Below are 72,089 nucleotides of genomic sequence, written 5' to 3' on the forward strand. Positions count from 1 at the left end.
TCACTTGTTCTTCTTTTGTCTCCCACCTCCGAGGATCTGGCTTTGGGGTAGAGAGAGAGGAGAGAGAGGTGCTGGCTGCGCAGTTGTGGGCCTGCACTTTCGCTGTTTGCTGCCGGGATCGATACACCATATGGACCGCAATGTTTGTGGCCACCCACAATGGACCGCAGTTCGTTTGCGGCCAAGCACCACCCGGGGATGGACCTATGGATCAACGTGGCACCTATGCCATACAGGTGAACCACTAATAGTTAACACCACCAAGTGCACCACAAGAAGAGCAAGAGACACCTGCAGGGTTAGGGGTTGTCGAATTTATTTTTATTCCAATGAACAATGGTGACTGCACCGATTGGTGGTGGGGTGGTGCTGTTGATGCTCGGGAAGGGTGCTCTGCACGTTATTAAAGGCCGTCGGCCACAGAGCACTCGTGGGTTGGTGTATCGATGTTGGCAAGCGCGCTCTCTCTATGCATAACATCTGCATGTGTTCCTCCAAAGACAGGTCCTGGATCGTAGTGTAAATAGCAGCGTAGTCTTGTAAATAATGCTCCCTACCGGCTGTATGTTTAGTTTGAGAATTCTTTCCGGATTCGGTTATCCTGTGGGTGTGTTTCTGTGAGGAGAAGGGTGCAACGTCGCAGGGGGACATATTTACTCATTTGTGAATATCTGTAAAACTGTCGCACTCAGGGTAGAGTTAATAGTAGAGGGAACTACATTGCGTGCCACACTAAAGTAGGTAAAAATTTATCGGGTCGGGACGCCCCGAGGGTAGAGAAGGGTGCAATGTTGCGAATATGGAATTTGGCCTCCATATCCGCTTGTAAATATTCCCCTATTTTCTCCAATACTCCCCAACTTTCCCCAATCCCCCATTCCCTAGTCCCATTGCATGTAAATAACAATCAGTAGAGCCGACCTTCCCCTTATTCCCCCATTAAATGTCGTGCCCAGGTCCACCGCACCACACGTAGACAACTTTCGGACATCTTCCTAGTTATTCTTATTCTATGTCAGTTAAGGCCTCGTCTCCATTAATTATGACTCTTCGTTGCACCAGAATGTGATTATATGGCATCAGTAGTGAGTTTAGGACCTTTCCCATACCTCCTTCCATCTTCTTCCCCAACAATTACAACAACAACAGAGGAGATGGCGGCGGAGCGGGGGAGGATGCGTCCTCACACCGGCTCGATTAGCTCCAGACCATGCGCTCCACGGGGTTACCACGAAGGGGCTCCTTGTCAGCTCCTCGTCAAGGGCGGAGCCTGGTAAACCCCCCGCACGCACCCAATGAGAAGCAACGTGCCGATTCCACGAGGCGGAGCTAACGAGCCGAGGGCGTGTCACTCCCCGCCGGATATACGCGGCCCCGCGCCGGATGTGACGTCAGATGCGCACCCAGCTTGGAGAAGGAAAGCCACCTGCGAGCGCTGAGTCAGATGCGCCCCTAGCTGGAGAAAGAACGTTGCCTACGACCGCTGAGAGGAAGAGAACCCGCCTGTGAAAGAACGTTACCACCTCGAGCGCTGTGCAACCTTCCGCATCTTTGGACCGGACCGTACTGTACCCTGCCCCGAGCCCAGGAGGACCTGGAGCCATCGATCCTGCCTTTCCTAGCCATCAAACCCCCGTGTGAGTCAGCCGTTGTCCCGTGTGTCTGTCGTCTGTCCGGGGTTAATATAAGAGTGTGTCTAAGTGCCTGTCTTCCTGTAATATACCTCTAGCCCCTGTAATCTAACCTTTTCCGTACGAATATACTTGAGAATCGAAACATTGGTGTCGTATTGTGTTATTGTAATCCAGCCGGGTGTCTTCTTTTTCTTATTGAGCCAGCGTGGCGCGGCTTCGTCAACGTCGAGTATAATCGGTAACTTGTGCAGACGTGGTCATACCAAAACCGCTCGGTAAACTAACATCTAAGCCACGTCTGTAACAATATATATATATATATATATATATATATATATATATATATATATATATATATATATATATATATATACATACATACATACAGAAAATACAATAAAAAGTTCGCGGTAGTTTTCAGTGTTTATTGAGCTCATTTTTCATCATCGCCCAGAACCAAATTGTAGCCAGAATGAACAATCGACTAAAAATTTAAAGCAAATATCTACTCTGGTTGAGATGGTTTGGTCATGTGTTAAGGAAGGATGAAAGTGACTGGTTGAGAAGAGTGATGGAAATGAATGTAGAAGGAAGTAGAGGACGGGGAAGACCGAGAAAGACTTGGCTAAAGGTGGTCGAAGAAGAAATGCGGGCAAGGGGGTTAACAAGGGGAGATGCAGAAAATAGGGCAAAATGGAGAAGATTGTCATGGGGACCGCAAGGCTAACCCCCGCTCTAGCAGGGAAAATAGCCTTAAAATGCATGTTGTTGTTGTTGTTGTATCTACTCTGCTAGCAAAGCAGTGTGGATTGTTTTTATTTTGTTTTTATAAAAGTTTGTTTTTTGTACCAAAAAGAAACAAAACTCGAAGAATGACCGAGAAGATGACAGTGGACTGTGGATTGAGGCACATGCACCACCTGGTTACGCAGTTTGTGTTTTGTTTGCAAAGAAAATACAACTACAAGATAATGCAAAACTTTAAAATATATAGACGTGGTGCTTCTGAACTTGAAAGTCCATAGTTATCCAGTTCTGTCAAGTTGTGGCCCAACGTCCACTGACATTCATGATCAGATTTCCCCAAGCATCCCTATCCCAGACTGCTTCCTGATGCTCTGGCAGAGACAGCTTGGTTTCATTCTTTACCCCATACACTCAGCACATTGTAAGGTCTCCCTCTCCCTCTTCTTCCCTCAACCATTCCCAGTGTGATAGTTGACTTCTCCAGACTTCCCTTGTCTGCACGCATGTGTCCAAAGTATGACAGTTTCCATTTAACATCAGCACTTCCAATGTACATGGTCTCATTTCGTCAAGTGCCGATTTGTTTCTTCTTCTTGCAGTCTGTTCCACTCACTCTAATCTTACAACCCAGGAAGATGAAATTTTACATTATTTCCACGTGATCGTTTCCCAATCTGAACACGTCGATCTTCTCTTTTTGACAAGATTTTAGTATTTTTTAGTTTTAAATAAAGACCGGATTTTTCACTTTCCTTCTCCACTACCTGCAGCAGTTTGATGAAGTCCTCTTTACTTTCTGCCAACAGAAGAGAGTGGCATCATCAGCATACCTTAGATTGTTGACACATCTGCCTCCAATCCTGACTTGAGTCTCTATGCCATCCAAGTTTGATTTCCTCATGATGTACTAGAGCTAAATAGTTTGCCTCCTGAGGCAGGTACTGTAATTGGAGGCAAGTACTTGACACTATACAGAGTGAACAAGTATGGGGAGAGAATGCATCCCTAGCTGTCCGATTTGCTAGCTTTTCCATTTGCCAGATCTTTCAAGGCTCTTCCGACCACACATTCTATCACCACTGGTTCTCGCTAATATTCTTTCTCCGAAGCCTGCAATCATATTGCTATCTCATTTGTATTGCGCTTCGGTAAAATCCTTCCATCTTTCTTTCATCTGTGCTTCTTCTGTTAGACCTTTTCCTGTTCTACTCTCATGGACCCCAAACCGAGACCGAAACTTTCCTGTGATCGCTCTGAACTTTAAAAAAAGATTTTTTTTCCCCCTTTCTCAATTTGACGTGTAGTTTTGCCACAAGGAGTTCATGATCTGTCTCACAGTCTGTGCCTGGCAGAGTATTAGCATATTAAATAAATAAATAAATGAACAGGATTATAATTAAATAATTGACATGTGGGGAAATTACGCGCCCAGACCAGGAATCGAACCCAGGTCCACTGGTGAACCGTACCAGTGCTCTGCCATCTGAGCTATCTGGGTGACCCAGAGGAGGTCTGTGGTGTTTGTAATAGCGAACATGGATTTGTCCGCCCCCCCCCCCCCCCCATTGGAGGAAGACCCTCTCATGAGCAGGCTATGCTCCTATGATTGCAAGTGAGTGCCGAGTGCCCCGGAAGCCATGACAGAAAGAGAGTGGCAATTCTATGTGTGGGAAATTGCATGCTTGGTCAGGGTCGCCCAGATAGCTCAGATGGCAGAGCACTGGTACGGTTCGCCAGAGGACCTGGGTTCGATTCCTGGTCTGGGCACATAATTTTCTACATATGCCAATTACCAGCAGATTGCTCAGCACTTCTCCATCTACTGTTGATTAGAATGTAGTCAATCTGATTTCGTTGTTGCCTATCAGGTGACTTTCATGTGTACAGTCTATGTACGGGTTGTTTGAACCATGTGCTTGCAATTACGAGATCAGTCCCCACACAGAACTCCAGCATTCACTCCCCTGGTTCATTTTGGATGCCAAATCCATGCTTTCCTGCAATCCCTGGTGCTCCTGCTTCTCAATTTTTGCATTCAAGTCTCCCATAATAATAAAAAATCTCCTTTTGGCACTTGTTCTCCCAGTTCCTGCAACATTCCATAAAACACCTCCACATTTTCTTCATCTGCAGCAGAAGTTGGATTATATATCAGAATGATGCCTGTGTGCACTGGATGGATGTCATTTCAACCTCACTGTTATTAACCCATTATGGACGAGGTTGTATCCCAGTACTGACTCTGCTGTCTTCTTGCAAATCACTTCAACTCCATGAATTTTACATGTTTCGTGAACAGAACAAAACACTCTGTAATCGTCAGATTGAAACTGCCCCAAACCAGTCCATATAAACTCCATTGTTGTCCTGTCCATCTCTCTTTGTTACATCTACCTTTCCCCGATTCATTGACCTTACATCCCATGTCCAAATTTTGTGACCATTTGAGAAGCCCAGAGTTCGATTTTCAGTTCTGGCAACCTCAGCGACTGAATTTCCTTGTGGGTTTGATCCATTCCCATGAGTACCTGGGCCCAACTCGGCCCAAGGTACACAGTACTTGCCTCCAATTACAGTACCTGCCTCGACAGGCAAACTATTTAGCTCTCGACAAGTCTAGTCTCCTATTCTATTACGGATGATGTCCCTGGTTGTCAGGAATGTGGAGGTGACACAGGCTTGATGGGCCAAGTGGCCTCCATCTTGTGTATCCTAATCTCATCTTTCACCACTTCACACATCGTTGCCAAACTTTAGGCAATAATTTTTGACTTGAACTTTTCCTTATGTATCTAAATTTACTTCCAACTTTGATCTCGTTTGGTCCAGTCAAAAGTAGACTTTTATCAAAGCATTCACCATGCCGGATGACATCATGAAATCCCAGTAGGTTGTTCTTCAATCCCAACCATCATGTGATTGTCGACGTCTCCATTTATTTCGTTCCTCATGGGTTTGGTGTTTTATGGCCTTTACCACCTACCCAATCGCACTGCACATCATCCCCCGTCCTTGATGGATATATCTGCTAGTAGTCAGCATTTACAATTCTACATCCAGATGAGCACAGCATCCCATTTTTGCATCCAAAAACATCCCCAAAACCCCTGAAACTTGCTATCCCATTTTTGATAATTAAATAGATAAATTAGAACAAGGCTGATGGTGCCAATTGACCAATGGAAGGCATAGAATGAAAGCACCTTTTTCATTTACGGTACATTCATTTCAAAATAAAAATGCAAAACAAAGTCGAGAGCCAGAATTAAATATTTACCATAGATATTTCACATCAGCAAAGCAAGTATTTATCGATTTTGAAAATGATTTTTTTTTGACGATTTACAAGTCTTTTGCATGAAAGTTTTACTTTGGAGCAAAATATAGATTCATTTATTTATTTTCGCAACACTTACATACTGGCAAGCTCACAATTCATTATTGTAATTCTCAAGCTTTGAGTATTATGGCAGCAAAATACAACTAGAACTGCCACTTTATAACTGCTGGCAGTGATGACCGGGTACTAAGATGTCCCGCTTTGATCAGACACGTGACCCATGACGTCCCCTTTTATCCTTTTGGCCTGACAAATTCGCTCCGGTTGGAGGGGGAGAGGGCGAAAGTTAGGGTGGGTGGAAGTTGGAGGGCCGGGGGGGGGGGTGAGGGGAGAGTTGGAGGTTGACGGGGTCGAGGGAGAGAGTTATTTGGTCGGTGGTGGGGTGAGATAGTTCTTGGGGTTGTGGTGGGGGAAGGGGTCATTGTTTGGGTTGAGGGGTGAGAGTATTTGGTGTTGAGGGGAGGGTTATAGTTCTTGTGGTTGAGATAGAGGTCTTGGAGCCATGGGGAAGGGGAATATATTGAGGTAGGGGTGTAGGGTTCATTTCTTTAACCTCACTCAACATGTCAACTTTCCTACCCATAACCGTGGTCACATTTTGGACCTTGTCTGCTCTACTGGACTAATTTTGCACCATCTCTCTGGCTCCGACCTCACTCTCTCTGACCACCTAGCCATCACTCTGACCATCAACATCCCCACCCCAGCACCAAGGCATTATCGCACTATCAACTTCCGTAAGCTAAACGCTTTTTCACCTGCCTCATTCTCATCGACCCTCTCTGAAAAAATGTCCACTTCTCCCTTCGTTGACCTCCACACCCCTTCTGACCTCACTGACTACTACAACCACACTCTCTCTTCCTGCCTTGACCAAATTGCGCCTATAAAAACCAAAACAGTTTCTTTCACCCATTCTGCTCCCTGGTTTACCCCTGAGCTCCGCCTAATGAAAACTCGTGCTCGCCAACTTGAAAGACTCCGCAATAAAACAGGTCTCACAGTTCACTCCCAGGCCTACAAGGACCACATACAACACTATAAAGATGCCCTCTCCCGCGCCCGCTCCGCCTACTACTCTCAAATTATCCACTCTGGCTCCGGAAACCCAAAAGCACTCTTCTCTACAATAAACAAACTCCTCAGCCCCCTGAACACCACCACCCAGTCATTCACAATAGACAACTGCATCTCCTTCCTTTCATTCTTCCAACGCAAAATTGAAAACATCTACAACAGCTTGACCACCGCCGCACCCGCTCCCCCTCAAACCACCTGCCCCCCCTTATCCTGCCATCCCCTGTCTCAATTCTCCCCAGTCTCCCCTACTGACCTCTCTGAACTCCTCATCGGAATGAAAACTGCCACCTGCACTCTTGACCCCATCCCCTCCAGCTTTGTCAAGGCCTCCCTTCCTGCTCTTTCTCCACTTATCATTGCAACAATAAACTCCTCCCTGTCTACAGGCATCGTCCCACCATCCCTCAAAATTGCTGCTGTTACCCCCATTCTGAAAAAACCTGGACTAAACCCTGACACCCTAAATAACTTCAGACCCATCTCCAACCTACCCTTTCTGTCAAAGGTTTTGGAACGCGCTGTAGCCACTCAACTCAAGCATCACCTCTCTGCCAATAACCTGTATGAAACATTCCAATCCGGATTCCGGTCCAACCACAGTACTGAAACTGCTCTCCTCAAAATCACCAACGACCTTCTCCTCTCCTCTGATGCTGGCAACCTCAACATTCTCATCCTCCTCGACCTCAGCGCTGCCTTTGACACCATCGATCACACCATCCTCCTCACCCGACTTGAAACCACCTTTAACATTACCGGCACTGCCCTCTCTTGGATTAAATCATACCTCTCTGACAGACGTCAGTTCATCTCCATCAATAACTGCAAATCCCCCACTGCTCCCCTCCCCCAAGGTGTCCCCCAAGGTTCAGTTCTTGGCCCCCTCCTCTTTATCCTTTACCTGTCCCCCCTCGGTCACTTAATCCGCCGTCATGGTCTCCAATTCCACTGCTTCGCCGATGACATCCAGCTTTTCATCTCCACCAAGTCCATCTCCACCGCCACCCACTCTATCCTGACAAACTGCATCACTGAAATAAAATCCTGGCTTCAAATCAACTTCCTCAAACTTAACTGTGATAAATCTGAAATAATCATCATTGGCCCAAAAACGCTCACCAAGTCCACCCATAACTTTGCCCTCAACATCGACGGTTTCCCAGTGTCCACCTCCCCTCACATCCGGAATCTTGGCATCATCTTTGACCAAACCCTCTCCTTCGACAAATACACTAAACAGATCACAAAGACAGCCTTCTTCCACCTGAAAAACATCGCCCGTCTCCGTCCATCCCTCTCCTCTGTGGCTGCAGAAACCCTCATCCACGCCTTCATCACTTCCCGTCTGGACTACTGCAATAGCCTCCTTTATGGTTCACCCTCAACAATCACCAATAAACTCCAATACATTCAGAACTCCGCTGCCCGTCTACTCACCCATTCCCGGACCCGTGACCACATCACCCCCGTCCTTTACAAGCTTCACTGGCTCCCCATCTCCCAGAGAATCCAGTACAAAATCCTCCTCTTGACCTACAAAGCCCTCCATAACCTGGCCCCATCCTACCTGGCTGACCTCCTCTCCAGACACACTCCCACCCGCAACCTCCGCTCTGCTGGTACCAACCTCCTGACCCCCCCCCCCCATCCGGACCAAATTTAGATCCTGGGGGGACAGGGCCTTCTCCATCGCTGCTCCCACCCTCTGGAACTCGCTACCTCACACCATCAGAGACTCCTCCTCACTCACCACATTCAAAACATCACTCAAGACCCACCTGTTCAACACTGCATTCAACATTTAACCCACAGCATCTAACCCCTGACTATCTCCTCTCCTTCTCCCTCCTTTGTGCTTTGAATATTTCCCTATTGATTCTTCTTTTTTTGCAATTGTCTTTATGTTTTGCTATGCGTTATGTTTTGCACTCTGTCAAAGCGTCTTTGGGCTTCCTGAAAAGCGCTATATAAAATAAATGCATTATTATTATTATTATTATAGGGTTGAGGAGTTGAAGAACAAGCTGGGAGTGGAGAAGTGGGGGTCAGGGCATTGTGAGAGGGGGTTGGCCTATACACCGGCCTTTTTCTATCCAAGATGGCTGCCAAACCATGTGAACTATGATGTCATTTCCACAATATTCAGCAATGGTGCGAGGTGATATTTGTAAAATTTCATATCGATAGGTTAAGCAGTTTCAGAGAAATATTTTTTTGAATATTTTCCCTAGATCCAATATGGCTGCCAAACCATGTGACCAATGATGTCTTTTTCACCAACAATATATCCCCATGTGTAGTCAAAACATATGGTTAATATTTTGCATCGACCCATTCAATGCTTTCAGAGAAAGGATTTTTAATTTTTTGCATAAAATCCAATATGGCTGCCAGACCATGTGACCTATCAGAATAGTTTGTAAATATATTCCCTAAGGCTAGTTGATCATGTGTGTGGAGTTTCACATTGATCTAGTATGCCGTTCTGGAGAAGAAGATTTTTTAAGGTTTGCATTATCAATCCAATATGGCGGCTGAACCACGTGACCTATGATGTCATCAATTTATTTTTTTTCTCAGCCAATTTATCCCTAGATCACCGTCAAAATTTTTCATACTGATTGGATTAAGCGTTGTACTTGTTGAATTATGACGTCATAATGAAGGCACCTATGACATCATCATTAACATACGTTATATTCCCCATGGTGCGTTCTTGACAATGTGCCAAGTTTAAATTTTTTCCATGGAGCGGTTTTGGAGATATAGAGGTGCAAAGGTTGTTTTTTTTCCAAGATGGCGCCTGTATGACGTGACCTACTATGTCATAATTATTTTAAAATATATATATATACACGAGTCGGTGCCCCAAAGATGAAAATTTCGTGTCAATCAGACCAATGGTTGCAGAGAAAATTACTTTTAAAGGGAATAAACCCACAAAATCCCGGCAGAATAATAATAATAATCTTAACAAAAATAATAGGGTATGAAAGCCTGAAAGGCATGTGGTACCCTAATAATCATCAGCTTGTTTTCTCAGCTTGTGTATTATGTTTGTCAGCTTCTTATTTAAAGTCAACTTGTTACCTCGGCCACCAAAGGTGGATGGAGGTTATGTTTTCACCCCTGTCTGTCCTGTCTGTGAACAAGATATCTCAAAAAGTTGTGGACGGATTCAAACAAAATTTAGCAGAGAGGTAGCGTATGTGACAAGGAAGAAATGATTCGATTTTGGTGAATATCTGGATCCGGATCCGGCTAGTAGAATTTTTAAAGTGATTCTTCACCATTGGGAGATAGGGCCAAAAACGATACATAGCAGGATATCTCAAAAAGTTGTGGACGGATTTGAACAAAACTTGGTGGACCGGTTGGGTGTCTGACAAGGAAGAATCATTCAATTTTGGTGAAGATCTGGATCTAGTTAGAAGAATTTAAGTGATTCTTCACCATTGAGAGATAGGGCCAAAAACGATATAAAGCAGGATGTCTCAAAAAGTTATGGAAGAGTTCTGACACACTAGGTGCATAAATTGGTTAGGTGACAAGAACAAGCCGATTAGATTGTGGGTGGGGTCTGGATCCAGATACTACTCATCAGTGGGATACAAAACGTAAACTGTTCACCTGACAAAGGTATGCTCTCCACTGTGTACCATTCTAGTTTTTTTTTAATGGCTCATTGCAAGTAGGGGACAGCACAAGTGACCCTCTGCAATGATATCAAGGTAAGGAAGTGAGATTTATAATGAGACAAACGTCTTAAAAGACAAAATTAGAGCACAGGTATTTAAAGCTTGTATGTTACATGTCAGTAACAATTCAAAGTTGCATTGACTGACAGCAATTTGGTGACGATTTCATCTCGATATAATCAGAGGTTACATTTCATTGCAGAGTTCTTTTTGATGTGATGAACGCTTCGCAATACCATTTTCACTCTGCCACTTTATCCTGCACGTCGATGGACACATCCTCTCTTCGTTCAGTCACTTGATCCGTGTTCAACTCTGACAAAAACAGGTGGGAAAAAAAAAATAGAATGGGACATTAATAAGCAATCATAAAAACCACAATATTTTGCAAGCACAACAAGAAAATTGATTACTCTTTAAGTGGTGAAGCCGCTTCAATATTTGGCTATGTCCGTCCGTCAATAATGAAGAAGAACCTTTCTAACCCACCCTGGTAAATTCTAATGGGTAATTCTAATGGGTTCTGAAGGGCAATTCTGATGGGTCCTAAAGGGTAATTGTAATGGGTTTAATTTGTCTCGGCTTTGCCTATTTCATATTTAAAATGCCAAACTGAACCGCTTCCTTCGGACACGGTTGCGGTTTTTTTGACCGCAAAATGTTATATTTGTCCTTATAACTCGTCCAACTTGAAATGATGAAAAGAAAAATGAAGAATTTATTTTTTAAAGATCACCAAAAGCCATTGAGCCACGGCAGAGTAATCAAGTTTGTTTAATATTGCTATTATATCATATCTTTTATATCAGAGCCAGTTTGTTTAATACTACTTTGAGCAAACAGGAATTTTAAGTCGACCCATACAAGGTAGAATAATCTTCAATTTTTTGGCAATGCAGGACAGTATGTTTTACGCACTTGAATTATTTTGGCACTTGGGGGCAGGTGAATGAATGAATGAATGATCGTTTTAAGGCCATTTTCCCCGCTATAGCGGGGGTTAGCCTTGCGGGCCCCATGACAATCATGGCTCCCTGTTTTGAGGCAATGTTTTTATGGCCGGATGCCCTTCCTGACGCCAACCCTTGGTCACGCTCTTACGATGCGCAGGGATACGGTGTACCTATTCTAAATCGGGGTACACACCGTGATCATTCATCCCAGCAAGCTGGTACTCAATTTGCCGACCTCGGAAGGATGACAGGCTGAGTCAACCCCCCTGGCGTTAATTCAGCGATCGACCAGGATTCGAACTCAGGATCCTAGGATCCCAAGCCGGCACCCTAACCGCTAAGCCAACACCAGGCTACTTGGGGGCAGGTGCAATTAATTATATTAATTTTCTGCTACAACGACCAGTTGATGGAACACATCTGTTATTACAAAAATCTACTGCATATATAAGCATATACAGAAGACTCAAAGGACCGAGAGGTACGCACACTCGCTCTTAAGCTGTCTAGCCTGGGTTCGAACCCCGACCCAGCTGTAAACTGTCATCATGGTGTTTCACAGGGTGTGTGATTCCATCAGTGTGTGCCGTCTCTCAGATGGACGTTAAACAGGGAGATATGTCTGTGGGTATTAGTTGGTGGACGTTAAAGATATATCACGGTGAAGGTCCTTTGTGAAGAGTAGATGAGCTATCGGCGGAACAAATTACAAATTCCTGGCCCAACTCTGTGGTCGAATGTCAGGCCTGGCCAGCCAGTTCTTGAAAGACTTTGGCCAAAAACCTCCCCTGGCCAACCTCACAAGAATGTGGGAATAATTGTGGCCATTAAAGAAGAAGACTCACCAAGGTCACCTTCTTGTATAACATTGGTTTTGCTCTCCCCCTCATCAACAGGGGGTATTGAGACCTCCAAACTGGGTGAAGCTTCATTTTTCTATTTTAAAAACAAAAGCTCCATTACAAGTTTGTAAAATACTTGTTTGAATGAGTTAGATATCCATCAAAATAACTGAGCAGTTTCAATGATAGTTTAGAGCATTAAAACAGATTACCTTCAAAGCTGAGTTTTTCTGCACCGTAATATCACCACCAACACCCAATCCTTCTGCCGGTTCAATCACCTCTGCATTCACATTTTCAGCATTTCCTGGAGAAGGAATTTCATTCGAACAACAGACTTCCTCCGAATCAGCAAGACTCGTCCCTGTTGAGCAATCTTCTTCATCTGGTATGTGCTCTGCCTCATTGCCCTCCGTGATACAAGCTTTCTTTTCACATACTATAATGTCTGTTTCCTTGGACACAGTATCATTTTCTCCATCCACATTGGCACAGCGAGCCATTAGTGGTGGTTCAGCATCTTTCGAAGCATCATCACTTGGTGAGACGCCATATTCTTGTTGCGGTAGTAAAGACGACAGGTGGGAGGACACTTCATGTAGACTTGGTGAGTTGTTATGATCCCCCTCTTCATGTAGACCGGGTGAAATGTTTTGATCCCCCTCTTCATGTACATTTTGTGAGATGTTATGATCCCCCTCTTCATGTGGACTTTGTGAGATGTTATGATCCCCCTCTTCATGTACATTTTGTGAGATGTTATGATCCCCCTCTTCATGTGGACTTTGTGAGATGTTATGATCCCCCTCTTCATGTGGACTTTGTGAGATGTTATGATCCCCCTCTTCATGTACATTTTGTGAGATGTTATGATCCCCCTCTTCATGTGGACTTTGTGAGATGTTATGATCCCCCTCTTCATGTAGACATGGTGAGATGTTATGATCCCCCTCTTCATGTAGACTTTGTGAGATGTTATGATCCCCCTCTTCTTGTAGACATGGTGAGATGTTATTATCCACCTCTTCTTGTAGACATGGCGAGTTGTTTTGATCCTCCTCTTCATGTAGACTTTGTGAGATGTTATGATCCCCCTCTTCTTGTGGACATGGTGAGATGTTATTATCCACCTCTTCTTGTGGACATGGTGAGATGTTATGATCCCCCTCTTCATGTAGACATGGTGAGATGTTATGATCCTCCTCTTCATGTAGACCTGGTGAAATGTTTTTATCCCCCTCTTCATGTAGACTTTGTGAGATGTTATGATCCCCTTCTTCTTGTAGACATGGTGAGATGTTATGATCCCCTTCTTCTTGTAGACATGATGAGATGTTATGATCCCCTTCTTCTTGTAGACATGGTGAGATGTTATGATCCCCCTCCATGGTTTCCTCCATGTTAGCATGAGCCAACACCTCAGGCTGTGGAACATCTAAACAAGAACTCTCGACTGGGATGGGAGTGGACATACCATTCGGGGTACATTCACCTTCCAGTACAAAGGTGTTGCGTTCCCCAGGACTACACCCATCAGGTGTTGCCTCGTGGTGTTCTTCTGCCCTCAAGCTTTGCACATTTGTCGGAGTTTCTCCTTCGACAGGGTTGTCACATACTGTTTCTGCAGCGCCTTCTACATCGCGTTCTTCTCCTGGCATGAAGGTTTCCAGTGGCAGAGGGGCAGCAAAATAATCTGCCGAGTGGGACGGCAGAGTGCTGTGAATAAAAGTTGGTCCATCTGATCCTAGAGTTGAAAAGTCATGGTTCTGTGGGGAAGCAGACTCCACCAAATCGGCCCAATCCCCTAAAGACTGATAGCCATTGCCTGGTGAGATGGAAGATGGAGGTGTGGAAGGCTTCACACCTGTATCGAGTTGACTTCGCTCACAACCCTCGATAACAGGATCACGCTCAGGCAGATCCAGGTGTAGCGCTGGTTGACCTCGTAGTGTTCTTTGCTCTTTCGGTCGCATGGCTTTGGTGCTCCGGCCTCGGGGAGGCTTCATGGCCGAGACAGGTACTGAGGTATTTGCTTCATCATTAGAGGCAACTGAAGAAGTAATAGCACCATCATCTGAACCTTCTGGTATGTCGTCCCGGCCTCGACCTCGATTCTGAACCGGCCGATCTGCAGGTACTGGTTGCAGCACATCCTGCTGGATGAATGGGTACACCGTTATTTATCTAAGCAAATATATCGTATCCAAATATTACCTTTCATGAAGTCATGTTTACAATGCAGGATATGAAAGTGGGTGAGGAGGGGGTTATGAGTTTTAAAAAATGAGTTGGACAAAATTGTTGCACATGTAAATGTTATGGGGAAAGCAATGATTGGGAGGGGGGAGCAGGGGAGGAGGGGACAGCTTCATAAATGGGGTTTGAGCAAGTTGCATACATTTTATGTAAATTGGACTGAACATTGCGAGATCCCCTTCAACCTCCCAACCCCTTCAATACTCATGACATTTTTATTTTTAAAATACAACAAGATAACTCATGAAATATATATTTCAGGATATCTCACTTGCTTTCTTGTCTGGGTTCAATCCCCAAAAAGGTCAGATTTTAAAACTACTGCTTTGATGTTATGGCAACAAGGAGAAGATGCATTTATTGAGCATACTGTTGTGGAAAGAAACAAAAAGAACCACCTCTAGAGGCCATTTTTCCCTGCAGAGCAGGGGTTGGCCTTTTTCGGGCACCTTGGTCCCCTTTTTGAAGCAATGTTTTACGGTCGGATGCCCTTCCTGCCGCCAACCCTGTTGGTCGCCTTTTTACAACAAACAGGGAATTACCAGTGAAATGGTACTCAATTTGCCGACTTCGGAAGGATGACAGGCTGAGTCAACCCCCCTGGCGTTAATTCAGCGATAGCCGGGATTCGAACCCAGGATCCTAGGATCCCAAACCGGCACCCGAACCGCTAAGCCAACACCAGGCTGGAAATTGTTGTGGAAGGAAATTAATTGCGTACGTAATTTGTGTAAGTTAAGTGGATTTCCTTGAGCCTCCACCTGTTGTGGCAAACACAAGTTTTAATTGCTTACTTAAGCTTCATAAATACATATATTAATCAGCTTTAATTATGTTCTATAGAACTTACTAAGTGCAACTATTTACTCAGAGCTTTTCATTGACAGGTCATAAATTCGGCTAAAGGCAAATGGTTGCTGGAGCAACCTGCCTGCTCGGAAAAGCTTCCCGCCGTTTGTAACTCTTGAAAATCTTGGAGAAGTGAAGGCCAAATCCATGTTGCATGACGTGCTCCACGCCTGGTGAGCCGATAATTAAAATTACAAAGCATACTTTGTTTTCCAAAAGGTCTGTCTATGAGTTCGTAAAACTTTAACTGTATACCCAAAAGGTTTAAACCATAGAATAAAACACTTTTATTTATTAGTAAGTTTGTATAAATAAATAGTGCAGTTCTGAAGTTACATTAAAAGTGTTAACATTTGTATGAGATTAAGCAGTCGTCCTCCCACTGGAGAAGAGATGGTTGCCTAGCAACTGTGTTGGGGAATCAAATGATTTGCACACTTTCTTTCAAGCCAACACAACTGTGGGTTATGTGAATGTTCTCCCAAGATGAAAGGAATGGACAAAACCAGATTGCCTTTATCACGCTTGAATCACTTGCAACTTTTCTTATCTCGTTCCCCCTTCCTCTCTCTGCTCCCCTCAGCCCAGCCCCATTTTCATTTTCTTCACAAGTATAAGAAAGGCTGTGCTGCACAAATGCTTTAGGATTTTGCTTCGGAATTGTTGTGTTTGTGTGTGTGTGTGTGTGTTCTTTTTGGATTTCGATTCGTGCCAAGTGGTTTTCTGTATTCCTTTGATGTATATCTTCCTTGTAACATAAGCAAAGTCCTCCACGTTTCATTAAAAATCAGTCGATTGTCTTCTGAACAAGTTTGGACATTAATTTTTGAGTCTCTCTATCATTCAAGGCTAAATTACTTAGTTCCACAACAATACAGTCACTAAGGTTGGGAAGCAAAGTCATTTGTTACATCTCGATCTATATTTTTCAGATTGAAGATCCTAAAGTATCTTTATAAAAAACAAGTACAAAAAGTTTTAATTAAAACAAAAGCCGCGTCGATGTTACACAATGCCTAGATGCAGCTGTGCCTATAACGTTGATGTTATAGGCACAGGACATTCCTATTGATTCGATTACTTGATGTTATTTTTGTGCAAAGTGAAAATATATCTCGGCAATTTCCTGTGTGTGGCGACGAATTTTTAATATATCTCGGCATTTTCCCGTCTGTTATTTCAGGCGGTGTATGACTGACCATGCCGCGATTTAAAAAAATATCTATCTCGGCAATTTCCCGTGTGTGGCGACACGTGAACGAAGCTATGCTCCTCTCTCCACATTATTGTGACGACGTATAAATTAAATATTTCATCGTGACGATTGTCATCAAATGGACGAATTTTTAATATATCTCGGCATTTTCCCGTCTGTTATTTCAGGCGGTGTATGACTGACCATGCCGTGATTGTAAAAAAATATATCTCGGCAATTTCTCGTGTGTAGCGACACGTGAACGAAGCTATGCTCCTCTCTCCACATTATTGTGACGACGTATAAATTAAATATTTCATTGTGACGATTGTCATCAAATGGACGAATTTTTAATATATCTCGGCATTTTCCCGTCTGTTATTTCGGGCGGTGTATGACTGAGCATGCCGCGATTTAAAAAATATATATTTCAATGGACTTGAAGTTACAGGCCTTTGAGAATTCATTTCGTTCTATAAAGGGCAACTTTCATTGGATTTTCTTCCCGTTTTTTTTCAACCGAGTCTAAAACTATGTTAGCGACTGTGAAAAATGAAATGATATATCGAATTTGATTTGAAATAAAACTGTGTGAGAGAGGAAGACACCACGGGCCTACAAAACAGGCCTCAAAGCTATGCGAGTTAATAAAATGGTGGATATTTGTTTATATGAAGCCTCTCCCAAAATGGGTGGAGCTATGGTTCCCAGAATGGGTGGAGCTTTGAGGTTTTGTCTTCTCTGCAAGAACAACATGAAGAAGAAGAACAACAAGAAGAAGAAGAAGAACAAGAAGAACAACAACAGCAGAGGGCACTCTATGAGCAGCGTCTGCGACGCGGCTAAAAAAAGTAGGTAATAGCGTGCTGACTTTTCGATTTGCTTTCCATCTCACTGGTTAGATTTCTTACTTTGGGTGAGCTGTGCAAGTTGCACTGCATGCAATTGTTTGAAATAATGGAGGGTGGATATGGCATGTATAATAGGCCAAATGTCCACCAATAGTTTCCATATACAAATAATATTTCTATGACCCTGCTATTCATGTGTGAATGGACATCCTCAGCCACCTTCCAACACTGCACCATCTTGATACCTCCAGCCCTACGTGACAACCTCATAATGTCCCTCCTAATAAAACAAGCATTCTGAGTATTGCGCTGCAATACATGTCGCCTACCAAAGTTCAAAGTGCCATAACTTTGTCAAAAATGATCGAATATGCAAATTTATGCACGGTTGATGCTGGTTTTCAAACTTGATCTGAGGTATGCTGAGACACATGTGTGTCACGCCTCGCCTCATTGATAAGCCCGCAAGGTCGCTCTGTGGAGCAGCCTGCACGTATTGCACTGTGTGAATTATATAAATTATTACCAACTCACGGTCTGAGGTACTAGCGATTCAAGAGATATCCATTTTAAAAAAATATTTTCGTTTAATTAACGATATCTGCCAAACCACGTGCTCTATCGCAAATTCCAAAAGGACATTTTAGTAGACTGACATGCTGAACAGATTTGTGAAGTTTCCCCTCGATTGGATCAAAAATGAAGGAGGAGCTCGGTTTTAAAGGTTCATGCTTAAAAACGTCATAACTGAAACCATCAGTAATGTATTATATTTTCCGGTTCACGATCAATCATCGATGTGTATATATATGTTGCTCGGCTTGGCTCCGCCCCTCCGGAGAGTGCGCGCTGTGTCGCGCTGTTGACGTTCGTGAGACGAGGCTGAGGACGCGCAGTGCGGCTTGAGGAGAACTCGAGAATAAACAAGAGATATCCATTTAAAAAAAATATTTTCGTTTAATTAACGATATCTGCCAAACCACGTGCCCTATCGCAAATTCCAAAAGGACATTCTAGTGCTGAACAGATCTGTGAAGTTTCCCCTTGATTGGATCAAAAATGAGGGAGAAGCTCGGTTTTAAAAGTTCATGCTTAAAAACGTCATAACTCAGAAACCATGTGATGCATGACGTCATGCTGACTGACTTTTTTTATCTCAATCGGTCCTATCTCAATCGGTCCTATTATTGCAGAGAAATTGGTTTTTAAAGGAAATTGAAACTTAAAATGGCACCGAGTTAAGGATCATCAGAATTATCAGAATTACCAAAGTTCAAAGTGCCATAACTTTGTTAAAAATGATCGAAACGTCGTGAAGTTCGAACTTGACCTGTAACTTATCATGAGGAAACCATGTGCAAAGTTTGAAATCATTAGCATTACGCGTTTAGAAAAAGAGTCCGGAGAACTGTTCTTTGCGTGACGGACTGACGGACTGACAGACGGAGGGACGGCGTGCAAACCTATAGTCCCCCCCGGTGTACACTGGTAGGGGACTAACAAGCATTCTGAGTATTGCGCTACAATACATGTCCCCTACCGGCAGTCTGTCATCTGGAAAACTGTTGGGAAAATTACCAAAGTTCAAAGTGCCATAACTTTGTCAAAAATGATCGAAACGTCGTGAAGTTCGAACATGATCTGTAACTTATCATGAGGAAACCATGTACCAAGTTTGAAATCATTAGCTTTAAGAGTTTAGGAAAAAAGTCCGGAAAACTGTTCTTTGCGTGACGGACTGACAGACGGACAGACTGACAGACTGACAGCAAACCTATAGTCCCCTCCGGTGTACACCGGTAGGGGACTAATAAATGAAAGCTGTGACTTTATCTTGGTATCAATCCTCTTCCCCGTACTCAAACCTATAAACGTTTCCATGCTATTTATAGTGCCTTACACACTGCGTGGATGCGACGAACCTTTGAAGATGGTGCTGGTGTGTCATCTCGCCATCTCTCATCGTGCATGCTTCCAAGCAGGAGGTTGAAACAACAGACAGACATTCATATAGTCAGTAAAGATTCTGGGTGTGCATCACAAACCTACTAGTAAAAACCCAAGGTGTATGGGGTAAAGAGAGGGGGGTCGATTTTGGATGCCGATGTACAGCTATCAGGGTAAAATAATGGTGGATGATGAGAGCAGCAAATAAGTTTCAGAAGAGTAAATATATATACCATACATAGTTTGAAATAAGGGATGGTCCTGGAGCCATTGACCACGAATTGGAAGAAAAAGCAAAAAAAAACAAAAAAAAACAAAAAAACATTTAGCTCCAAGAATACAACAACAACAACAACAACAACAACAACAACAACAACAACAACAGGCATTTTAAGGCCATTTTCCCTGCAAGAGCGGGGGTTAGCCTTGCGGTCCCCATGACAATGTTCTCCATTTTGCCCTATTTTCTGCATCTCCCCTTGTTAACCCCCTTGCCCGCATTTCTTCTTCGACCATCTTTAGCCAAGTCTTTCTCGGTCTTCCCCGTCCTCTACTTCCTTCTACATTCATTCCCATCACTCTTTTCAACCAGTCACTTTCACCCTTCCTCAACACATGACCAAACCATCTCAACCTGTTTCTCTTCACAGCATCCATCACAGGCTCTATTCCCATCATCTTTCGCAATTCATCATTTGTCTTCCTCTCTCTCAACGATACTCCACACATCCACCGAACCATTCGCATTTCCACCCTTTCCAGCCTTCGTTGCTGCTCTTCGTTCATTACCCATGTCTCACTCCCATAAATCATAACACTTCTCACACATGCAGCATACACCTTTCCCTTCAGCTTCAATGACACTCCCCTCCTCGTCAGCACGCCACTCAGTTCCCGAAACTTCTTCCGTGCACACCTCACTCGAGCAACCGTTGCCGAGTCTGATCCACCTTCTCCATTCAGCATGTCTCCAAGGTAACAAAATGTTGAAAGAAACATGGTAGACATCCAAGAATGTAGAAAACAAATCGGAGCACGAACTACCAGGCAGGTAGACAGACTAGAACAATGCCCACAATACTCTGTGCACATATGCACGCTTGGCACAAGGTTCTGTACAATTTGCCAAATTAAAGAGCCAAAGTACTACTAAACTGCAGGTTCGTGTTCCGATTTGTATATATATATATGCTTACCTGAAATCAGGAACTGAACATGAAAAGTGCTATTGTTCTGCAATGGTAAAACATATATACATAGAAATACCAAGAAATAAAATCTAACCTTCTGTACTCTTGCCTCATATTCATCTTTTGATCCAAAATCCAGATTTATTGAGTAGAGAGCAATAATAACAACTTCACCATTTCTTCACCAAATGGTGACTTCACCATTTCAATATTTATGGAGGGCACTGGAGATACATCACGATGCCCAGGAAAATAAAAGAAAGCCACCTGTAGTCACGATTACGCCCTGCAGGATTTTGGAACTGTGGGCGAGTCATGAAGGCCGCGAGGTTGTGAGGACGGGGGGAACGAGGATTATCTGTTAGACATGACGACAAGTGGGGTGTAAATCAAGCAACATCAAGAAGAGGCAGTTGTCAAATGTAAAGAAAACCCAAAATGAAGTGAATGAACAACATGCAGATGCTCCAAAAAAATTAATGACAAGGCATCATGCACATGAACAAACAAAAATTCTGACTGAAATGGTTACAATATTTAAACATGCATGGAAGGGAATGGGAACACCTGTTTTGTATTTGTGATTCATGTACATACTGCCATATCTGCATGTCTTTTCTGTAGCAATTGTGGAGAAAATTTTATGTCGTAATGAGTAGATTTAGCCACACATGCCCTGGATCAGGTTTGACTTTCTCTTCAACTCCAGATTGTGCTCGTTATCATTTCATTATGCCCGATGGTTTAAAGTCACTGAGAGCCCGATAGATGGACCGAAACCTCCACGGAAAGACGCTAGGCCAGGTGAGACATGCCTGGCTCAAGCCTTTAAGAGTTGAAGCTTGCGGAGAGTTGAGTGGATGTACCATCGGTTCAGTAGGACTTATTTGCCATATGCTCTGCTCGGCCTCGGTTACGACTCGGCCTCCAGGAGGAAGATTGCCGCAGTGATAACTGCACCTAGAGCCCTGTAGCGGAGTGGACCCCCACAATGGTGCACAGACCAGGGGCTGCATCATTCCACCACCCCCCAATAGTTTTTTCCCCTCTTTTTTCTTCCTTGTGCTGGTACCTTTCCCTGCCGCTCCCCATTACCCTATGGCTGTAAACAGATACAAGTGAAATGGGGAGAGGGAAGGGAGTAATCCTGCGTTTTGTTTTGTATACATAATCGAGACTCGTGGAAGAGCTAGTATTAATACACTGAATGGGATCAGGACACAACAGGACAAAAGTAACAGTTGAAAAGGGGGATGGGGGGAGGACACCAACTGGAGTTGAAGGCAGAGACAAGACAAGACAGAGACAGACTAAGACAAACAATATGTGTGGGGAGGAATGAGGGACAGGAGAGGACACATTGGATGGACAAGATGGATACAAAAGGAAACCCTCACGAGGCGAAACTCTCAATTTTGCAAATTGTTTGTATATGTACTTGAATTCACTGTTTTATCATCAAATAGCTTTCAACTGAGGTGAACATGTCATATTTGTTCTGCAGTCTTAGTAACTGCTGTTAATTTTGGGCTGGAACAAAGCCCCGCCTACCACTCTCAATCGGCATTCGGCTATCTTGGGGGTAGAGCCCCGGTGTGGGCACGACTTTGTAACGGGTCATGCCCGAGTTACAATAAGTTTGAAAACTTGTAAGAATACACAATTATAATTTGGGATGATGGAAGCACTGTAGTTGGAGAGCACGATTGGATCTACTCATGGAGCACACACCGTGAGAAAATAACGTGTTAAAACTGCAAAGTACCATGCTAGCCCAAACCTGCAAGACGAAACCTTACGCCAAAGAGCCGCTTTCGGTTTCCTGAGAAAGCAAAACGGAGATTATTCTTGAAGCAAAGGCCTCACTTGGTCCTTACTCACCTGTGTGATCCCACAAATACCGGTTCTGAAAAAAAGCAAGGAAATAACACAAGGAGGGCTGTCAATTATTGCCAAGTTTACACTTACCTTGGTAAACATTTCCATCTCCATTATCAGTTTCAGCTCCACCTGCATTTTCTTTAAACCTGCCCCTCAGAGAAGGAGATGGAAGGGACACGGGAGAGAAAGCACGATAAATAAATGAAAAAAAGAAGAAGAAAAACAATGATGCATTAATTTTCCCTCAAATCTGCATGCAAGTTCAACAAGGACGTGTCAGCAAACGGGAGAAGACAAAACAATGCTCAAGCTAAGCTTACATGTTCTCCGATTTATTAGCGTCCCACTCACGGCGCCACTCGCCCGCTGCATTGCGATGCCGGCTCAGGCGCTCGCAGTCGATAACTTCGCGCTCATGCTTCCAGCGGGCATATTCAACACGCTCATGTCCCGTCATGGACAACTGCATGTGCATCTCACTGGACATGCCATCACGTGCCCAGCCATCCTAAAAAACAACTGCATGTCACATCATCGCAAGCGTTTTATTCCTCATTTGATCCACCACGCGGTAACCCGGGTTGCCCCGTGATTGTTAATCATTTTACGTAATTAATTAATCTATTTTAGGGGGAGTGTAACCCGGGTTCGCGTGATAGGAAAATCCTTTGTGACAAAAACTCAGCTGGACATAGTCCAGTTGAGTTAAGGTAAGGTGTTGAGGAAACAAATGTACATTTTGATTGCCACTCATGCAGAGGAAACAAGGCAGTGCATGTTTTGTTCTGGGCAATCGTGCCAGCAGTCTAATATACACCGCCCAACGAAGGCACATTCTCATAATGCAGAGGAAAGAAGTGTTGTGAAGTCTTTAAAAATAAGAATTTAAAAAAAAAAAACTTTAGGTTTTTGCCTGACTCTTCAAACTGTATTTCACATGTGCATGGACATGCAATTCACAAATTATGTAAAGTAAAACGAAAAACGGCTTGGAAGTGAAATGCCTGCATACTTAATTAGTAGCGAGGCCAGCAAAATCCCCAAGAGATACTTTTTCTTATTATTTTACAAGTTATTATGCACACGTGCACTGTAAATAAGTTATATCCATGTACACTTTCAAAATGTACACGTACAATTTCATATACTCAACATCACCTACGAGTAACTAAAACCATGTTTGGAAACTGGACAAGGTACGTTTTCATTACAACTAAAATAATCACGATTAATATTTAAGCTTTTAATAAAAAAAACAAAAACGATCCTTTTGTCAATGTTTTGAATGTACTTTATACTGCACGCATAGTAGGGTGGCTTAGCAAAATTACCGTTACACGGTGGACAAAATCACCAAATTTGGCATGAACACTCCTAATGACCTATTAATCAATATTAGCCGAGGAGCCCTCGCGAATTTTTACGCGTATTCGTGTAAAACCAAAAAATCCAAAATGGCCGCCATCCAGTAATTAAAAACACATTTCCCGGGTTATATAAGTCATGGATAGCAAAAATTGGTATCAAAATATAAATTTTTAGGACACTGAATGTGTATTTTGATATTACAATATCACCAGTAAATTTAAAGGGACATTCAGTGATTTCATGTGAAGGGCGCCCTCAATGTTAGGGGGGGGGGGGGGGAAGCTTTTGGCTTGAATACATTGCTTATAACTCCAGGTCATCAATTATTGCGAATGATAAGCTGTAAACATTGTACCCTGGAAATACAACATTATCATTAGGAGTGCAAAATATCGAGCCCAAGAATTGGGCGTGTCGCTTATTGGATGTCACGCCTACCATTACAATCAGTATCCACTATAAACCAATGAGAGGTTTAGATTAAGACTTAATCTAAACCTCTCATTGGTTTATAGTGGATACTGATTGTAATGGTAGGCGTGACATCCAATAAGCGACACGCCCAATTCTTGGGCTCGATATTTTGCACTCCTAATGGTTATCCTTTCTGGTCGGATCCAGCTTGGACTAGACTATTAAGTACATATGTACACCTGATATAGGCTGCACATTAATCAAAACAAAACACTGAAACAAAAAAAAGCCGACTTGGAGGTACATGTAAGCAAAGTATGTCATTTGTTTTTGAAAAAATGAGGATGCCCCCAAAAGTCTCTGGTACTGCATATTGATATAGCTTTATATATTACAATACTCCTGGTCTAAAAAAAACCTCCCAGTCCCACTTGGGATGAGGGGAATTTGTAGCCACACAATCATGAAACTTATAACCACTACATGATATAATTGACCTCAGTCATCAACTTTTAAAGAAAATAATTTAAAAAAATTGAGTGTACAAGTACTTTGGTCATTCAGTAGTGAGCATGGGGGATTTCTGTTGAACAAAAGTATATTATAATGTTCAGTGTGCAATTGCAAATCCTTACTTTCTCAGTAATCTAGACATCTGCAATGTTCTTATTTACTTGTCTATTTAATACATGGGCAAACACAACGTTTTGAGCAGACAAGATTGGCATTGCCACATTTGCATGTGGTACAGTCTCCTTTGCAACCACATTTGATTAGTTCTCTGCATGCTCTGGAAACCTCTGGCATTGATATTGTGGAAATGTAACTCATTGATTGTAACTCAGTATAACTCATTGGTTGGAAGCAGGTACTAGCAGGTGGTTGTAAGAATGTCAGGAATGTATCTCGCTCTGTCGAAGCTGGGAGTCCTTTTGTCCACCTTTATTACGACCCCGGGCTAACACACATTCCCAAGCCCGCACTATTTGTTTTTGGACATCGGGATGCAAAGAGGGTGAAGAACCTCCCCAGCAGGGAGGCGGTTGTGGATGACCAAGGAGCTTCAGCGCACGGAGGATTAACATTCAGCGCACGGAGGATTAACTCCAATTTGCCCATATAACCAAGAGCAAACTTTGAATCAGGAGGACTTGCCACGAGAACATCTGCCCGACGGACGAACGAGTATGCAATGGGAAAGCAGCGCCAGGAGAGCACCGGCCAATGAGGAAGAACCAACGACTTGAATTACTAAATTCGTTATGGTATTGTAGTTCCTTATTATATTGAAACAAGTGAACTAGTAGTTAATAAAGTCTTGATCTTTTGTAAACCTGTTTCCGGTCATTGGAGTCTCGAGTCCCAAACACACTTCCACGACAACTTGGTGGCTACCGTACGTGGATCGAGTGGACATCGCCAAGGTAAGCATGGCTTCTTGGGGATTGTCCATTATGATACGAACCTGTGTTTAGTTTTTGTACATACATGGTGGAGGAGGTGGTGTTGGACTTCCCTACGCACCGATACCACGATATAGGTAACGTAACGATAATCCGAGGAGTGTAACGTATTTTTGCGCTGTGTAAATAGATGCGCCAGTTCGACGCTGGTTATTAGAAGCCTTACCATGAACTAGGAGCAAGATCGTGCCATGAGTGCACCATGGGACGATCTGCTTCCAGGACGTGTAAGGCCGGTACACTCGTTTACACACCCGCACACGGATAAAGTACTACTTTTTTTTTGCACTTGTTCGAAGCACTTGACTTGATCGGCGCTTGGCGAGCGACAGGGAACCGGGAAACGGAATTATATTTATATATATATATATATTTCCAATATGGTACACCGGCCACAACGATTTTTAGCGATTATCCGAGTTTTTTTTTAACGATTTCTGTAAATACGTATTTTTCCTGCGCTGTGTAATTCTTCTGACACGCGCCACGAAGAAACGCACCACTGATGTGCATGAAGCGACTTGTTTGCCGGTTCGGTAAGGTCCGTCCGTACACGTGTACAATCGTGTACACCCGTTTTAAATAAATAATTTTTTTCAGTTTTCCCGCCATGCCTATAAATTCATGACAGACAACCCCCCTCATGCCGGTCCAGAATTATGATGAAAGATGGCGATTGAAAAAAAAAAAAAAAAAAAAAAAAAAATTGCATCAAATTTTGTCCAGGTCCATCAAGAAGCCTTTGAGACATGCTTCACGGTTGAATAAAAAACCACCGTTTAGAGTACTTTTTTTTTGTTCAAAGCACTCGACTTGGAGCCAGCGACTTGCTCGGCGGGGGAATATAATTTTAGATATATATATAGTACGGGCATGCCCTAGTGAGAGATAATTACAGGAAATGGTGTTTGTGAGTAACAACAACCCCCCTCATGCCTCTGGTCGAGGCTCATAGAAGGGGTGATGCTTACTGATTCGGCACGCTCACAAAATATGGGATTTTAAATGGCAGAGATGCCACGAAAGATCAGGAAGGGAAGGAATGGAAAATTTGTCAAGGTTTGAAATTAATCGGACAAGGGGGTCCCAAGGTATGGTCACCGTACTCGCAAGCCGTTCGTTTTGGCTTTGCGAATGGACCGAACCATTGCATGTAAATAGGAGGGTGGTTCTGTGGTCGTTCGTTTTGGCTTTGCGAATGGACCAAACCATTCCATGCAAATAGGAGGGTGGTTCTGTGGTCGTTACTGCCACGTGGTTTCAAACTTGTTGTTGGAACTTGCTGTTGGAACTTGTTGGAACTTGTTGTTGGAACTTGTTGTTGGAACTTGCTGTTGGCACTTGTTGGAACTTGTTGGAACTTGTTGTTGGAACTTGTTGTTGGAACTTGCTGTTGGCACTTGTTGGAACTTGTTGGAACTTGTTGTTGGAACTTGTTGTTGGAACTTGCTGTTGGAACTTGCTGTTGGAACTTGTTGTTGGAACTTGCTGTTGGAACTTGTTGTTGGAACTTGTTGGAACTTGCTGTTGGAACTTGTTGTTGGAACTTGTTGTTGGAACTTGTTGTTGGAACTTGTTGTTGGAACTTGTTGTTGGAACTTGCTGTTGGAACTTGTTGGAACTTGTTGTTGGAACTTGCTGTTGGAACTTGTTGGAACTTGTTGTTGGAACTTGTTGTTGGAACTTGCTGTTGGAACTTGTTGGAACTTGTTGTTGGAACTTGCTGTTGGAACTTGTTGGAACTTGTTGTTGGAACTTGTTGTTGGAACTTGCTGTTGGCACTTGTTGGAACTTGTTGGAACTTGTTGTTGGAACTTGTTGTTGGAACTTGCTGTTGGCACTTGTTGGAACTTGTTGGAACTTGTTGTTGGAACGTGCTGTTGGAACTTGCTGTTGGAACTTGTTGTTGGAACTTGTTGGAACTTGCTGTTGGAACTTGTTGTTGGAACTTGTTGTTGGAACTTGTTGTTGGAACTTGTTGTTGGAACTTGCTGTTGGAACTTGTTGTTGGAACTTGTTGGAACTTGTTGTTGGAACTTGCTGTTGGAACTTGTTGGAACTTGTTGTTGGAACTTGTTGTTGGAACTTGCTGTTGGCACTTGTTGGAACTTGTTGGAACTTGTTGTTGGAACTTGTTGTTGGAACTTGCTGTTGGCACTTGTTGGAACTTGTTGGAACTTGTTGTTGGAACTTGCTGTTGGAACTTGTTGTTGGAACTTGTTGGAACTTGTTGTTGGAACTTGCTGTTGGAACTTGTTGGAACTTGTTGTTGGAACTTGTTGTTGGAACTTGCTGTTGGCACTTGTTGGAACTTGTTGGAACTTGTTGTTGGAACTTGTTGTTGGAACTTGCTGTTGGAACTTGCTGTTGGAACTTGTTGTTGGAACTTGCTGTTGGAACTTGTTGTTGGAACTTGTTGGAACTTGTTGTTGGAACTTGCTGTTGGAACTTGTTGGAACTTGTTGTTGGAACTTGTTGTTGGAACTTGCTGTTGGCACTTGTTGGAACTTGTTGGAACTTGTTGTTGGAACTTGTTGTTGGAACTTGCTGTTGGCACTTGTTGGAACTTGTTGGAACTTGTTGTTGGAACTTGTTGTTGGAACTTGCTGTTGGAACTTGTTGTTGGAACTTGTTGGAACTTGTTGTTGGAACTTGTTGTTGGAACTTGTTGTTGGAACCCGTACTTATTTAATTAATTACATTTCTTATTACATTACAGTAATTACATTACAGTAATTACCTGAGGTAATTACAGTAATTACAGTTCCGGTAATTACAGTAATTACAGTAATCATTACAGTAATTGCAGTAATCTTATTACAGTAATTACATTACATTAACTCAGGCACCTTTTGAGTAAGGAAGCTGATATTTGGACATGACAATGACCAAGTGATGTGGCTGTCAAGGAAAATATTGATTTATTGATTAATCATTTAATAAATTAACTCGTTGATTTATAAATGACTTATTTAATTAAAATTCCTGAGAGATACATCTTCGGATGAAATACTTGCAGATTGGTTATGCTATGAGCCAATTGATTAAGGAAAATATTTTGTGATGGCCATATTGGCAATTTCGTGGCCATATTCGTGGCAACTCAGTTAGTGCCACTGCACCTTTAAAATGCATCCCTGCGTTCATTTTTCGATCGATTGAGTTGAAATTTTGAACAATCGGATCTGGACTGTCGTTGTTAACGACTCTAGCACGCACTCGTCCAATCAGGATGGAGCGGTATGGTCCCCGGATCATCACTGCCCGCAGTTTTAATTAATTTTACTTTTCTCTTGGTCATATAATTTTGAAGACATGCGTGTCATGATAGAGGAAATGTTTGTTCTGTTGAACGGAATAAATGTTGTTTATTTGTGTGGGAGTGTATTTTTGTGTATTTCTTGTGTATTTTGGATATATTTTCATGACTAATTCCAGTTAACATCCTGCAAAATTTGCTCGTTTGCTGGCCGAGTCGAAATTGCGTTGAGTTTCTATGGCATGCACCATTAAAGGCGCTGTGTAATGGTTGAGCTCCTTTTATTTCGGTTTGGTCATGCGGATGAGCAAACAAAGTGACAAATGCTGCGGCTGGAGCAGTAGAAGCGATGTTTTTTTTTAATGGAAACGATGTAATGAGTAATTAAAAGTGGGAGGGGGCAACACCACGCATACCTCTTTTAAGGTGTGTATAAACCCTGGAATATTTCAGCAATCAATACAATGCTGAAACTATGTAAGTTAAATTAATGAGTAATTTACTGAGTAATTTAATGAGTAATTTAATGAGTAATTTAATGAGTAATTTAACGAATAAGTTAATGAGTAATTTAATGAGTAATTTAATGAGTAATTTAATGAGTAATTTAACGAATAAGTTAATGAGTAATTTAATGAGTAATTTAATGAGTAATTTAATGAGTAATTTAACGAGTAAGTTAATGAGTAATTTAATGAGTAATTTAATGAGTAATTTAACGAATAATTTAATGAGTAATTTAATGAGTAATTTAATGAGTAATTTAATAAGTAATTTAATAAGTAATTTAATGAGGAATTAAAAGTGGGAGGGGGCAACACCACGCATACCTCTTTTAAGGTGTGTATAAACCCTGGAATAAACGTGGGAGGGGGCAACACCACGCATACCTCTTTTAAGGTATGTATAAACCCTGGAATATTTCAGCAATCAATACGATGCTGAAATGATGTAATTTACTGTGTAAGAGGGTCGACCTTGGGTTTGTTTGGGTTTGTTGTTTATTTTGTGGATGTGTATTTTTTGTGTATTTTGGATATATTTTCACGACTAATTCCAGTTAACATCCTGCAAAATTTGCTCGTTTTCTGGCTGAGTCGAAATTGCGTTGAGTTTCTATGGCATGCGCCATTAAAAGCGCTGTGTAATGGTTGAGCTCCCTTTATTTCGTTTTGGTCATGCGGATGAGCAAACAAAATGACGAATGCTGCGGCTGGAGCAGTGGAAGCGATTTTTGAATTGTTCAATGATTATTCGATATTGTTATGACTTATTGTCAATAGGTATACTGAGTGGCCATGAGGTAGCCTGTTGCTATGTACAGTTTTATTCTATTGTTGATTATACCACATAATTGTGGTGATAAAGGAAATGTTCGTTTTAAATAGATGATTATGATATGACCATGACTATAAAATCATGATGATTATTATGAATGATATCATAGGGTTCAAATGCAGAATGATTGCATGAACTTGGGAAAGAACTTTCAAGCCCTATGGGATAAATTGGGTGTTACAAGCGATGGAGCTTCAAAATTTAGCATGATTGAAGGAATTTACAGTCTTATTTCAGGAGTTTTACGAAATTTAAATGGCCAAGAGATTTTGGGTACTATTAAAAGGAAAATGATGAGATATTTTTCCCAAAGAACTTTAATATCTGCCATCCATTTTGGCTGTCTCACGAATGAAGGATGAGTTGCCTTTAGTGGTTGCAAAGAAAATTTGTGGAGACCAGGCAAAATGGGAAAATATGTCAGATATGACCCTAGGACAGGACGGTGATTCATCAATTGACATGAGGTACGAATCTGAGGTGACGACCGATGAAATTCGATCTCAGTCAATGGATGGACCTGTCCTGACATCATTGGGGAAAGGGCTTATGCAAGGAGACATCCAAAATGATTAATTTGATTTATTGATGAATATTGATGAATTAATTGAAATTGAATAATTGATTGAATTGTTAATTGATTGAATCTAATTGATTGAATTTAATTGCATAAATTGAACTGAATAAATTGAATTGAATATATTGATTGTTTGATTGATGAAAATGCGGTCTCAAGAAAGAAGCTTTGATATATTTGCGAGATATTATCAATGTGGAGACAACCTGGGAAAATTGAGCAAGGTGGTGAGTTTATATACAGATATATATGTGCGGTTACCATTGTGTGATTTCCCCGTCAAACAGAGCGGACACCTGAGGATTCACCCATTTCATACTGACCCTCCGGCTCATCTGCAAATACTGATCTGTGAGATTGGATTGTGCAAAAGCCACAGCTGAGGGAGATTCTCTGGAAATCACCGTGTGAACAGGTGGAGAGATCCTTCCTGGAGGTACGAGTGAAGCTTTAGAGGAACCTGGAACAAGCTGCAACACATCCAACGCTACTTTGATAAAAGGCAGAATGGGAAATGGAGCCTGCAAGAATACACAAGGACAACCAGAAATTCCACAAAAAGGTACTTGTACACATCATATGTACGACCGTTATGGTGCCGAAGCTATAAGACAGGTCGAGAATTGGTATTTGTGGACAAAGGGACATGATGAGGAGTTTCCAAGAGATGGTACATTCGAGCGAAGTCGATTGGAAAGATTGGAACAAAGATTGAAAGCCAGGAAGAGACAGAATCTAACGGTAGACTGGCTTGCATTCCATCTTTGGGATGGTGAATCCAGACAACGGGAACAGCAAGAACGGATAACGGATCTAGAACTTAAAATAAAAAGGATACAGGATACAGTGGAGGAGACAAATGCACAACTGCCCTCGAAATTAGGAACGAAAGTGACAGTTGTCCCATCAGATTTCCAGTTGTCTCCCCAAAAAGGACGGTACAGAGAATTTTTTCGTGTTTCAGGAGATAACGAGAGATTGCAGTGGCAACTCAGGGATGTAGAGATGCAGCCCAGCAATACAAGTGCACAGGTGCACAGATCAGACAACGACAGAAACCGGTGTTTCAAATGTGGACGGATGGGACATTGGAAAAGAGGATGTCCGTATACCAAAAGGAAGACAAGTTAATAGGGTAAACCAAGATCAAGGGTACCAGTGCTGACCGATACCTCAGACAATGATTAGGCCTTCATTGCTGCAAATCCCAAATGATGATTGGCCTCAACAGATTCGATTACTGGACAAACATGAATAACTGTCGATGATTCTTGTGTCTGAAAAGTTTTCAGAGCAAGAATGATTCATTTTTTCTTTTTGCTTGTTAACAAATTAATAATTAATTGATCAAATGCCAAAATTGGATCTTCTATTTTGGGCACAGCAATTTTAAATTTACAAAGTTTGGAACAATTGCATTGCAATTTTTGGCAAACCAAGTAACAAGAGTCACATGATGATCAGGTGGGAATTTCGGACTATTGTTCCGCACGATTGATAGGTCAATGGTCGACTGACATGCAAATGGGTGTGTAGTCAAAATTTGGATAGATTATTGTGAAGGCAGAAAGGGTAATTTCAATGTGACATCATAAGGGTTTTCTAAGAATGGACTTTTGGTTTATTTGTCTATAAGCATTTTGAATTTGATTGACAAATTTTATGAAATTGAAATAAAATTGACACCCATCTGATCTGTAAATAATGGTTCCAACGCAAACAAATATGCATAATGCATGTGTGTGTGTGTTTTTGTGTATCAATCTTACAAGATTGTTGACACCGACAGTGTGCCTGTCTGGTTTAGTAGTTATATGTGGATGGGATTGGGATATGTGGATGGGATTGAATATCCAGAGAATCCGTAAAATAAAATAGAAATATAATTTGATTATGAACATTATCTCTTTTGTCAAGGGAAATGGAATATAAAAATTTGATGTGCTGGGTTATGAGCAGCCATTAATTAATAGTAAAATTGTGAGTAATTTTGGGATTCCATTTTTGATAGAATGTATATGAGAATAACATCTATTTATGGATATGAGCTTCATAAAAGGAAATGAGGAAGTACAAAATCATCCAAATTTGGGAGAGGTCTTACACTGACTTCCCAGAATACTCTGCTCATGGATTTTATATATATAAACTTGAATTTTATCAGCATATAAATTGTGCTGTATGTATGGATGTGTTTTAGGCATAGATGATATGGGAAAAGAGTAAAGAAAATTTTGCTGGTTTGAACTATTGTGGGTTTTCAGTTCTGGAGTTTAAACAAAGTCACTGGTTAACAGATGAGAAAGGATAGTAAATAAATTATTCTCTGCTGGGCAAATTAAGTACGATATTACTAAGACTTATGAGAGCTATTGTTCCGCCTTACAGCAGTGGAAAATTATTGGAAAAAATTAGATCCAACATAATGAATCTATAAAAGAATGTGATAAGGATAATATCCTCAATTTGTACTAATTATTTGATTGTGGGTAAAGGAATTAAGTCATCGTAGTGGATTGTTAACAGCAGCCTGAAAATGTCCTGAGAGTGTGCATCCATGTAATCAGAAATCCCAGATTTGTTTTTACAAACAACATTTTGGTAGAGGTCTTGTGTGGAACACTTCCTTGGTAGATAAAAAACGGTACTGCATGCTGGCAGCCACTTTTGCGGCCAGTTAGGCCAAACAAATTGAGAGGAAATTGTAGTTAAATACGTAAGTTACACATGGCTATTTGTAAAAAAGGAAATTTGTTGAGATGGGAAACATTTTTCGAAGGTATTAAGGTGTTATAATATGACATGTGGCAAGGCAAACTATTGGATGGGAAAATTAGATCTGGCTATAGAATAAATTTATTGACCCCTTGAAGTTAATCCTTCGAATCATTGTTTCACTGGCATTTTTGTTCAAATTGGAAATAGTTTGGTAGAGCTTTGGTTAAAACCTTTGGTTGCGGTATCTTGGAACGAATTGATAAACCATAGGAGATTGATAAAAATAGAAACAAATATGGACCCAAAATAGAAAGTTGGATTCATGCCTCTCATTGCAAGCAAACACATGGGGCTAAGGTGGACGATCCCACAGAAAATGAGGCTGCACCTAGCAGCCCAGCAGAACATTCAGTGGTAGAAAAATGATAGTCGTGATTTACAGTCATTTGAATTACATTTTAACACCCCTTGCATTGATAAACATTACATTTTCAACATGTGATATTCCTACTTGGAATAGTGACATTTATTTGCCTACATGACATACAATTATCTACTGATATTAATACAGCATGAGTGAAAAAATAAATGTATCACAACTACACTCATGATCAGGGGATTGAGTTCAACCCCGGGAGATAGGGGGATCAGGGTAAGACAAACAATCTGATTATGTTACATATTAAGGGATTTTCTTTATTTACCTTTTAGGAAGCTTGTTAGTTTGGTATATAATGTTAAATGTCATCGACATATAACTATGTCATAGATATGAATATATACAAGGAGTAGCAGACTTGTTTGTTGGTTTAGTAGTTATATTGGCAATTGTTTTAGTGGTGGCTTGCTTGAAAGCCTTAGTGACGGTGTGTTTGAATAAGGTAACCAACAACACGATGATAACACATGAAGTGACAAATGAGGAAAGAAATGTGGAACCAGAAAAGGAAGACTTTTATGGCGACATAAACAGTTGAATTAAGATAATGGCATAACGACAATGTTATGAGTTGTGTCAATTACAATATCAATGAACTCATATCACCACGAGTGACACACTGTTAAAAAAAAAAAAAAAAAAAAAAAAAAAGAGGGAAAAGAAAAAGTGGAGAGGAATTATGGTAATAATACATTATGCTTAATTTGTTGGTTTGGAAAAATTGTTGTTGGGAATTAGGTATTCCCGTTTGTGATTGTAATCATATACAATGCTATTCTTAGTTTAGTAATAAAATACATACCTGATTGAATATTATTTGTGTGACGCATATAAATGAATATAACTTTTTGAGTTAAGGAAAAACAACAAATTGTTGAATGTGAAACTGTCGGAAGATATACATGATTATGCTGATTTCATGGTAAGATGTACCCTATCTGATTCAGTGTGTGCGGAAAGCAGATTCAGATATGACTGAGCATAAAGATAAGACGAGATCACATTTTGGAGGGGTTGCTAACGGAATTGGGAAGAAGTTCGAGAAAGAAAATTTGTGGCTAAAAAATGAAGTTAATCGTGGCATACACCCTCTTTCTCAAAGAATGATGAAGACATTCTCCCGTGTAACTTGGAGATGAATGCTTACCTTCACCAAGGAAATTTATGTGACCATTTGCCTGGATCACACTGCAACATATGAAAGAAAGGCGATCACTTACTCTTGTTCGAAGACTTGGAACATTCACCACATCAGAAGTTGCAGGACAACGACATTTTACCTGCAACCTCTGTGAAATGCGGGAACATATGTTATTACTTCACCAACTTGCGGGGAGCCAGCATGGAGCTGCAAACAAATGGCTGTGCCTTTTCACAACAGCTGTGCACAATTCCGCTGGTTGCTCATGGTATGGACCATGGATGACCTGAACACCATGGTCCCAACATCATTGTGGATGCATCCGGCATCCCTGTTCCACATCTTGCTGGCCAATCAACGTCACACCAATACTTGCTGCCCACTCATAATGAGGGAAGAGGCAAGTCGACTACAACTGGGCGAAGGCCTTGTTCAGGAATTATTATGGTTTACAGCAAAAGTGGCAAGAATGCTACATGGAGAGCAGGGTCAGTCTATGACTCCGCACTGTTACCACAACAGCGAAATCCTACACGAAGTAGTGCAGGTGTTATGAAGACAGAAAATGTTTCATACCTGGATTCAAACACAAGTGATCAGCCCTTCCTTTCAAACAAAGAGTCAACATTTGTGTGGAGGCAAACGTTTTTGCCAGATGTTGCAGATGCTTTACAAAACTTGAAAATGAAGTGAAATTGTTGTATCTTGGTGATGGTGAAGTGTTGTTTTGAAAAGATATTTGTGATGCAAATGCAATAGATTGAACAATATGGAAGGAGTCAATGACCAACGAAATGTTTTGTGATTCTTGCAGGATGACGGTGTATGCCCAAGGGAATGTAATTACCAAAGTTGTGGTTTGAGTACTTGTATTGATATTTACTTATACTTGTATTGATATTTACTTGTAGTGATTGATTATTTACTTATACTTGTATTGATATTTACTTGTAGTGATTGATTATTTACTTATACTTGTATTGATGTTTACTTGTAGTGATTGATTGTTTACTTTTATTGATGTTTAGATTAATGGTTAATATAAACAAAAACAAAAAGATGAGGGAATTGTGGAAATGTAACTCATTGATTGTAACTCAGTATAACTCATTGGTTGGAAGCAGGTACTAGCAGGTGGTTGTAAGAATGTCAGGAATGTATCTCGCTCTGTCGAAGCTGGGAGTCCTTTTGTCCACCTTTATTACGACCCCGGGCTAACACACATTCCCAAGCCCGCACTATTTGTTTTTGGACATCGGGATGCAAAGAGGGTGAAGAACCTCCCCAGCAGGGAGGCGGTTGTGGATGACCAAGGAGCTTCAGCGCACGGAGGATTAACATTCAGCGCACGGAGGATTAACTCCAATTTGCCCATATAACCAAGAGCAAACTTTGAATCAGGAGGACTTGCCACGAGAACATCTGCCCGACGGACGAACGAGTATGCAATGGGAAAGCAGCGCCAGGAGAGCACCGGCCAATGAGGAAGAACCAACGACTTGAATTACTAAATTCGTTATGGTATTGTAGTTCCTTATTATATTGAAACAAGTGAACTAGTAGTTAATAAAGTCTTGATCTTTTGTAAACCTGTTTCCGGTCATTGGAGTCTCGAGTCCCAAACACACTTCCACGACAATATCCAAACTGGTACCCATACATCTGACACCTTGGTCCATGCAAATGTCTGTGGAGAAGGAACCACTTGCTGTGTCTGTGTGCTGGTTGTCCAGATTCCGGCTTGGTACAATGCCCGCCGGGCATGTTGAAGAAGAGCATCCTGTGTGGGTGGTATTCTGTCCATTGATCGATTCTTCTGGCAGAAGAGTTCCTGTCTTGCTTCATTGACGGAGCTCAAGGGACTTGTTCTATCATACAAGATGATGATTAGTCTCTCGATCTTCTGGAAGTGATCAGCGTCTGTATAAAGAAGCTCAAAGGGGTGACGAGCCAGATACACAAATGTTTCTGTGATGTCTTCATAGGCTTGCCAAGCCTGCCAGGCTGACTTCTTGCCCTTACCTTGGAAGGCTGATGTGGTATCACATCCAGAAAGGGCATGAAATACTGGTAGAGCTTGTGATCTTGTTTCCCCAAGTCTGTCACATATGGCATTGATACTGTAAAATCTGTAATTCTTACCCATTCCAAAGGCAACCCAGATGTCTACCAATGGCTGAGTGACCATGAGATCATAAAATGTACCAATAAGTATGACTACAACGTCTGTGTCAACAGTGCGCACTTTAATAGTCTTCATATCTTGCTCTAGTGCATGCACGATGTGCACTATGACCCTCGTATCTGCTTCCTCATGGTTGCAGTTCAGCATGGCGTTGATGGTGCCTGTGGATACTACAGATTCACCTGATGTGATGTACACGGATTTGCCTGATGGAAAGGTAAACTCGGCAACCTTGGACGTCAGAAAGGCAAATAGCTCCTGTTTGTTTTTTGGATCACGGAGGAAGTCCATCCAATTGCCTGGAAGCTTGGTTTGGCCGGACACTTTTCTGCGCACACCCTTTCCTCTCTTTTCCCGGGTTGATTCCTTCAAACTGTCTGGAATGTATGTGTCCCACACAACATCCAACCTTGTGGCATTCTGTAGCTGCTTCACCAGGTAGGGGATGAACACCTTGTCTGCATACTCAATGAACGTGCTGACTGCAGTAGTCGGCAGACAGTGCACAATGACAGCACCATCCAGTACAATGCAGTCATAGGTTGAAGGTGGCTCAGGCTGCTCGGGCTGCTCAATACATTTCAGTAGATCGGACTTTGTGTTTGGTAAATGCAGCTTACCAAAGTCTGAGAGAGAAGGTGGAAAGGGTTGTATCTCATGGGCAAAGAATTCCTTCAGGTCACCCTCGCGACTTTGCATGGCAATGTACAACTGGCCAAAAAGTGCCACATTGTTCTGGAGCACTTTGATCTTCTTCCCCTGCTTTGTCGGGGCCTTGGGTTTAGGTCTCTTGAAGAGAGCCAGTGAGTTCTTCTTGATTGGGTCATGTATAGAGCAGCTGCGATCTTCAAGTACACTCTTGACATACTCCTGATACTGCTTTATGCCTGTGTCTTCCAATGTGCGTAGTGCGGATACTACAGACTCATCCATGCAATTGCGACTGTCGAGTGTCACTAGCTCTTCAAAATCATCAAGGAAGGGGTTTCCCATTCTGTTGAAGGTTTCAGAAAGATTGTTTACTTCCTTCTGAAATGTTTTTTGTGATGCAAGGCCCTGTTCATGGTTCCGAAAATCTGGGTCATCATTGGGAAAGTATTCTTCCTCAAACTGTGTTTGCAATCTGGCCAACTCGGGACCTGTTAACATCCAGCGTCTAAATGCGACAGGGTTTCCTGTGAGTCCAATACAACCACCAGAGCCTTTGACTTTCGCGTTCTCCTGTTCATGAGCTTGGTCAAATGGGATAGTAGAGAATATTTTGCTGGTTTTAGAAAGGACCCAGTGGCATTGTTTCTCAAACTCTTCCTTGATAGGGTCAGGCAGAGACTTCATATCTCTTATGTGAACAGGCATCCATCTTGAATAGTTCACATGGTCCAGGGCAAAAAACAAAGGTGTCAGCTGCTCCAAGACATCTACATACAAAGGAAAGTTCTTTTCTCTGTGAGCCCTGATGAAGATGAGAATAAGGGTTTCGTATCTCAGGATAAGGTCCCAGTACATAAAGGTGGGACTCTTCTTCAGCATGTCATTCCTCCAAGCTTCTGCAGATTGATTGTCTTTAGGTCTCTCGGAGAGCAGGAAAGCCTTTCTTTGAAGGTTATGGAGAGTAAGGAGGGTGATTTGATGGGCATGCCTGGTTCGTGTGAGATGTGACACCTTCAGAAATGAGTCGGCTATGCCAGTGAAAGCCACATCTGCCTCTGTAAGGGCGGTAGTCCAGCCAGAACTTTCCAGAATATCTCCAAGTGTGTTCCACAGTGCCATTTCTGTGTGTAAACCACCTAACATAACAACATGCACTTTTCCCCCATGAGTATCAGGCCATTTCCACTGTACAAACTTTGCCAGGGCAAATAGAGGCTGATCAAAGGTAGTGACTGGAATTTGTCCTGGGTTGAGATACTCAATCGCTTGTCTCTGGACATCCATGCCGTGCTTTATCATTGCGGCGGTGGAAGACTTTTCGTAGAACATAAGCAGTAGTGAACACACAGCTGGAGGGTCTTCTATGGGAGGTTGCTGCGAAGCATGATAGGCAGCCCAGACGATGGCATCTTCATTGGTGACATCCTCCTCTAACAGTGCTAGTGCATGTTCGACCCAACTATTTTCCTGGATAAGTGCCTCATTTAAGCAGGTCTTGGTTGGCTCTGTGTTACTCTCAGGTACTTCAATTGCAGCGGTTGTTAAAGCTACAGCAGGGACAAAAGCATAACGCACTATAAGAACGCACTATCTTGAGAAAAAATAGTTTAGATCACTTTTAAATTCAATTAGTTTGGATGTTGCAGTCAATATTATGTAGTTTGATTTCTTTGATCTTTAGACCTATGGGAAATAAACAACCATGTTGTCCATATGTGGTAGGTTATTTGTGTATCTTTTTTAAAAATAGGGCTTCAATAAAAATATTCTGGTATAATATAATCATACTTTGGTACAATTTAGCCATCGTATGACCGCTAAAAACCAAGGAAATTGCTATTTCAGCATAAATGGCGGCCATTTTGGATTTTTATGTTTTACTTTAATATTTCAGGAGGGTGACCGAACATGTTGAGGACATGGTTCTGATATTTAAGTAATATTTTGATACAATTTGGCTTTCCTCTAACAACTACAACCCAAGAAAATTGGTATTTTATCATGAACGGCAGCCATCTTGGATTTGTTTGTGTTACCATGGTTACGTACATATTTCGAGAGGGCTCCTCGGCTAAAATCAACTGATATACCCTAAGGAAGCCTCACACCAAAAATGGCGCTTTTGTCCGCCCGGTAACGGTAATCTTGAAAATTGACCCCAAGCCACCCCGCTAGCAGTCAAGATGTCCAGGGGTGTGTTCATTTACCAAGCAGCTTGCTAGAGCTTGCCAAGCCAGCCGTTCCTTATCAACGGTTTTGAATTGAGTGCTTGCTTGAGTGCTTTAGCCATTTGGCGAGCGCTCTACAAGAAACTTGGTAACTGAACACACCCCAGATTCATTACATGGCGATGATAAACATCTAGACCGTGGGTTGTTTCAGCCATATCGATGAATTTGTCCCGAGGGTGGCAGATAGCTATTTCCACAATAAATGGTCATTTTGACGGACCCTACTTTGAAGTGTATTCTTGACTGGATATGTTGGTCGAAGAATGTGAGCTAAATTATGTTTGAGAGCACATGTAATAAAGTTATAATGGAAATAAAATCATCGCCGAGTAGTGCCTCGTTTCATTTGTGTGGGAGTGCATTGTATGAAAGAGTGTGAAACAGAAAGCACTTTTTGTGCACTGTTGTATTGTACATCATGTTCATGTCTCTCAGGTTGGCCCTGTTTGAAATCTGGGTGATAATTATTTTACTTATTGTTGAACACTACGGTCAGTTCTTTCAATTCAGTTAGAGTTCAATCTATTTCTGTTTCATAGTTTTTTTTGGAGAGACCGCAAAACTTCATTACCCATGTAACACATTGGACAGATCGTAGTGCCGAGATTCCCATGGAACTAGCGATTGTTTTGTGATGCTGGTAGTGGGTAAGCGAGGTCTGCTAAGAAACCGTGTTTCAATGGATTGTGCAGCGGTGCTCACCATGCTTACCGATTTGGGAATGACATGATATTACCCACGTAACAATTTGACGGACAACACACTTACGAATTAGTAACATTTTATTCATTAGTATTTACAAAGTAGGCCTTATTTGACATTTGTGAACCAAAGGTATAAGTACCCCTGCATATTTTGTTGCAAGCATAAAAGGTGTACATCTTCCGACTATTTTACAACTCTGCTGTCTTACTCACGCAATATTTTGACAGACATGCGTTACGTGGGTAATGAAGTTTTGCGGTCTCTCCAAAAAAAACTATGAAACAGAAATAGATTGAACTCTAACTGAATTGAAAGAACTGACTGTAGTGTTCAACAATAACTAAAATAATTATCACCCAGATTTCAAACAGGGCCAACCTGAGAGACGTGAACATGATGTACAATACAACAGTGCACAAAAAGTGCTTTCTGTTTCACACTCTTTCATACAATGCACTCCCACACAAATGAAACGAGGCACTACTCGGCGATGATTTTATTTCCATTATAACTTTATTACATGTGCTCTCAAACATAATTTAGCTCACATTCTTCGACCAACATATCCAGTCAAGAATACACTTCAAAGTAGGGTCCGTCAAAATGACCATTTATTGTGGAAATAGCCAGATATCAACATGACACATGGCAAATTAGAGGGGACGGCTAATATTCTTTTAACCAAACGTGGCTGAAGCACTTTCTTTTTCTGACAGTGGCACAAAATACAACAGAATACTGAGACTGTCATTTACTAACGAGTTATGATCAGGAGGTTACAAGTAATACAACCTCAAACTCTGTGATTGTGGTGACACTATTATCCTCCGCCCTCTCCTCGCTCCCACCCTCTCCCTCTCCTCACTCCCGCCCTCTCCACGCTCCCGCCATCTCCATGCTCCTGCCTTCTCCACGCTCCCGCCCTCTCCACTCTCTCTCCACGCTCCCGCCCTCTCTCTCTCCACGCTCCCGCCCTCTCTCTCTCCACGCTCCCGCCCTCTCTCTCTCTCTCTCTCTCTCTCTCTCTCTCTCTCTCTCTCTCCACGCTCCCGCCCTCTCTCTCTCCACGCTCCCGCCCACTCTCTCTCCCCGCTCCCGCCCTCTCTTTCTCCACGCTCCCGCCCGCCCTCTCTCTCTCCACGCTCCCGCCCTCTCTCTCTCCACGCTCCCGCCCTCTCTCTCTCCACGCTCCCGCCCTCTCTATCTCCACGCTCCCGCCCTCTCTCTCTCCACGCTCCCGCCCTCTCTCTCTCCACGCTCCCGCCCTCTCTCTCTCTCCACGCTCCCGCCCTCTCTCTCTCCACGCTCCCGCCCTCTCTCTCTCCACGCTCCCGCCCTCTCTCTCTCTCTCTCTCTCTCTACGCTCCCGCCCTCTCTCTCCACGCTCCCGCCCTCTCTCTCTCCACGCTCCCGCCCTCTCTCTCTCCACGCTCCGCCCTCTCTCTCTCCACGCTCCCGCCCTCTCTCTCTCCACGCTCCCGCCCTCTCCCTCTCCACGCTCCCGCCCTCTCCACGCTCCCGCCCTCTCCACGCTCCCGCCCTCTCCCTCTGCTCGCTCCCACCCTCTCCTCGCTCCCACCCTCTCCCTCTCCCACCCTCTCCCTCTCCTCGCTCCCACCCTCTCCCTCTCCTCGCTCCCACCCTCTCCCTCTCCTCGCTCCCACCCTCTCCCTCTCCTCGCTCCCACCCTCTCCTCGCTCCCACCCTCTCCCTCTCCTCGCTCCCACCCTCTCCTCGCTCCCACCCTCTCCCTCTCCTCGCTCCCACCCTCTCCCTCCCCTCGCTCCGATCCTCTCCCTCCCCTCGCTCCCACCCTCTCCCTCTCCTCGCTCCCACCCTCTCCCTCTCCCACCCTCTCCCTCTCCCACCCTCTCCTCGCTCCCACCCTCTCCCTCTCCTCGCTCCCACCCTCTCCCTCGACTCGCTCCCACCCTCTCCCTCGCCTCGCACCCACCCTCTCCCTCGCCTCGCTCCCACCCTCTCCCTCTCCCTCCTCTCCCTCTCCTCGCTCCCAAACTCTCCCTCTCCTCCCGCCCTCTCCCTCTCCTGGTATTCCCATCAGCTAAATGACGGGTGGGATTTGCTCGCGACGGGTGGTATCTTGCGAGACCTGCGGTGCTGCCCCATGTTGTGTGTGTGTGTTTGTGTGTATATCTATATATAGATATATATTGTTACGGATCCGGGGGACGGCACTCCTGTTAGCAAGGGGGGGGTTAATCCCCTTGTCCTGTTAAGCTGGCCGTCCGACCGGTCCTGGTACTTGTTACGCTCTTCTGCAGGGTGGGATTGATCAGGGTTATTGGTCAAGGTGTTGTCCCAAATACCTTCACCAATCCCTCCGCAGAACAGGGAGACCAGTACCGCTCGAACCATGGACAAGATGGTATTTGCCGAGCGGTTTAGCAATCCACGGTTCGAGCCGTTATCAAGCGACTAAACCCGATTCCGAGCGTTGGCCAAATCGTGCCACAGGTATTCAATCAGGAAAAGACTAAAGCGGTCGGGGAAGAATGAAACCAAAAGGGTAAGAAATAACAGACATTTATTAATTATTTACAACAAACCAAAGGAAGAGCCACGAAAGTAATATACAGTGAAGAAGAAGAAGATACCCAGGGCAGCCTTAAACAGTCTTAATTATTGAACCCCAGACAACACACAGGACAGACAACGGACTTACACAACAAGGGAATAGCAGGCAGGAATCACTGGAGGAGGAGGTGGTGGTCCAGGTGGGACAACAGGGCTGGAAGGTTCGGCAGGGTACAGCAAGGAGGTCCGCTCCAGCTCCACGCTCCGGGCTGGAAGCGAGCAGCCGGCGGCTCCACGTATTCGGTTTCACACGGCAGGGGCTGTTTGAAGCAGCGTGTCAGAGCTCCGCGCAGCTTCGTCTCTCTCTCTGCCTTCTTGGTTCCAACTCTCTTCCAACTCCAACTGGTAAAAAGGCTTCGCATCGCGCTTATATTGGTGTCGGCCGTATCAAGCCGCGGGCTGTGAGGGCACGCCTACCGGGTCGCTCACCGCGGTGCTGGTTGGCTGGTTAACTCCACCTCCGATCATGACGACGTGCCACGCCCATGATTTGGCGGCTCCTCCCCCCTTCTTCTCCGAGATGAGCAAATGGGCAATGGCGGCGTGGTGCCAACAAAAACAGCCCAATGCAACGGCGGCGAACGCCGCCTTACTGTTACTTTGCGGAGACGTGGGTGAGGCGATTGGGGAAATGAAAGGGGCCTATCTTATTTGATTAATGCAATGTAGAGTCAAACTATTGGAAACACAGCCTTACCTGAAACACATAATAATGAAATAACTATGAAGACCGTTTGCCCTTCACGTGACTCGTGGTGGTCCCTCTCGGCTCTCCCCCCCGTTGGTATTTTTGTGCACATAAGATTGTTCACGGTTCTGTTTAAATATTATTTAAATATGTATAACCTTTCCCCTTCAGTGTTTTACTCAGTGGTATTTTACAACACGCTGTTTTTCTTCCTATTTAAAAGGCTTTTCTCAATTTCCTCTCCAACTCATTCCACCTCAAAAAAAAGAAATTCAATATCTTATACGTCTCCCTCACTACATGGTCTAAATTCACATTCATTCCATCCCTCCATCATTCTGAACCGGATTGCTAACTTGAAAATCACAACAAACCCAATTTGTTTTCAATGTTCGTCTTTCATTAATCATCCACTTTCTAAACTCCCCTCTTGCCCCTCCCATCCAAATCCCTCCCCTTGCACCTACACTCCTAAACTCCCCCCCTACCCCTCCACTCCTGAACTCCCCCCTTGCCCTTCCACTCCTGAACTCCCCCCTTGCCCTTCCCCTCCTAAACTCCCCCCTCACTCCTCCCCTTCAAAACTCCCCCCCAACCCCTCCCATTCAAATCTCCCCCCATACCATTCCTCTCCAATTCTCCCTCCTCCCCCCTCCTCCTCAAAGCTGCCTCCTCCCCACTTCGTCTCCCTTCTATCTCATACCTCCACCCCCCCCCCAACCTTCTTCTTTCCTCTGCCCCCCCTCAAACAACCCCTCTCTGTGCCTCATCCCTTCACCTTCAAACCTTTCATCCTCCTCATCCTTCCCTTTCTTGGAACTCTTCTGCAATCGCTGACACACTAACAACTGCTCTCCCTACCTCCCCCTCTCATCCTTCATCTTACCCTACTCCTCCCCTCCCCTGTCCTGTACCCGATGCTCCCCCTCTCTCTTCATTAACGGTATGGACCTCAAACATCCGGGGCCTTCGCTCAAACCTGACTGATCTCTCCATACAGGTTGCTTCTGACAATCCAGACTTGATCTGCTTAACAGAGACTTTCCTCCTTCAAGATGTCTCTGATTCCTTAATATCTCTTCCTGGTTACTCCCTCCTCCGGTATGATAGACCTGAGCCTCGGCCTGGTGGTGGGATGGCTATCTTTATCAAAAACTCTCTTCCTCACTCTCCTTGCACTGCCCTCTCTCCTCCTCACCCCCAGGAGTACCTCTGGCTACGGCTTCCTCTCCGCTCCCACCTTTTGTTCATATGTGTTCTGTACCGTCCCTCAAACAGTGATGACTCCATCTACATTTCACTGTCTGACAACATGGACCAACTTCTATCCACTCATCCCAACTCTCTCTTCCTCATATGTGGTGACTTCAATTGTCATCATGCCACCTGGTTGGGTGTGGATTCCTCTCTCACCAGTCATGGCACCTCAGCAAAGGACTTCTGTGACTCACTGGGATTGACACAATCTGTCAATTTCCCGACCCGGATCTCAGCCAATGGAGTATCTTCTCTTCTAGACTTGGTTATGACTAACTTCCCTGCTAATGTCTGCTGCTCTTCTTCTGCTCCAATCGGTTCTTCTGATCATGTGCTTGTCAAAGTGGACATCTCTCTGGCCATTCTCAGAGAGCCTCCTCAGCGTCGACGAGTCTGGCATTTCACTCAGGCCGACTGGGACGGTCTTCAAGCAGCCATCAATCGTCTGGATTGGTCTCCCATCTCCACTGCCTCTGACATCAATTCTTCCTGGGAATTCTTCCAAAGCAAACTGATCTCTCTCATGCACAGATTTATCCCATCTCGCCTTCAGTTGTCTTACCCTTCCTCCCGTCCATGGTACACTGAATCTTGTGGTGAGGCAGTTGCCCTGAAACAACTTGCCTTTGCCTCTTGGAAGGCTAATCCAACTGAAGGAAATCTCAGTTCCTTCCACCAAGCTCGGAACAAGTGTGTGTCTACCCTCAGGAGTGCCAGGAAGCACTATCTCTCCTCACTCAAGAATGAACTCTCAAACCTGTCTCCTTCCTCCAAATCCTGGTGGCGTCTGGTCAAATCCGTTTCTGGTGTTTGTTCCCCCTCCATTACCTCAAATGGCCAAACAGTTGACATCGCACGTGACAAAGCCGAATGCCTCAACTCTGTGTTTGCCTCAAAATCCTTAGTCCCAAACCCATCTCTCTCTGTTCCCACCTTTCCCAGTCGAACCAAACTGCTCCTGGACTCTGTGACCTTCTCTCCTGACAAGGTGGAGGAGTTTTTGTCAAACCTCGACTCTGATTCTGCAACTGGACCAGATGGCATCAGCCCACGGGTCCTAAAATCCTGCTCTGCCGCTCTATCTCACCCTCTCTCTGTTCTTTTCACCCTATCCTTTGCTCAAGGTCATCTGCCAGCATCCTGGAAATCAGCAAACATTACCGCTTTACACAAAAAAGGTGCAAAAACAGATCCTTGCAACTACAGACCAATCAGCCTGCTCCCAATTATCAGCAAAGTCATGGAATCCATCATTGCTTCGGATATGAAATCTTTCCTCTTCTCCAATGGCTTGATCTCTGATCATCAATTTGGTTTCAGACCAGGTCACTCTACTCTGGACATGCTGCTTCTGCTGTCTCAACAATGGATGGAGGTCCTCAATGCCAAACAGGAAATCAGAGCTGTCTCCCTTGACATATCACGTGCCTTCGATACGGTCTGGCACCCAGCTCTGCTCACCAAACTCTCCTCCTATGGTATCCATGGAAATCTCCATGCATGGCTTGCGGACTTCCTCTCTGGTCGTAGTCAACATGTGGCCCTGAATGGATTTCTCTCATCTCCCCTTCCCGTTCAGGCTGGAGTTCCCCAAGGCAGTGTGCTGGGCCCTGTGCTTTTTCTGGTCTTTATCAATGATCTCTCCGACTCTCTGGAAAATCCTCTGTATCTCTTTGCTGATGACTCCACTCTCTGCCGCTCCATTCCTCTTCCCTCAGATCGGCAGTCTGCAGCCTCCTCACTCTCTGAAGACCTGGACAAAATCACAGACTGGTCAAACATGTGGAACATGTCTTTCAATCCTGACAAATCTCACACTCTTACTATGTCTCTCCGAAAAGATCGACTGGACAACCCTCCCATCTACTTTCTCAAAAATCCTCTCCAAGAAGTTCTGTCGCTCAAGCTTTTGGGTCTCACCATCTGCCATGATCTTTCTTGGGAAAACCACATTTCCAAGCTGGCCTCCAAAGCCAGTCGCCGACTGGGCATCCTCTGTCGTGCGAAGTCCTTCCTAGGCACACCTGAGCTCCTCACCACATACAAGGCTTTCATCCGCAGCTCAATGGAATACTGTTCTCCCCTATGGGCTGGTGCTCCTGCCTCACACCTGGCTCGGCTTCACGCTGTTGAATCCAAAGCTTTCAGAATCATTGGAATCTCCCGCGATGAAGCTATCTCTGAGGGCCTTTCACTCACTCACCGCAGGCAGGTAGGTGGTCTTTCTGTCTTCTACCGACTCCTCTCCGGCCTTGCTCCCCCAGCTCTCTCTGTGCTCTGTCCCCCAAATATTCCTACAGGTCGCACAAGATCTGCCAGCCACCCTCTGATGGTTAAACTGCCGAAATCTCGGCTCTCTGCTCACCTTCACTCTTTCATTCCTCTTTTCTCCCGCCTCTGGAACAAACTCCCACACTCACTTCAATCACACTCCTCCCTCCAGGTCTTCAAAACAGCTGTTCACCACCATCTCTTATCTTCCCCCATCCAAAACCTTGATCTTTTCTACCCCCACTAATTCACCCCAGATCCACCTTGTTTGAAATTCCAACTTCTTTCCTGGAAGTCTTGGCAGTGTCCATATGTTTTATACCTCTCCCACCCCCCCCCCCCCCTTCCCATGCCTCCCCCCCAAAGCCCTCTCCCTCCCACAGTTCTCTCGATGTCTCCATGTCTCTCGGTCCCTGCTCTCAAATGTTGTATTTGTGTCCTTCCCCCTCTCTCCCCATCTTGTCTACCGCTCCCGATGTTATTTGTTTTGTGTGTCTGTTTGTCTTTCTGTGTGATTAATGTTCGCTCTTTCACGAGCCTCGATCTTGTATACAAAACAAAAAAAAAGAAAAAAAAAAAGAAAAAAAAGAGGGTCGATGGTTCGCTACGTGTTGCGATGTGGACTAACTAGGGGACGACCTTTGATCTCGACAATGAATGGAGGTATTTACACAAAGAATTATTTACAAAGGGGTATATTTACAACACTTTACACAGTGCAGGGTTCTCAAAACCCCAACACAGTACCCTCATTCCTCCAGCCACGGCCCGGGCCGAAAAAAACTTTAACTTAATGTGACACTCAGGTGTGATAGCCCTCTACGATTAACCTCACCCTTGAGTGCGACAGTTTTAAAACACAATTAAGTATGTCCCCCTGCTACGTTGCATCCTACCTAACAGATTCACACCCACAGAATAACCGAATTGCGGAATTATTTTCAAACTACACATTTACGGTGGGGAGCATTATTTACAAGACACTATGTGTATTTACATGGCAAGCCCAGGACCTGTCATTTTGGGAAACAAAAAGAATCCTGCGGGAGGGAGGAAAAGCATGCACTGTACCGATACACCACCCTCACATGCCCGGGGATGCAGAATTGATATTGCAATGCATCCCCGAGCATGCAAGCACCAAAAACACCAAAAAGCACCAAAGCAAGCACCATCAAGCACCATCCAGTGCACATTGCACACACATTTCAAATAACAAGCAACAAACGGTTGTCCGGTTCTTGTTGCTGCTCCCTCTGCTGGCCGATGTTTCTTCCTGATGTTGTCCTTCTTGTGGCTTGCTGCCTATTTGCACATCTATCTATAATTCCAGTAATCTCTGTACGTTTGTACGTTTGTACGTTTGTTTGTCTGTGACCGCTGTTTCTCGACAACCACGGGTCCGATATACTTGAAACTTGCCAGGTATATTGCTGGGGACCCGAGGATGTGCCTTTTCAAGGTTTGAAATTAATCGGACAAGTACTTACCGAGCTATGGCGATTTAGCCGTTCGCCGTTCGCTTTGGCGTTGCGAATGGACCAAACCATTGCATGTAAATAGAGGGGGGGGGGGGTTCTGTGGTCGTTGCGAATGGACCAAACCATTCATGTAAATAGAGGGGGGGGGGGGTTCTGTGGTCGTTACTGCCACGTGGTTTCAAAGTTTTTTTTTGTTGTTGTTGTTTGCACGCATGATTTTTTGCACCCACGTACGGGCACGCCCTAGGATGTTTACACACACACACCCCTACACAAATTTTTTTTTTTTTTTTTTTTTGGCAAGGAACGGGCACCCACGTACGGGCACGTCCTAGTAATAATAAAAAAGCACAAAACGTGTCCATTTTTATTTGGGGCCCATAGGGGCCAACTATGGGTGGTTCACCTGTAGGGCAAAAGGGGCCACCTCGCCGTGGTCCGCAAGCCAACTCTTCCCTGGCCATCCTGGCCGGTCCCAGCAGAGGGGCCAGGCCCCACACGTGGGGTCCATATGGGTGTGGTGCTTAGCCACAAACGTGTGGTCCATAAGGTGGTGCTATGCCGCAAGTCGTGCGGTCCATAAAGTGGTGCATCGGTCCAGGCAGCTGGCAGCGGCGGCACGGGCACACAGATGCGGCTCCCGCACGCTTCCCCTCAGTGCCCAGAGAGCACGCGGTCCATGAGTGGGGAAGGAGGACAAAGCAGAGTCAGCGATGGGTAAGGGCGCAAGGGTACACATTAGAACAAGGCAATGCAGAGGTGAGGTGCGCACGGAGAGCGAGCGGAGAAAGCTCGTCCCTATTGTACGTCACCCCCCCCCCCCCCCCCCCGTCACCTAATCTACCTTTGCCCCGTACCCCAAATTTACCAAATTTACACATTTACAAATTCGTCACTACGTCTCGTCCTCCCCATATCTCCCCTAATACCAAATTCATCCACAATCCCAATTTCTAACCAAATTTGCCATCACCCAATTCATCATCAATCCCTCTTAAGGAGGAAGGGATGGAAGACAACACAATGTCACCCCCACGTCATGATGCGTCTTACTTCCCCAAAACATTTGCACAAAAAGAACCAAACCATGGTGTGGCGTGGAGTCCTGTCGTCACCTCAGGTGAGTGGATGTAGATGGTGCGAGGAGATTTCAATCCTAACTATCCTCTAAATGACTTTACCACTTTTACTCTACCCGGGGTCTTTCCCTGCAAAACCATTGGCCACTTTACTCTATGCGGTTCTAAAAACCGAACTCCCATTGACCAAACTGTGGTGCTCACCAATTTGGGGTCTCACTCCCCCGATTCAACTCCCTGTGCCTTTGCACAATTTCAGGACTGGGTCGTGTGGCGCTCCCAGCAGGTCCGCTCACCTGCACACCTCCGCCACTGCAGTTGCCTCCAAGCTTACCTGCTCCTTCCCTAACCTATCTACTTGGGGAAGGCCCTCTGGCGCTCTCCCCACTCGGTGCCCTCTCTGGAACTGGGCTACCCGGGTCCGTCCTCCGGATCCTCGGGCCCCATTCACAACTCCACCGGCTCCCAGAGCCCACCTGCGGCCTCACCTGGCCGACATCCTCACAGTGGCGGAGTGCCAATTTAACCATACACACTAACAGGCCACACGCCCAGCCATTTCCACTTCACTAATGCACCCATCCAACCACCATTCTACCACACGCACCACAGATGCCAATATCCACCACAATTTACCTACACCCTCTACCTACTCTTCAACTACCCTCCCCGGGTATTCGTGAAAGGGGTCCACCTCTCCCCCAATCACACCTTCGCACCATGCACTTCCACTCCACATTTTCCACTATACTCACTCCACACCATCCATTCCATACTCCATTTACTCCAGACCAGTTATTCCATTCAACCATTCTCCATACACCTGTTCACTTGCACACCTGTTCCGTCACACCTGGTGCTCCCTGCACCCTCCTTCCTCCGGGACCATTCGCTCAATACAACTCACAATCACACTTTTCACCATACGCTGCTCCACCATCATTAGACTACTGAACGATACAAAGATTACATTTATTTTCGATGTAATTCAGCTTCATCATGTTTCACCTTAATTGATCCCGGAACATTGCAGAGATGGCAAAACCACAAACGCGGAATCCGCGAATGTGACGGGTGGTAACTCTCACATCATTTACTTAAAACTTAATCTCTATATATTTTCATTCCATGCAGCATCATTCCAATCACAAATTAATACTATAGCATTAATATAACAAAATACAATGTTGCAAACACTCGTGAGGTAAACTAATACAAATGCCGTTCTAGCGTGATAATCGTTAGACTAATCTGCCGGTGAGAAAGGGGGGATACGTAACACCTCGTACGAATGGAAATTCAACCCACTGGGACCCCAAGATGATCCACAAAATGTTTGGCAGGGCTAGGCCCAAAACTTAGTGAGTAGTTTCAGGACAGACATTCCTGTTTTATAATATAGATATCGTAACGGGTATACCACTTTGTTGATGATGCCATATTAGGTGCACTGTAAAGAACATTTTGTTTTGGTTTATTTCAGACTTTACTGTAAAGTTCTGTAAACGTATGGCTTTTTACAATTTTGCATTCCTGGGATATAGAACACATCAGCAATTTGGGATCCCACTTCGTCGATGATCGCTTCCCGTTTACTTATTAGTTTCTTTCAATAGGCCTGTATTATTGGTATGAAAATACTTAAATGGAAAATTTTATTATTTGAATATTTCTAGTTGTACTTTGGTGTGCCTTTTTTAGTTTTATTTTTATTTATTTTTGTATACAAGTTTGAGGCTCATGAAAGAGCTAACATTAATCACACAAAACGTCAAACCGACACATAAAACATATAATAAGGGGAGCGGTAGACAAGATGGGGGAGAGAGGGGGAAGCACAAACACAACATTTGAGAGCAGGGACATCGAGAGATCTGTGGGAGGGAGAGGGCTTGGGGGAAGGTGGGAGAGGTATAAAACACAAGGACACCGAGGACTTCCAGGAAAGAAGTTGGAATTTCAAAAAAGTGGATCTGGGGTGAATTAGCGGGGGTAGAAAAGATCAAGGTTTTGGATGGGCGAAGACAAGAGATGGTGGTGAACAGCTGTTTTAAAGATTGCCTTGGATTATTGTGGCTCATTCCTAGAACCTTCCAAATGCACATTGTAGCTGCCTTGATGACATCATTTGTGCAAGCCTAAACTACGATCAAAAGTAAAAATCACTTCTGTGTTCATATAAAGTGGAAAAACTTAAATTTAGGCATCATAATCGTATTGTCGAATATATAAACGGACATTCACACAACTGACAAAAAGTTGGATTTCCTTCTCTTTACAAAACATTGAGATGTTTGACATTCTGAAACGGGCTCAAACAAATCGGACAGTAGGCTTAACTGGACTGCACCATGGACTTACCCGCTGAGGCTTGTTTCCGTGTACCGCTCCCTGATGGGACAACTGGCGATGGTATGCCTGCCATTTCCCGAGGTTGCACTTTTCACTCTGCCTTAATGACTGTGCATCTTGTTCTTGCAGGTTGTGTAGAAGTTGAAACGCACCGTGGACGCTTGTCAGATAGTATGCACCTGTTGGACAATGAGAGTGAGTACCCACCTGGGTAGCCTTGGTTTTTTTTCTACTTCATGTTAGATATTGTGTGAGTTTATAGCCTTACCTTCTCCACCCCATTGTTCTTCATTTAAAAGGTGAAGTGTGTACTTGAACTCGGCTTCCACGCGTGGGCTGTAGTACTTCGCCAGCACGTACATAAGTACGGGGAGGAATTCATCTGCTCCAGCTGCACACAGGTACAAGGATTCATGTTCATGAGAGGATAACAGCAGTAAATCTTGGACATCTTGATCATGTTGAACTTCTGTAAGGTTTGTATGTACTTTCTGTTTGTTGTATCAAACTCTCTGAATGCATACTTTTTTAATATTGCATCTCCTATAGAATCAAATGTAAACTGTCCGTTCGCTATAATTCCTCCATACTTTGGTCATGCCCTGGTGCCACCTTGCCTTATCGGCATCAAGTGGTTGGCATATCAAGTGGTTGGCATATCAAGTGGTTGGCATCAAGAGCCCTCGAGCACGGTCATGATAACTGTCATGGTGGTGCAAGGTCCAGTCATATAAATGGTCTCTGAATTGCAAGAAGATCAACCCATATCGAATTGATGAAAGCCTCGTAATCCTGGCCAGTCACAAAGCCATATAGCAAAGGCAAAGTTTTGAAGGGGTTAAAACGAGCGTGCCATGCCGTTTGGTGAAGAACATTTCTTGAAAATAGCTATATAATAATGTATACTTTCATATATGTATTCCTCTCTGATACCTAACCCCTGTAGTAAGTACATGTACTTTTGACAGTATCCATAATATTTACATCCGCCACCAAAGGCGGATGGAGGTTATGTTTTCACCCCTGTCTGTCTGTTTGTCTGTGAACAAGATATCTCAAAAAGTTGTGGACAGATTCTGACGAAATTTGGCAGAGATGTAGCGTATGCGACACGGACGAAATGAGTAGATTTTGGTGAAGATCCAGATTCTGATCCGGCTACTAGAATTTTTTAAGTGATTCTTCACCATTGGGAGATAGGGACAAAAACGAACATAGCAGGATATCTCAAAGTTATGGATGGATTTGGACAAAACTTGGTGGAGACTAATCGATTCGATTTTGGTGAAGATCTGAATATGGATTTGGACACGAGAATTATTTAATTTTTAAAGTGATTTTTCACCATTGAGTCATCAGACAAAAAGCAATATATAACATGATATTAAAAAAAGTTATGGATGACTTGACTAAACTTGGTGAATGAGTTGGTTTGGTGACGAGAACAAGCCGATTATATTTTGGTTCAGGTCTGAATCCAGATCCGGCCTTTCAGTGGATGCAAAACATAAACTGTTCAGCCTGGCGGAGGTATAAGCGCTACTGAGTTTTTTATTTTTTTTATTTTTTTTGTATACTGAATCGAGGTTCGTGAAAGAGCTAACATTTATTTCACAAACAAATCAACCAGACAAACAAAATATACAAAAGAGGGAGTGGAAGACAAGATGGGGAGAGAAGGGGAAGCACACAACCACAACATTTGAGAGCAGGGAGAAGTGTGGGAGGGAGAGGGCTTGGGGGCAGGAGGCATGGGAAGGGGAGGGGGGGAGAGGTATAAAACACATGGGGACAAACACATGGGGACAATAAGACACATGGGGACAAACACATGGGGACAGTTCCGTTCTAGTTGTAAAAGTCAAAGCTGCATTTTTGTTTTTATGTGAATTCCAATGCTAACGGAAGAGGTAAACGACCAGGAGTAGAGGTTTTCCCATTACAGTATATAGAAAGCACCTGTAATGTGCGTTTGTCAGAAATTCACAGCAAACCTATTATTTCAGATTAAAAAAGAGAAGCCAAGTTTTGTGGCAAACTAAAACATTTCTAAAGATGCAGATAATGGGTAGGTGCATGTTAATAAATGAAAGCAACAACAACTAGTATAGCTGCTTTTGACATTTAGATCACTGACTGGTCTTCATCCGGGACTGCGGAGTCACTGTGTGCCAGGATGTCCACAAAGTCCCGGATGAAGACCTCTGTGGACAAAATGTCAAACCCACGCATTGTCTGTTGGACAGCTATATTAGTACAGGTGCCTTCCATTTTGAACACGAATCGCTTCCCAACCACAAACATTTTTGTTCATGAAAGGGGTATATTGGACCATGAATGAGAGCAACTCAATGGTGGAAGATTAGCAAAGAATATAACTCAACAATAGATGGAAGACAGGCTAACAATGTCACGAATTAGGAAAAACTGGGACTTGATGTAATACAGGGTGTTTATAAAGTCCCTATCTATTTATTTGCCTGTTAATTCTCTGAAATAGATAGAGACTTTATAAACACCCTGTACAATACAAATTAGACAGGTCATAGAACACCTTACCTTGTGCAGTCTTGAGATAAAAAAAAAAAAAAAAAAGGGACGTGGACGGGTCTTTCAAACTCTTGGTAATTGCATTTCCGAGCACGAGCTATATCTTATCCGAGCCGCCATTTTTCCTGAATATCAAAGATCCCCAACGCTGAGAGCATGAGTGGCAAATATGATTGGTCAAGATGACGTAAAATATTGTCCAAGTACTGCTAAACTAAAAGTTTTGTAAGTGCCAAAAAGGCGATTTTGTTTTGCAGCATTCAAATATTGTATATACGTAATTCAATTGAAACAAGAAAGAGCAATGAAATATTGCAGACCATCGCCAGGACGTGTTTGTCTGGTGTGTTTTGTGTGTGGTGTTTATTAGCTGCTGTGTTTGGGTGGTTTATTGATGACGTAGATTTATGCTCAATCCAATATGGCTGCCGATCCATGTGTCCAATGAATGACGTCATCAATTTAATTCTCATACAATGTTTGTGTAGATCACGCTCAAGAAATTTCAAACCGATCGCATCGAGCGTTCTACTTGTATAATTATGACGTCATAATGAAGGCACCGATAACATCATCATGAATATATGTTGTTCTACATGGGGAGTAGTTGTTGACAATGAGACATGTTTCAATTTTCAAAAAATTCTAATTTTCAATTGTGCAAAATTTATCAGTTTTTCCAAGAAGGTGCCCGTACCACGTGACCTATGACGTCATAAATATCAGATAATTCTACAGGAGGAGGCACTCCGATGGGAAAATTTCGTGTCAATCGGACCAACGGTTGCAGAGAAAAGCATACTCACGTTCTGTGCAGACAGACAGACGGACACAAATGCAATTCCCTCTCCTCTGGCAAGGGTAAAAAAAGGTTTTAAATGCTGTAAAATAAATAAATAGAAAACCGGAAGTTTACTGCTGTTGTTGCAGAGTCTTTTACATCACCTTATTTAACATGTTACATTACAGTATCCATCATGATTTAATTCTTCTGATGCTTTCAGTGTAATCTTGCGCCTTGCAGCGCCACTTGGACGTAAATCGTCAGTTCTTCATGCCTGTTGTTTGTGTCCTTTATGACATACGTAAAACTGTAAGGTTCCTCTCTGGAATGATTTACAATTTTGTTTGAATGCCAGACAGGCATACAGGATAAAAAAATATATACAGTATATATCTCGCTCTTTGCGCAGGTGTGATACGGACAAGGTTCTGTACAATTTGCCAAATTCGGAGCCAAAGTACAGTACTGCTGAATTGCAGGTTTGTGTTCTGATTCATGTTCGAAATATAAAATTCTATTGAAATCAAGTTCTTATTCAATCATAAACTAACGTCTGTAGATGGACAGACAGACAGTCAGACAAGGGTCATGGAACACTGTAGAGCACGTTGATTTGCCCCACTTTTTGCTTCGTGCGTGGAGGACTTAAAAAATCCTTTTTATTATTATTTAGTGTTACCATCAACTTTGAAGTATCATTAAGGTTTATTCTTTGGAAAAAGTTTGAAAGAAAAGCACCGATGTCATCTTGCAGAAAGGAACATGACAAACCTTTTGGATTTTCGATGCTCTTGTAAATGATCTTGCAAATTTTCAATAATATGTACACCTTCCTGGATGGTGCATAGGCGTCCTGCATACGGATCAGTTTTCTTTCGATCTTGCTGAGTATGGTGCCTGTTAGTTTCAAATCCTTGCTGTTGTTGCAGGTCACCGTGCAGTTTCTGGCCATGATGGTGGTGGAGTTGTTTGCTTCCATCACCAGCGTACCGATCAGCCCTTCATGCAGTTGTTTCAAAATGCATCTTTCGAGAGAGTCCTCCAGCACTTCATCTGTTAAGAGAAAAGCATAATCGGTCTCAAAAACACAGAGCTAGTACATTGATTAAAGACAAACTCAGTGCGTTGGATTAGAAAGCAACATAATTTGTTGATTGTCCTTGCACGTATATAGTGAGTGCTGTAGTTGTTTCTCCAACAAGCTTTTTGATTGGATTGGCATGGCTTGAATGCTTAAATAACTCATTTTATCATGAGTTTGACTGCATGAATACAAATGTAAAACTAGAACGAGCAAAGGTTGCAGACACTCACCAGAATGCCCGTGTGGTTTTATAGTATGTATTTTATAGACACACTCACATTCTAATTGTACATACTTTATAGATGTACTCACATTCTAATTGTACATAATTTATAAATGCACTCACATTCTAATGGTACATACTTTATAGACGCACTCACATTCTAATTGTACATACTTTATAGACGTGCTCGGGTACTCACATTCTAATTGTACATACTTTGTAGACTTGGTTGAAAAAATGACGTGTACTACTGGCTACCACTAGGTGGTGTTTGTGTCCTACTTCAGCACATTATGTGGCCTACATTAGCAATTTTTTTGTTTGTTTTATGACCCTGCCCCAGAGGGCGGGGGCAAAAATGAAAACACTTGCACCATTGTGCCATGGGGTGATCATAACTACTAAGTTTGCTGAATTTCTGTACAATCGTTTAGGAGATCGCTTGATGGATGGACAGACAGACAGGCGGAGCCGATTGCAATATCCCCCCGTTTTTTGGAGTTTTTTTTTTCAAAAGCATGGGAATAAATACTGAGCTTCTTTGCGAAGTCACTACCTCTATACCCTCCTTCCTTCCTTCAAGTCATTGTTCACTGTATGCGCAATAAAACTATATAAGGCGGCAGGGGTTTTGCCCATTAAAGTGGTTATTCAACACTTAGGATTGATTGTAAGAGCCTGTCTGATCAATAAATACGAAATGGCTTTATAAAAGGCCACTCCATATTCATTGATTTGCCATCAGCACTCTATTGCCATGGTTGATGTGATGGTCAGTTTCTAATATGCATAATCGCAGGAAACCACATCCCCACATTTCCAGTAAAGGATTCATGTAACTTTTTGCACAAGCATCAGGAACTTGTGCTGCATCGTCCGCTCCAACAAATGCGCTCTGTGCTTACAGGTGCGTTTACTCGCTTCAAAGCCATGAGGGTTCTCAGTGCTGTTAAAATTGAAAATGTGCTTCACATCAAGTCTCATCACCCAATGACGAACTTCAAAAAGCATGGCATCACCAAAGTAGTGGGGCAAAGATTGTAATGGTGGTCAGGTGCTGATGAGGTGTGCATCCATCCACATACCTATGCAGTCGTTTGAAATGATAGATTCGATCGGTGGTGTGAGCTCATTTGATTGCACAAGGTAGATCTTTAGCTGATTCATCAATTCTCGAACGGTCACCAGAAGCTCTTCCCCCGTTCCCGTCCAGCCCTCGAGGCCTCCGGCCATCTTCTTGATGTACTCGGACACAATTCCACCAAAGTGTGAGCTTTTGTTGGCAGCAAGTTTTTGGATGCGGCTTTTGACTTTATTCTTCGGATTCTTCGGGAAGATCGTTATCCTGGGTATTTTGGGCCAACCCTGAGACCTTTCTCTTATCGGGTCATCTGCATGATGATATGGGTCACACAAAAGTGATTATAGGTGGGAGAGATTTGGATTCGGTGCAATGACATGATATGGGTTACTAAAAAACAATAAGTAAAGTACACCAACCTAGGTAATCATCGTTGTCATCTGAGCTTTCTTCTGATGCTTGAAGTGTGGTCTTGCGCCTTGTAGCACCACTTGGACGTAGATCGTCAGTTTCTCCATCGTCGGACTTTGGCACGCCTCGGGATTTGCTTCCACCGGTTTCGGAGTTTGGCGATGCTTTCTGTTCGTCTGTTCTTGGAAAAAATTCTGTGTCTGCATTATTTCTTGGAGTTTCTGGTTCGTTGTCATCAATGCTGATACCCGAGTCCCTGTTGTATCTGTTCGGGCCGCTGAGAAGAGTGAGCTTCGAAAGGCAAACTGGTTGTTTAAACCTCCCCATGGCATCCATGGAATCACAAGGCTGCTCATCGGTCGCGGGCTCCGGAGTGTTCATACATGAGCTCCAGAACTCTGCACAAAAGTCGAACAACAATGAATTCCATGGACGCTTGATTTCCAATACGACATTACAATTACTCTTCTTCTTGGCAAACCTTCCCCACATCCTTCCCCAATCTATGATGACAACATCAAAGTTCGCTGAAGATAATTTTGGCCCAAAAGGTGTGACCGACAATATACCAGTGAGGTAGTGCCGCATGTTCTAAGGATGCCGATTGTATCAAATAATCTGTACACAATGTGCAGGTGAGAGATGGGTGTTTATTAAGGGTTTTTTTTGTTTGTTTGATTTTTTAATGTACTTTTAGCAGGTTTTCTAGTCTAACAGGATCGCTTACAGGTATGCGCACTCACATTTGAGCTGTCTCACCTGGTTCGAATCCCGACCTTGCCACAGACTGTTACCCTGGTGTTTCACATGCTGGATGTTAAGCCTGCCAGAGGGTCTGGTCTGCCAGGACTGGGCCATTGGTGGACGTTGAAAATCCCATGGTGTCTCGCATCAACAGTAGGCAAGTTATTTCAGGGACTCGGACAAATTCAAAATTCCTCCCTAAATCGTCTTCATTCGAACGTCAGGCCAGGCCAGTCGATTTGTGAAAGATTTGAGAGAAAAACTTTCCCCAGCCAACCCCACAAGAAGATGGGAAAAATGAAGGCCATTGGAAGCCGTACTTGTATTAACGAGTTGCTTTTCCTAATAATTACCTCCTCCACCGAAGGTGAATGGAAATTAGGTTTTCAGCCGTTTGTTTCTGTGAACAGGTCTGTCAAAACGTTATGGAGGGATTCGGATGAAATTTACTGGACAGGTTGTATGTGTGACGAGGACAATTTTGGTGAAGATCTGGATCTGGATATGAGAATTTTAAAGTGATTCTTCACCATTGAGAGGTAGGGCCAAAAAAGATATATCGCACAATATCTCAAAGTTAGACGGATTTGGACGAAACTTGGTGGATGAGTTGGGTAGATGACAAGAACAAGCCGATTAGATTTTGGTTCAAGTCCGGGCCCAGATTCGGCCTATCAGTGGGATACAAAACATAAACTGTTCAGCCTGGCGGAGTATGAGCCCTACCGAGTGCGGTTCTAGTTGAATTTTGAGCTCCTAATATAAAACTCCCAATCATCCCATACCCTTCTTCTGACCTTCTCTTCTTAACCCCTTACTGGGAGTGGCTTTTTGCGTTGTTTGGGGCGATTTCCAGAAAATGAATAAACAACACTATACTTTTGCGTGACCTGCAAGGAAATTAGTGGACAATGGAGAAACACATTAGATTTATCTGTGTTTCTCGGATAATGAGTCAAGTGTGCAGGTGGGAAGTTTCACTGCCAAGCCAGGGGTGCAGGTGGGAGTTTCAAACAAACTAATTCAAGATTCATGACTGCTCCCAAAAACATGCAAAGAATTTGGATTGCATTTTTAAAAACTTCATAACATTAATCTTTTCCTGAGATTTTCTTCCTTAACCCTTAGGTGCAGACATCAAAAATCCTACATAAACGCAGCCATTGGGCCTCGGGGGCCCAACGGATGTATTCGTGTAATGTTTATTTTTATTTTTTTATAGATGTTTTTTTTCTTTCATATCCTTTTTCAATCCAAGTCGATGCTCATGGATGTGTATTTGCTCAGAAAATGTAAATCATTGATCCTATTAGTTGAAAGAATCCCATACAAGTAATGAATCGTTTTTTGTTTTGTTTTTTTTTTCAAATTTTTTTTTTTTGTTCTTGGCTTTCAACTTTTTTTTCTCTAAAACGTTGAGGCTCATGGGGGAGTATTTGCTCAAAAAATGTGATTCACTAATCCTTTTATTTAGAATGTATATGTCCACAACTGTCAAAATTCCTACACAATGCAGCCATTGGGCCTCGGAGGTTGTGGGTACCCGGTGCTGTTCTAATTCCGAACACAAATGTATTCGTGTAAAGTTTTTAAATTTTCATATTTTTGTCACTGAATTATTTGTAACCAGGTTATAGGAGCATATAATGAGGCTCATATCAAGAAAATAATGATATACCATAGTAGTACAACAACATTTATGCTGGGCCTCAAAGGCCCCAGGCCTGCATTCATGTCAGATTTTCACGTTGTAAGTGAAGAATGAAGACTTTCCTACGAGCCTGAATGAATTTTTTTTAAATGTCACTGAATTTTGTGCAACAACATGAAAGTCGGTGAAAATGAGGCTCATTCCCCAAAAAAATTAAAAAAAATTGTACAGCATAGTTTTTGCAACAAAAAAAACCTTGTGGGCCTCCGAGGCCCAATCACTGCATCCAAGGGTTAATATCTATGACGAGCTCTTTTTTTTTTTCTCCTTTACCAATGTAAGATGGTGACATGTCCTTGTATGTGGTACCTTTGCCTTTCTGTGCAATATCTTCCAGCTGCTGTTGATCTGTGGCATTCTGGATGGCACGAGGCAGCCGCAAGTGAATGGGTAAAATGTCCCTGCGACAAAAATGAATCGAGTTGACACATCAAACTGGAATAAGTAAAACTACTCGAACAGGTAAACATTCCGCACATTAAGAGTTGTTTGAACGTACTTGCTGAGGGTGTAGAATACAAGGAGCTGAAACATGTCATCAAAAGCCAAAGCTGAACCTTCCAATGAAAATGCTGCGAAGGGGGGTGGGGCGGGGGGAAGAAACAAAACGCTTCCTTTAATATACAGTACAGTAGTGCACATTCTTGGTGTTACAGTGACGGTTGAACTTCATTCTAGCAGACACACACACACTTTGCGGCTCATGGGAATGCGAGTACCAGTCTCGGTGGGGTAATGGTTCGAGTGTCTACTCTGAGTCTGATAGGTCGCCGGTTCAATCCCCACCGACTCATACCAAGGACTTTAAAAATACTATGTGCTGCTTCCTTGCTTGATGTTCGGCAGTTAAAGGTAGAATACAAACAAATAACCATAGGTTGGCAACGCACAGCGCAGATTTTGTTAGGCCTAATTGCCTGCATTTAAATCGGGAAGGGGCGATAAATTGAGAAACACTAATTTGACAAATGAGGGGAAGAAAAGTCTTATTGTGAAGATTTCTTTTTATTCTAGCATGAAAATATTCGACAAGGCCTAATGATCTAAATATTAAAGTAGCGGCAGTTTTCTGTCCGTCTGTTTCTCTCTTTCCCCCAATTGGTTGGACAGCTTGCCCGACTCCACCCACCGGCATTTTGATTTTCATGCAGTTTAGGCCGAACACATCATCGAACCTGTCATGTTCACAATCACCATGCACTACCTTTACATGGCTAAAACAATCCTCCAGGAGCATGTGAGGCAGCGCTTCATTGCCTATACACCATCCAAAAAAAGGTAGGGTTTTCTGTGGAACAGTGCTAGTGATAAATACCACCTTCCTTTGCCAGTCTGACTGGCAGTTGAAACTTAAGATTTTTAGATTTACAGTTGAAACCGCTGTGGTCAAAAAGTGAGAACTTAATAACCACAGCTATTCTTTTCAGTAACACCCGTTGTTTACACCCGAGTTTACCCCCATTAAAACGCCCCAAATCCACCTCTTTGAATCCCCAGCTTCTTTCTTGGGGTTCCTAGAAGTGTTCATTTGCTTTGTAACGTGTACCCCTCCCTCCTCCCCCCTTCCCCCTTCCACAGATCTACCTACGTCCCTGTTCTCTTCTGTTGTTGTGCTTGTACGCTTCCCTCTCTCCCCCTCTTGTCTCCCGCTCCCTTAATTACATGTTTTGTATGTCTGTGCATGTTTTCATGTTCAATGTGTTAGCTCTTACACGAGCCTCGATTCTGTATACAAAAAATAAATAAAAAATAAACACGTGTGATTGGCATTGTCGCAACATAGCATGCAGGGACATGTCAGAATTTGTCACTTTGGGAATGGTCTATGTCCCAGCGAATTGAATTTGTAATATCCACAAGCTTGTGTAACAACAAAAAAAAAAATCAGTAAATGTTCATTCTTTATATGATGGAGTGTGAAAACAAATAATTGACTCAATTTACTCACTCGAGTTCATCTCCACAACAGGAAAGTCTTGAACATTTGGGAAACCATTTTTGTCAGACAGGGACACTGAAAGGACTTTGACCGGGGTCTCCCCCACATGTATCTTTCGAAAGATCATGAATACCTGCAGAGGACATGTTAGAAATGGATTTTGAATGGTGATCGCGGGATTGAGAGATCTTTTTCCAGGATACCATGAAATTACAACAGTTACTTCGGAACATTTTTTCGGTCTTTAGTGCATGGCCGACCGTGCCTCATTTGTAAAGTTTGCAAAGAACTAAATTTGAAAAAACATGTAGGTTCATTTCAGCTGAAGCATTATTTACACAAGAAACATTATTCGTGCAAAAACAGACTTGTTTTCTTAATACAAGTGTTTTCTTTTTAAAATATTGTCGTTTGCGCACGTTTTCTGTTATAAGTCACTATTCTAGTGCAGAAATGTGTTTTTGTGTGTCCATATAAAAGTCTTGCAAACAAAGGCAAAACCAAACTGGATGCTTTGATTTAAGAGCAGCCATCATCCTTTGAAGACAAAACTATGTTTGGGCAAAAGTGTTAGAGAAGGATAGACTAGGTCTAGAAGAGAAGAAGCATCCACCCACCCCAGATGGTTGCCTGCCGAGGGTTTCCTGCATTGAAGAGCTTTGCATTCCAAGGATGAACCACACCTTATGTGTCTTGCTAAGTCGATCCATCAATGACAGATGAGGAATTTTCTGGCGAGGAGGAGGCTGGGGTGCAAGGCTGCTCGAGCGAGCAGGGATATCCGGCGTACTGAATGAGGCATGGCACAGAGGGTTACTGATCCTACAGGCGTCCGTTTCAAAAGTACATTACGCATTCTCTTAAGTGCATATGTGTAAGTTTTTTTAAAAACCCCCAAAAAACAAACAAACCTCATTGATTCCATTTCTTCAACAGTGGTCTCCTGAACCCCCAGCTTCAGATTGTTTAGCTGCTCTGTGTAGTAATGCACAAGCTGAAACAAAAGGAAGTGATGCTCATGAATAAAAACTTCACCTGTAATGTTGGAGTATTAAAATCAAAATATATCCACATAGAAGTCGATCCAGGAATGACCAAATGGCAAAAAAGTTCCACCAAGAATGACCCGATATCAAATTTTGAGCTAAATTATTTTCTCCATTTTGACCCCAGTGACCTCATGTCCCCCCCATTCATTGGGGCATGAACCGGAGATCAAATGCTAGACCGCCCAGAGGCGAGTGGGTGTACCTCTAGTCTCGGAAATCCTGCTAGCCCGGTGGATTTGGACACCTCTTCTTTTTACAGATATAATTTTATTGAGCTGTCTCAAGGCATTTAATGATAAACTGGACAGGGTAGAATGGCACATATGAGACCAAACTGAACGAGGAGGGAAGATGGCTTCTCCCTTGAGCATTAGTGAGCTAGTTGGGTTTTAACCTTTAAAAATATTATTTTGAGACTTCCTTGGGTTACATAAGGTTGAAATCCAAATTTTTAATGTTGCTGCCTTCAGAATGATCAGCTTGATGGATAATCCCACAATGTCAAGGATACCAGTCCTCATCTCCTTACCAAATGAACATAATACCCACCCACGTGTTGTATTCCTCCCCTGAATCCATTTTGGACCAACGTTCCAATAGAAATTCAGTGCGCCAGTTCTTCAGATTCTTCTACAGAATGTTTAGTCTGGCTGGATCGTGCAGATGTGGCATGATTACGTCTGTTCTGTGTTGTCTGTCTCAGGTTTGATTCCAGACTCGACTATAAACTGTGGGACTGGTGCTGAGCAGGCAGGGATTTGTGTTACAGAGTAATGTCCCTTGGATGGACTATAAGCTGGGTGTCTGGATTGCTAGCATAATTTGGTGGACATTCAAGATCCTTTGCAAAGAGTTGGCGAGTTATCACCGGCACCCTGACCAAATTACAAATTCCTGCTCGAACCAGCATTGTATCAGCGACACAGCCGGGCGCTCAGGCAATGATGCTACCCCGCAGCCTCGTGCTGCATAAGAACGAAGAAGGAAAAAATGAAACGCTTTTAAAGCCATCTACATATTACGTATTACAAGGGGTGGTGAGAATGATTGAGAAAAGGAAAACGAAGGATGAATACAAGAGAAAATGGGGGGTGGTGTGGAGGATGGGGACTCATATGACGGACATTTTTGTTTTGTGCTGTTTCGGTACGATGCAAATATCGATGACATTGTTATACAAATAACATACAAAGCACAAAATTATATTCAGTATGTTATCTTCATTGGAAGGATGGGTTTGTATATTTTGTTGTTCAGCATGTGAAGTTGAATTAATCATAGGCCATCAACTGTCGAGAGTGAATAAAAACCCAAGTTTGTGGAAATAAACATAAACAAGTAGAACAGCACTCGGTAGAGAGCATACCTCCGCCAGGATAAACAGTTTATATATTGTATCCACCTAGTGGCAGGCTAGCGGCTAGGGTGCCAGCTTAGGATAAAACCTAGGATCCTGGGTTCGAATCCAGGTCGATCGCTGAATTCGCGATCATCGCCAGGGGGGTTGACTCAGCCTGTCATACCTTCCGAGGTCGGCTAATTGAGTACCAGTTCACTGGTAATTCCCTGCTTGTCGTAAAAAGGGTTGGCGTCAGGAAGGGCATCCGGTCGTAAAACATTGCTTCAAAAAGGGGACCAAAAAACAACAACAACCACGGTGCCCGAAAAAGGCCAACCCCCGCCTTGCGGGGAAAAATGGCCTCTAAACGGTGGTTATATTGTATCCACCGATAGGCCATATCTGGATTCGGACCTGAACAAAAATCTAATCGGCTTGTTCTCGTCACCTAACCAACTCATCCACCAAATTTCGTCCAAATCCGTCCATAACTTCTTGAGATATCCTTTCCACAAACTAGATGGTATTCATAGAATACTTACCCTGCGCAGTCAACTTGGTGTGAGCCAACTCTTCTATTTTTGAACGTTTCTTTTTTTTGATCCAATATGGCTGCCAGACCACGTGAGCGATGACATCATAAATTTATATTCTCTAAATAATTGTTGCATAGATCATGCTCAATAAATTTCAAACTGATCAGACTAAGTGTTGTCCCTGTCGAATTATGACGTCATAATTATGGCACCAATGACGTCATCGTTAACAACACCTATTCCCCATATGGAGTTCTTTACAATGAGCCACGTTTGAATTTTTAAAATGCTGACATGGCACACATTTGACTTTACTGAAATGCAGACACAAATGTTATATTTTCGTCAAAAATCGTCGGAATTTCGCCAAATCTGTTTTGGTCATGTGTTAATATACCTCAGCGATTGACAAATCTGAAATCAGAATTTTATTTGAGGTAAAAATGACCCCGTGAGGTCGCTCCGTACTTTGCCTGCTCATGTGCAGTGTGATATTTAATTCTATGCCCACTCGAGGACTCTTCTTCTTCATGCAATAACAACTTCCAGCTTCCAGACCGTACATCCAATCATCTTGAAATTTTGCAAACATGTTACACTTCATTACCTCCACTATAATTTAAAGTTTCACGTCGATCAATGAAGCGGTTCAAGAGTTATATTTAAAAAATTCGTTTAATTGCTTATATCTGGCAAACCACGTGACCTATCGCAAATTCCAAAAGGTCATTTTAGTAGACTGATATGCTGAACACATCTGTGAAGTTTCCCCTCGATAGGATCAAAAATGAGGGAGGAGCTAGGTTTTAAAAGTTTATGCTTTAAAACGTCATAAATCCGAAACCACGTGATGCATGACGTCATGCTCACTGACTTTTTTGTTCATCATGTGTATGCGATTCTGCCTGCAAAGTTTGGCCTCGATCTGTTCAGTCGCTTAGGAGAAAATTGAATTTTAGTGGTTTTTCACTCAAAACAATATAGCGTCCGAACCACGTGACCTACGACGTCATTATAATTTTATTTCTGTATCAATTTATACCGAGAAAATGCTGAAGAAATTTCATCCTGATCGGATAACGTTTTTACTTGTCGAATGACGTCATAACGGCGGCACCGATGACGTCATCATTCACATATGTTATTCCGCCTGGAGAGTTCTTTGCAATGAGACCTGTCTCAATTATTTCTGTGCAGTGGTTTTTGAGATAGAGGTGCAAAGTTTTTTGGTTTTTCCAAGATGGCACCTGTACCACGTGACCTGTGACGTCATAATATTCACCAATATATTCTACAGGAGGAGGCCCTCCTATGGTGAAAATTTCATGTCAATCGGACCAACGGTTGCCGAGAAAATGAATTCTTTTAAAATGCAGACACGCACGTACGACGTACGGACAGGCCCAAATGCTTAAAGCCCCTGTCACACCTTGACGATTCAGCCAGCGTATGCCGACGTATCAAAATTTATCTAAAACGCTGGCGTTCGCTGAACTATCGATGTTTTTTTTCAGTTTTGGGCGTATAATAGCGTATTCATAACGAGTAGGACGTATGCATAACGTATTAGTAACGTACACAGAACGTTTCGATAACTTATAGATAACTTATACCAACGAATGCTTAGCGTGTTGTCGGCGTTCACAACTTATGCCCAACGATAGTCTAACTTATGCATAGCGCGCGGCAGCGTATCGCCGACGATCACGTGGCGTAGCCTATTAAAAGGCTGCCGCTCGACGATTCAAATCATAACCGCACTAGACATCGAAGTGTCAACATCACCGTCATGCCGAAGAAAACTTCGAAGAATGCTGCCAAGAAGTCTCCTGGCCGTGGCCGTGGACGCGGACGCAAGAAGGATCCATCATCACCCACACCCGCCCCATCACGCTCACCCTCTGACGGAGAGGATGCTGGTTCCAACGCCTCTCGGGCATCGTCGGTGGCATCGATAGCTGCGTCCGTGGCCTCCACCTCCTCTCAGCCAACCCTTGCGAAGAAGAGGGCCAAGAAGACACAGTTTTGTCTTGATGTCCAAGAGGAGCAGCTCATGTGCGATTTCCTTCGCGAGAACGCCATCCTCTGGGACATCAAGAAGACTGACTACCGGAGGGTGGACAAGAAGGCAAAGCTCTGGGAGGATCAAGCCAAGGCCATGGGGAAGATAGACAGACTTCTCTGACCTGACTAGGGACTGGGTGTTGTGAGGGACCCTCCATCCGAACTTCATCGAGGCATACTTGTTTCCAGAGGCAAGGTGACGCAAAGTCAGTGCCAGCTTCATGCCAGGCTCAAGCGGATCCCTGTAGAAGGTGTACTGCTTGGTTATCCTTGGACCCACTCTGGCTAGCAGCTCGTCGAACATCGCTGGGGGCATACGCAGGAAGTTGGTGAAGGATGCACGGTCCTCGTTACGGAGTTCCACCATGAGCTGGTCATACATGCCAAACTGCCGTCGCCTCCCGATCCATGGTCTCACCCAGTTCCTTCTCCTCCGTTCACCTCTTCTTCTCCTGGCTCTATTGGCACGCAACTGGTACAGTGTCAAATCGATGAGGTCATGTTGATGTTGGAGGACAGCTAGTAGGTATTCTCGTCTCAGCCTTGCCGGATCCTCCATCTCTCGGATGACATGGACATCTGCTCACCATGGAGTCTGGAACACTGACGGGTTCCTCCTGTGAACCCCATTTGTATATACCAATTCCCCTAAACGCTGCCAATACGCCATTATACGGTAGCTCTAAGTTAGAAACACGTTCAGTAAATTCTGTGGTTGTCCGGAAGACGTCAAATACGTCTACATACGTCAATATGCGTTGGAGATACGTTACACATAGGTTCAAAGCACGTTACTCATAGGTTAGAAATACGTTTCGGGTACGCTAGACATTATCTCGACGTATTTCGACTTATGAGTAACTTACAAGTAACGTGTGTCGACGTGTGTCAACGATCCCCTAACGTGCCTACAACTTATGGCCAGCGTATGCGGAACGTGTGAGTCATACGCTGGCATACGTCGACAAATTTTGTGCATGCACAAAATTTGTCGACGAGCTCGGCGTACTACGACGTATGCCAGCGTGCTTCAGCGTGCTCTTAACGTATACAAAACTTACCCATAACGTATTCGACGTGTGCCAGCGTATTTGCCAAATTTTTCATACGTCGGCATACGCTGGCTAAAACGTCAAGGTGTGACAGCGGCTTAACCCTGCCTTTTGCTTCGTGAGTGCAGGGTAACAAGAAGACGTTATGCAGAGCATGATACTTGCAAAATCCATGCCTCACCCCCCCCCCTCCCCCCCCCATGGATACATCAAAAGGTTGCCATGGATACATCAAACTGTCTTTCATGAAGATTAAAATTGACAATCTTAATCAAGGCTTGGGTCAATCTAATTAACATTGATGATTTTTCAGATGAAAATTGATTAGAAGTTTGACCTTGAGTTGACCTTTGATCTTTTGACATCAAAAATAGTTTTTTTTTTTTTTTTGGTATACTGAATCGAGGCTCGTGAAAGAGCTGACATTTACTTCACAAACAAATCAACCAGACAAACAAAATATATAAAAAGAGGGAGCGGAAGACAAGATGGGGAGAGAAGGGGAAGCACACAAACACTTGAGAGCACACAACATTTGAGAGCAGGGAGATGTGTGGGAGGGAGAGGGCTTGGGGGAGGAGGCGTGGGAAGGGGGGGGGGGGGGTGGGAGAAGTATAAAACACAAGGACACCAAGGACTTCCAGGACAGAAGTTGGTATTTCAAAAAGTGGAATTGGGGTGAAATTAGCGGGGGTAGAAAAGATCAAGGTTTTGGATGGGGGAAGATAAGAGATGGTGGTGAACAGCTGTTTTAAAGACCTGGAGGGTGGCGTGGGATTGAAGAGAGTGAGGGAGTTTGTTCCAGAGGCGGGAGAAAAGAGGAATGAAGGAGTGAAGGTGAGCAGAGAGTCTTGATTTTGGCAGTTTAACCATAAGAGGGTTGCAGGCAGATCTTGTGCGACCTGTAGGAATATTTGCGGGACAGAGCCCAGAGAGAGCTGGGGGGGCAAGGCCAGAGAGGAGTCGGAAAGACCACCAACCTGCCTGCGGTGAGTGAGTGAGAGGCCCTTGGAGTTAGCTTCATCGCGGGAGATTCCAATGATTCTGAACGCTTTCGTTTCAACAGCGTGAAGACGAGCTAGATGTGAGGCAGGAGCACCAGCCCAGAGGGGAGAGCAGTATTCCATTGAGCTGCGGATGAAAGCCTTGTATGTGGTGAGGAGCTCAGGTGTGCCAAGGAAGGACTTCGCATGACGGAGGCTGCCCAGTCGGCGACTGGCTTTGGAGGCCAGATTTGAAATGTGGTTTTCCCAGGAAAGATCATGGCAGATAGTGAGACCCAAAAGCTTGAGTGACAGAACTTCTTGGAGAGGATTATTCAGAAAGTGGATGGGAGGGTTGTCCAGTCGGTCTTTTCGGAGAGACATCGTATGAGTGTGAGATTTGTCAGGATTGAAAGACATGTTCCACTTGTTTGCCCAGTCTGTGATTTTGTCCAGGTCTGCAGAGAGTGAGGAGGCTGCAGACTGCCTATCTGAGGGATGAAGAATGGAGCGACAGAGAGTAGAGTCATCAGCAAAGAGATAGAGAGGATTTTCAAGAGAGTCAGAGAGATCATTGATGAAGACCAGAAAAAGCACAGGGCCCAGAACACTGCCTTGGGGAACTCCAGCCTGAACAGGAAGAGGAGATGAGAGAAACCCATTCAGGGCCACACGTTGACTACGACTAGAGAGGAAGTCCGCCAGCCATGCGTGGAGATTTCCATGGATACCAAAAGAGGAGAGTTTGGTGAGCAGAGCGGGGTGCCAGACCGTATCGAAGGCACGTGATATGTTTTTGGTTTCCGAATTCAGTGAGGCATTATGCAATTGCTGTTTAATTTTCAAGTCAATCGGATAAAATTTATTTTTCAGATGAAAATTGATGATTTTGGAAATTTTACCTTGAGTCGAACTTTGACCTTTTGACCTCCAAAATAGATGGTCTCTCTATTTAGTTACTCAATATACAAATGCTGTTCAATTTTCAAGTCAATCGGATGAAAAATGGCGATTTTAGAAATTGACCAAGATGACATTTGACCTCAAAATCAATCAGCTTCTCAGTTGTGACGACCTCGACAACTAGGTGAAGTTTCATGATGATCGGTTTAGAATTGTGACCTTTAGGTGAGTGAAACAGACAATAAAAAACACAACCGACCAATATACTTGACAAAGATTCGATTTTGCAAGTAATAAACATGCAAGACAGGGGTGAAAACAACCGGAGGTAACCAGGTTTAAAGCCATCTTAGCTCAACTGGTGTGAAAAAATGAATTCACATTCTTTTGAAATGTGGAAAAACCTGTTGCATTGTTGCGGGAGAAGTGCGGTTTTGCATGTATTACTATCTTCTGCCGCCCTCCCCTCCCCACATCCCTGCCATCTTAGCTTACACGAGCCTCGATCTTGTATAGAAAAAATTATAATAATAATGATAAGAAAACCCAACCTCACTCCCATTGAAGTAGTTGTGTGTGTGTTGCCAAGGCCCATGCAGATCATCTGGGCATCAACAACAACTGTAATGTTTCCATAGCTATCCTGAGACAGGCCACCACCCAATCTCAGAGTGTGTAAAATTCCATCCTGGGCAGGTAAGAGACTTGAATCAACACCGGTGAGGTAAATGCAACCCGTGAGGTAAAGCAGCGGTCTGTTGCCTATACACCACCCAGAAGTGTTTACCCACTCCAGCACCCACCCACTTGGATAGTAGGTGGTACAAGTTAAAAAGTTTGTTCGAATTTGCTTGATAATTATCAGTTAAAATACTACAGGTTGCGAGGTCACTTCTTTTTTACAAGATGGCTGCCAATGTTGCGTTATGTGCCCGAGGGTTTAACCAAAAATTACTTTTAA

At 43.4% G+C, this 72,089-nt stretch overlaps 1 protein-coding gene across 3 annotated transcripts; it reads right to left on the minus strand.

Annotated features, from left to right (window-relative positions):
* Positions 1-10,457: 10,457 nt before the first annotated feature.
* Positions 10,458-22,967, minus strand: LOC137414665 (uncharacterized). Of its 3 annotated transcripts, none has more exons than XM_068100180.2 (7): positions 22,784-22,967; positions 22,551-22,609; positions 20,850-20,940; positions 19,368-19,416; positions 12,507-14,447; positions 12,298-12,388; positions 10,458-10,814 (listed from the first exon to the last, which is right to left on the minus strand). In XM_068100180.2, the coding sequence occupies exons 1-7, from the start codon at positions 22,948-22,950 to the stop codon at positions 10,741-10,743; spliced, it is 2,472 nt and encodes an 823-aa protein (XP_067956281.2). In that variant the 5' UTR covers positions 22,951-22,967; the 3' UTR covers positions 10,458-10,740. The 3 variants fall into 3 exon arrangements, with proteins under 3 accessions (XP_067956281.2, XP_078622674.1, XP_078622675.1); XM_078766548.1 differs by having other exon boundaries at positions 12,507-14,450; XM_078766549.1 differs by lacking the exon at positions 12,298-12,388 and having other exon boundaries at positions 12,507-14,450.
* Between the last annotated feature and the right edge of the window lie 49,122 nt (positions 22,968-72,089).

The sequence above is a fragment of the Myxine glutinosa genome, chromosome 12 (assembly GCF_964187855.1).
Source record: "Myxine glutinosa chromosome 12, kmMyxGlut1.1, whole genome shotgun sequence".
Taxonomy (NCBI): Eukaryota; Metazoa; Chordata; class Myxini; order Myxiniformes; family Myxinidae; genus Myxine; species Myxine glutinosa.

Excerpts from the sequence above, each read along its gene's own strand:
- LOC137414665 (XM_078766548.1), bottom strand. The coding sequence starts at position 22,950 with ATGTCCAGTGAGATGCACATGCAGTTGTCCATGACGGGACATGAGCGT. Across the intron at positions 22,610-22,783 it reads GCTAATAAATCGGAGAACAT|GTTTAAAGAAAATGCAGGTG; the intron begins GTAAGCTTAGCT and ends TCTGAGGGGCAG. Across the intron at positions 20,941-22,550 it reads AGATGGAAATGTTTACCAAG|ATAATCCTCGTTCCCCCCGT; the intron begins GTAAGTGTAAAC and ends CATGTCTAACAG.